This window comes from Elephas maximus, chromosome 5 (assembly GCF_024166365.1).
Source record: "Elephas maximus indicus isolate mEleMax1 chromosome 5, mEleMax1 primary haplotype, whole genome shotgun sequence".
Taxonomy (NCBI): domain Eukaryota; kingdom Metazoa; phylum Chordata; class Mammalia; order Proboscidea; family Elephantidae; genus Elephas; species Elephas maximus.
Genome location: NC_064823.1, coordinates 122,207,835 through 122,279,923, shown reverse-complemented (window position 1 = coordinate 122,279,923; position 72,089 = coordinate 122,207,835). Strand labels below are relative to the sequence as shown.

Sequence of the window (72,089 nt, the reverse complement as noted above, 5' to 3'; positions counted from 1 at the left end):
TAATTTCTCCCACATTCATGTCCAGCCACAACTGCCGACACTTCTGTTTCCCGTTTTATCAACAGATCCTGGCGAAAGACCACGGGAGAGGGAAAGTAGACCTTGTACTCCAGGAAGTAGATTTCTATCTCTTGAGAAATAGGAACTTCAGCTCTATGAAGACTGGTTTGTTTGTTTGTTTGTTTTCTTCCTTAACTTTTTCTCTTTTGAGAGGCTTTTAAAGTAAATGCACATTACTTTGAGGAAGCCATTAAAAAGCTAAAGAGTGTATAAAAGGAGACAGTCACCTTCTACTGCAGTGACCTCCTAGACCCTCCCCTTCCTACCCCACCCCTCCTTCAAAACACACAAAGCAGAGAACCACACCTCTGGTTCCAGGCTGCTTTCAAAGGGCCACCTTGCAAAATCATGCTTGAGGTTCCACAGTTTATTGTACATGACTAGCACATTTCTTTCTTAGTTGTTTTTTAAAACAGTTGTCTTTTCTTAATACAAAAGTAATATACGCTCATTAAAGAAAAAACAAACAGGAGAGTGAAAAAAATCATCCTCACTCCTATCATTTGGAACCACCAAACCCACTGCCGTCAAGTCGATTCCGACTCATAGCGACCATATAGAACTGAACCTATCATTTTGATATGACCATTATTATAATTTTTAATATTCTCGAGACTTGTTTACTGTCAGCAAACCTTTTTTAATGACAAGGGTGATAAATAACTCGCCACTGTTCATGTGACACGACCACATATTTATTTTTTTCCCCACAGGATCAGCAAACTTCTGAAGCAGTTGTGAGCATGGACTGGCTTGCCAGGTTGGGAGGCCAAGGAATGAATTGTTGAAGTCCTCTTCCCGGGAAAGCGCCAGGGAAGCCTGTGTAAATGTGCTTTGGCACAGATGGGAATGCTCTAACTTCAGAAGTTTGGAAGTACAGGCGTCAAGACACTTGGAATGCACAGAAAAAGGAAGGTGGCAAGGCCACTTCCCTAGAACACAATGTACACACTACCTCTTTGCTGGCTCAGTCACTGAGGAGGAAAAAGGTGTGTGTACGTGTGCGTTGTGTACAGAGTGAGAGATACAAAGAGAGAGAGATCGTATATGTATATACAGATGGAAAGCTGCTATTGAGTGGACGCCAACTCACAACCGCCTTATGTGTACAACAAAACGTTGCCCGTTCCTTAGTAATCCTCACAATGGAGTCCATTGTAGTGGTTATTGTGCTAATCCATTTCACCAAGGGCCTCCCTCACACCCCCTGGCCCTCTACTTCACCAAGCATGGTATTCTCCTGATGATGAGTCCAAAGCTAGTGAGTTGGACAATGTTCTGTTATGAGCCATAGGGTTTTGGCTGACTAATCTTCAAAAGTAGATCGCCAAGCCTTTCTTTCTAGTTTGTCTTAGTCTGGAAGCTCTGCTGAAACCCGTCCACCATGGGCAAGCCTCTGGTATTTGAAATATCGGTGGCATATTTTCCAGCATCACAGCAACACACAAGCCACTATAGTATAACAAACTGACAGATGGGGTGGAGGATATGTAACATACATGTATATATGTATTTCACCCTTTGGTGCACCGCACTGTTAGATTTTATATTAATGTTATAGTTAATATAATTTTTATATGATATCATGCAACTCACCTGTTCAAAAACCTTCCATGTTTTCCCAATGTCTGCTGAAAAAATGTTCCTACATCTCAGCATTCAAGTTCCTCCACAGCACAGCCTCAGCTTCCTTTGTAGCTTGTCTCACACCACTCCTGGGTTGCCATGCTCCTATCCGATCCTTTGCTCCTCGTGTCTTTTCCAGACCATGAAAGATGATTTGTAGCTCCTTTCCCTCTAGTTATGAAATTCTAGTCCAGATGTCACTTCCTCCATAAGGATTTTTTGGGATTTCCCTGATGTGATTTCTTTTGTAAGACTAAGCCTCTTGAAGACAAGGACCAAATCAGACATGAATGCTCAATTTTTGAATGAATAAATGTATTTTTTCCTCCTTTTAATTCTCATATTATTGTCCTTTTCTAAATTTTACTTATTGTATTCTACATTGTGTAATAATTAATTAAGGAGCTCTGGTGGTACAACGGTTAAGCTCTTGACTGCTAACTGAAAGGTTGGCAGTTCAAATTCACCTAGTGGCTCCATGGGAGAAAGAGCTGGCCAACTATTTCAGTAAAGATTATACAGCCAAGAAAACTCTATGGAGCAGTTCTACTTTGTAACACAGGGGGTTGCCATGAGTCGGGGACTGACTTGATGGCAGTTAACAACAACAACAATAATCAATTAAACAATTCTATATATATATATATTCTCTCAAATTCCTTCGAATGTAGGGATCATATTATGCATAGTTCTTATACTCCTACCAGGGTGGATTATCTAATAAGCAAGGTATACACAGTGCTTACCAGATCATCTGTAGTGGACAGTTTCATATGGGTTTCACCAGGTCTTAATCTGGTGAATTAGTTTCACTACAGATTAGTAAATAAGCGCAAGTAAACCTGTGTTTACCTTGCTTACCGAGTCATCTGTCCCTGTCAGGGAGCGTAAATTTAAAAAGAGGCTTTGATTCTGTAGGAAGGTGCTATGGGGTTGGGAGAGAGACAGCTGCCAGTCATACCTAGAAGCTGAATCTTTGATGTGGTGAAAAAATGTGAAATTGTTCACTACAGATAATCTTGTCTATTGGATAATCTGCCCCTGACTCCTATACACCACCTCCCCCACCAAACCCAATGTAAATGTTCAAGCAATAATTATTGAACAAAATTAAATCCAGGATTTAAATGCTAGTAGTTTTTTCCTTAACACCAAGTAGAGGGGCAGAAACATAAAGAGTCAGCCTCAGACCAAAACAAGCTGAAAAATAAGAAGCAATTCATCTACTTTATGAATCTACGATTCTCTACCCATTCCGTCTCCAGGCACAGGAGAAATATAGGTAGTCCCCACCTCTGACATAAGTTATATTCTACATCTTTATATTTGCAGGTCATCGACTTAGAAACTGCAATTCATTTTCCCCTGAAAATAATAATGTTTTAAGTTCCTTGATGTCCCCAAAAGCCAATTTAAACTCTCAATGAAGCAGAGATTGTATATCTGCTACCAAAAGTAAAAAACAAAACTATTGCTGTACTTTACTAGTAAAATAATCAGTAAACAATCAGATACAACGGGGAATTATTTTTAATTTGAATAATCATGATTCAAGAACAGCAGATTTAACTATAGAAAAAAGGCAAAAAATCCATTGCCATCGAGTTGCTTCCGACTCATGGAGATCCTATCGGACAGAGCAGACCTGCCCCACAGGGTTTCCAAGGCTTTAAGTCTTTATAGGAGCAGACCGCCCCATCTTTCCCCTGCGGAGTGGCTGGTGGGTTCGAACCGCAGACCTTCTGATTAGCAGCCAAGCACTTAACCACTGCGACACCAGGACTCCTGACAATAGAAAAAGGAGGATATATTCCAACCATTCTCTCCTGGCTGTCATCATCCACCAGTTTCTGGAGACTTTCTTTCTTGGAATGAAGATGTAGCTTAAGGGCCTAAGTCCTATCCTTGGTCCAGGTCTGACTGTAATTCTGGGTAGTTTCAGGATCTACGAGGATCCGTGTTCATTGCCCCACTCACTCTTTTCCTTCGTCTCCTCATCTTCAGGAATCTTCTCCACTCCCCTCTAGTCTCCCACTCCCGGAAGTACTCCCTGGACCATGCGAGTATGGGACTGCTTCACCTCTCAGCCATCAGATTCACATAGCCCCACGCTGACTACCCACCTCCTAACCTCGCAGTCACCACCGCCACCAAGTGCTGTCGAGTCGGTTCTGGCTCCTAGTGACCCCACGTGTGTGAGAACAGAACTGTGCTCCGTAGGGTTTTCAAGGGCTGGTTTCTGGAAGTAGATCACCAGAACTTTCTTCGGAGGCATCTCTGGGTGGTCTTGAATCTTCAGCCTCTTGGTTAGCAGCGGAGTATGTTCACTGTTGGCACCAACTTGCCACGTCACTTACCACCATATTTCCAACACATTTGCTCTTCAACCTATTTGGAAAATCCAGTTCACTGAGCCCTCAGCGATCCCTCTAGAGCTTTCTTCTCTCTCCAGCTTAGGTTGCAAGAGCCAACAGTTTAGCCATTTTCCCGGCAATATTCTAAACACTTTTGTGCCACTGCCCTTCAGTTACCACGTCCAAACACAGTCCTAACTGTCTATCTGCACCACCAGTGCTGAGATCTCCTGGGGGAAAATCATCCATTCAGTTTGGTCTTTATCAAAACCCTTGGTCACCTAACTCAACTTCAGTATTTCCTGGAAATCCTTAAATTGGATGGGTGGGTGACTGGATAATGTAGACGGAAAGTTGTAGAGATGCTGAGGAGAATTTCTGGACCCTTTCGAATGCTATACAGATGGCTGACCCTTAGTCTAGCATTGCTAAATTTCAAAACACATACTTTGGTTTCCTCTAAAGTAGATATATCTGTGCTGCTCATAATTTCACAAACACACGATACTTCATAACTCTGTCCATTAGTTCATAATCAGAACCAAACGAGGAGGAGAAATTTTCCTGGGGAAGAAATGAGCAAGCACTGAAAGAGAGCGGAGAAGGGATTTCAAGAATGTATGTTTGTGTATCAGAAAGAGATTGCCTGAAACAGAAATAACTGTGATATAAGCTATGAAAAGAGAAAATGGAGGTTTGTAGTGGCTTGTATCCACTAGGCCCTAAATCAATCTCAATGTGTGTTATTGTCTCGGAGTAGTTTAGTTGTCACCTATTCATCAAGTACTTATTAATCAAAAACACCAAACCAGTTGCCGTTGAGTTGATTCTGACCCATGGTGACCCCATGTGTACAGAGTAGAACAGCTCCACAGGGTTTTCAAGGCTGTGACCTTTTGGAAGCAGATCACCAGGCCTTTCTTCCAAGGTCTCTGGGTGGGCTCAAACTGAAAATCTTTCAGTCACTAGCTGAGCGCTTAACTTTTTGCTCCATTCAGGGACTAAGTACTTATTGAACACACTCTACGTGCCAGGCATTGTTCTAGGAGCTTGGGAAACAGGAATGAGTAAGACAATGTCCCTGCTCTCACACAGCTCACCTCCTAATGGGAAAAAAAGGTAATAAGTAAATGAACAAGATAATTTTAGCTAATGATACATTCCAAGAAAAAGGAAGAAAGGACAATGACTTAAGCAGTCAATGGAGAAGAGATATTTCAATTGTGGAGTCAGGGAAGTCCACCCTGAAGAGGTAATATCTGAGCTAAAAACTAAAAGGTGAAAAAGGAGCTATCAATACGAACATCTGGAACTTTGGATACAGGAAGGTAAAAGACACTTAAAATTGATTACAGGCACAGGCAGTGCCAGCTAACGAATGTCTGACTTACAGACGACTTGAGAGCGAACTGCCATAAAGCCTATTATGTTAAAAATTCAAGTTAAATACATACAATGGCTGGTTCCTAATTGAACGCACACACTATTCATGCCACTCATGAAAACATTGCACAGTTTGGAAGTGTTTCTTAAGTGTTCTATGTTGTTAGGTGCTGTCGAGTCAATTTTGACTCATAGCGACCCTATGTACAACAGAATGAAACACTGCCCAGGCCTGCACCATCTTCACAATCGTTGTTATGCTTGAGCCCATTGTTGCAGCCACTGTGTCAGTTCATCTCGTTGACAGTCTTCCTCTTTTTCACTGACCCTCTACTTTACCAAGCACAATGTCCTTCTCCAGGGACTGATTCCTTCTGATAACATGTCCAAAGTATGTGAGACGTAGTCTCACTGTCCTTGCTTCTAAGGAGCATTCTGGTTGTACTTCTTCCAAGACAGACTCGTTCGTTTTTCTGGCAGTCCATGGTAAAATCAATATTCTTCACCCACACCACAATTCAAAGGCGTCAATTCTTCTTCATTCTTCTTTATTCATTGTCCAGCTTTCACATACATATGAAGTGATTGAAAACATCATGGTTTGGGTCAGGAGCAGCTTAGTCTTCAAGGTGACACCTTTGCTTTTCAACACTTTAAAAAGGTCTTTTGCAGCAGGTTTGCTCAATGCAATGAGTCTTTTGATTTTTTGACTGCTGCTTCCATGGGTGTTGATTGTGGATCCAAATAAAATGAAATTCTTGACAGTGTTTTATGCATAACCAAAAAACCCATTGCTGTTGAATCAATTCAGACTCATAGCGACCCTATAGAACAGAGTAGAACCATAGGGTTTCCAAGAAGCGGCTGGTGGATTCAAACTGCGACCTTTTGGTTGGCAGCTAAGCTCTTAAAACTGCGCCTCCAGGGCTCCTTTTATACGCATAGAAGGATAAAACACATGTTATATACTAAGACAAACATTGGGCTAACACTAATAAGAACCTTATGCACCTGTTCCGACTTACCTACAAATTCAACTTAAAAACAGACCTAGGAACGGATCTCATCCGTAACCCAGGAACTGCCTGTACTTCTATGCGTGGACTTCCGCAGGGTAGATATTTACAGTTGGAGAAATGCAGTACAGAGGAAAGGGTTCTGAAGCTGGGTTTACAAGACCTGAGTTCACAGCCTGTTTGCACCACTTACAAGCTATTTGGACTTAGACAAGTTATTTAACTTTCCTGCACTTTTGCTTCATCTATAACATGGGAAATAACCAGCCATGGTGACACAGCGGTTAAGTGCTCGTCTCCTAACCCAAAGGTCAGCGATTCAAACCCACTAGCTACTCCACAGGGTTAAGATGTGACAGTCTGCTTCTGTAAAGATTACAGCCTTGGAAACCCTATGGAACAGTTCTACTCTGTCCTCTATGGTCGCCATGAGTAGCAATCAACTTGATGGCAATGCATTTGACCTGAAGAATGCAATAATCTATTTTATAGGTACACAGGTACTATCATTCTGGTGATATAATGGCGAGCAAAAATAGGCAGTATGGTGAAAGATATGTAAAATGACAACTTACCAAAGTGTTATGAGAGGGCGTGGACCATACTATGAGAATCTAAAATGGGAGATCTGACTTTATCAGGAAGGAAAGGCTGTGATTTGAAGCATGACAAGGCATTAACTAAGAAAAAGGAGTAGTCTAGGTAGAGATGTTAGCATGTGCAAAGGCCCTCTGGCCAGTGCAGCTTGTTGAATAAGACGGACTGAAAGGAACCCAGTGAGGGTGAAGCATAGAGAACATGGGAGCGTGCTGCCAGAGGACACTGTGAGGTGAGTGGAGGAGGGGATGGAGCAGAGCTTGCAGGACTCTGTAGGCTATTTTAATGAATTTTGTCTTTAAGAGCACTGGGAAGTCTCTTAAGCAGGGGGTGATATGATTCAATCTATATATTTTTTTTATTAACTTATTGAGCTTCAAGTGAACGTTTACAAATCAAGTCAAACTGTCACATATAAGTTTATATACACCTTACTCCGTACTCCCACTTGCTCTCCCCCTAATGAGGCAGCCCTTCCAGTCTCTCCTTTCGTGACAATTTTGCCAGCTTCCAACTCTCTCTATCCTCCCATCCCCCCTCCAGACAGGAGATGCCAACACAGTTTCAAGTGTCCACCTGATACAAATAGCTCACTCTTCACCAGCATCTCTCTCCTACCCATTGTCCAGTCCCTTTCATGTCTGATGAGTTGTCTTCGGGAATGGTTCCTGTCCTGGGCCAACAGAAGGTTTGGGGACCATGACCGCCAGGATTCCTCTAGTCTCAGTCAGACCATTAAGTATGGTCTTTCTGTGAGAATTTGGGGTCTGTATCCCACTGAACTCCTGCTCCCTCAGGGGTTCTCTGTTGTGCTCCCTATCAGGGCAGTCATCCGTTGTGGCTGGGCACCATCTAGTTCTTCTGGTCTCAGGATGATGTAGGTCTCTGGTTCATGTGGCCCTTTCTGTCTCTTGGGCTCTTAGTTATCGTGTGACCTTGGTTTTCTTCATTCTCCTTTGATCCAGGTGGGTTGAGACCAGTTGATGCATCTTAGATGGCCTCTTGTTAGCATTTAAGACCCCAGACGCCACATTTCAAAGTGGTCAATCTACATTTTGAAAGATCATCTGGTTGCAGTATGGATACTGGATTGGAGGGCGGTCAAAGCGGATGCTAGTCACCCAGTTAAGCAGCTACTGCAACATAATTCCAGGTGAGCAATGGTGGTAACTTAGACTACTACTGTGGTGGTGGAGATGAAGATGAGTGGACAGATTCAAGAGATATGTAAGAGTTAAAATCAACAGAATTTGAAGGTAGATAGCCTGTGAGGGAGTATGGAAGAAGGCGATGCCAAGGATGACTTCCTGGTTTTTGCTGGCGCATATATCAAGGATTCTAAATGGTGGCACTATTGGCATTCTGGCCCAGATAATTATTTGTTGGGGTGGGGGGACTGTCTTTGTAGGATGTTTAGCAGCATCACTGGACTCTACACACTCAATGCCAATAGCAACCATGAGTCATGACAATCAAAAGTGTCTCCAGACATTGTCAAATGTCACTTGAGGGGGGAGCAAAGTTGTCCCTTCCCCCACCCCCAGTTGAGACCCACTGGTCTACCTGGATGCTGATGCCATTTAACAAGACGGGGAACTCTGGAATAGCCCTGTGTCAGTAGGGTGATTAGGGTTCTGAGTTACAGAATGTTCAACTACACAGACATTTAATTCTCTCACATAACAATAACTCATAGTGATCCTATAGGGCAAGGTAGAACTGCCCCATAGGGTTTCTAAGGACCAGCTGGTAAATTCAAACTGCTGACCTTTAGGTTAGCAGCCAAGCTCTTAACCACTGTGCCACCAGGGCTCCAACAATAAGTCAAAAAGTCAGGGATAGTTAATTCAGCAGCTCCATGGGTATGGCTTTCCCCTTATGATCACAAGATGGCTCCCACTGCTTTAAGCATCACATTCTCACATAACAACTTCCAAAACAGGTCCAGAAGCTTATCCTTACAAGGACCTTCTTTCATCAGGAGAAAAATATTTCCCATATGCCCCCAGCACACTTCCTTTCAGGCCCCACTAGCTAGTACTAGGTCACATACCTACTCTCCAACTTGTTGTTAGATGCCATTGAGTTGACTTATTTTCAACCCATAGCAACGCATGTGACACAGCAGTACTGCCCCAGTTTTCTAGGGTGTAATCTTTAAGAGAACAGATCACCAGGTCTTTCTTCTGCGGAGTAGCTAGATGGGTTCAAACCACGTACTTTTTGGTTAGCAGCCAAGTGCTTAACCACTTCGCCACCAGGGCTCCTTACTCTCCAACTAGTCACTGGTGCAAAAGAGACTGGGACTGCAATGACTGGTTGGGAGCAACAATGGTTCTTCTGCTAGAGCATATCCTGCACTGAACCTAAACCTCGCTGTCAGCAAGCAACAAGGGTGAAACCTCTGCCACAAGGACCAAGCTTGAGATATTTCATTTATCCAGGATTTATTGAACACCTAACCATGTGCCGGAAGTTCCTGGGTAGCACAAATGGTTACGCGTTCAGCTACTAACTGAAAGGCTGGAGGTTTGAATCTACCCAGAGGCATCTTGGAAGAAAGGTCTGGTGATCTCCTTCTCAAAGATCACAGGCATTGAAAACCCTGAGGAGCATGCTTTTACTCTGAAATACATGGGGTTGAGAATGAGTTGGCATCGACTTGATGGCAACTGGCTTGTTTGGTTTTTTAACATGTACCAGGCACTGTGTTAAGGATAAAAAGAAAACCTAGGCACCACTTTGACAATCTCACTCTGCTGCTTGAAAATATTCATAGGGAGAACTGCTTCCACCCTCCTTCTCACTAGTCCAAAGCCATTGGATTTGCCAAGGTACAGTTCATGGCCACTTTCATGGGAAAATAAAATGCGTTAGTACAAAATTTGGTGTAAAATGTTTATTTTAGTGAAATACAAGGTGAGCAATTTCCATTTAAACTGATTTATTAAAACTAAGTCCTAATCTCAAGGAACCCTGGAAGCCATGGACCCCAGACCTTCTGTTACCCCAGGGCAGAAATCATTCCCAAAGCCAACTCCTCAGACAGGGATTGGACTGGAATAGGGGATGGAAAATGAGACTGGTAAAGAACAAGCTTCTTGCATCAAGTAGACACATGAGACTATCTTGGTATCATCTGTCTGGAGGGAAGATGAGAGGGCAGAGGTGTCCAGAAGCTACCCGAATGTACATGAGGAGAGGGGAGGGAAGTACTGTGCTATCTCATCAGAAGGAGAGCAATTAGGAGTGTATAGCAAAGTGTATGTAAATTTTTGTATGAGAGACTGACCTGCTTTGTAAACTTTCACTTAAAGCACAGACACACACAAAAAAGACCTATTAACATTGAAGCCCTGGCGGCACAGTGGTTAAGAGCTCAACTGCTAACCAAAAGGTCAGCAGTTCCAGTCCACCTCCTTGGAAACCTTATGGGGCAGTTCTACCCTGTCCTATAGGGTCGCTATGAGTTGGAATCAAGTCGATGGCAACAGGTTGGGTTTGGTTTCAGCCCTGAAGTCTCCTCTCACCTCTTCAGCTCAGAATAACTTCCCCTTCTTCTAAATTCACAGAGAACACCTGTTCATTTCACGAACATTCATTGAACATCGGGGTTCTGGGGATAGAATTTTACTAAAATGGCAAGGTCCCTGCCTCACATTTGAGTGCCATAAAGAGGGAATTAAGTAGCCAATTACAAGAAAGAATGAAGTGTTATCGGAGGTGAAACATGGGTGCTATCAGAGCACCTCAACTTATCTGGAGGTGGCCAGAGAAGATATATTTTGGAGGAAATGTCATATAAGTCAAAACTTGAACGAACAGAATTTAGGGAAATGAGAACAGAGGTCAGGAGTTGGAGGAGAAGGCAAGGAGGCTACTCCATCTAGAAGACTGAGCATGTGCAAAGGGCCAGAGGTGGGGAGAGTGGGTTGAAAGAAAGGAGATCAGCATTGCTGGAGAAGGGAGTGGGAAGAGAAAACAGGGAAAGACGAGCCTAGAATGTTAGGCGAAGGCCAGGTCATCAGGGGTGGTAAGTTCTTGGACTTTATCCTAAGCGAAGCCATTGAAGAGGCCGCCAATTTCTTTCTCACACGAGATGACCAACAAGACACTGTGGCAAATGTGTGAACCAGGGTAGTGGCTATGAAATAGGTAGTGACTGTGGAGGTCTAGGATTCAATAAATTTGGAGCTGTAGCTGGTTTAGGGAGGAGAGGAGTCAAGGATGACTTCCTTACAGCTCTGGTTTGGGCATCTGAAGGGATGGTGGTGCCCTTCACTGAGCTAACCAGCACTGGCTGGATTCATTTTTGTACAAGATGCATTGAGCTTCATCCCCCAGGGCACTGAAAACAGTGTGTTCATTAATTAACCTGTTTTTATGGCTTTCCTCCTCTCTCCCCCACCTCGCATATCAAAGCCACTCACTCCTTTCTTATATTGGATCACAGGTTTTACGGATAGACCTATTTCACTCTTCTCCTTGGGGTCCACATCCACATGAACAATGTAAAACCTGGCTCGTATACTTGAAGCTTTCATCACTGTGTCTTTTGAGTGGAACCCATACTTTTGAGCACCTACCATGAGCCAGGTACTGAAATACAAGCAATTTCATCAATCATCACTAACATGGTTAATTAGCTAATACAAATCTAAGATTTTTAATGACAGTGATCAAAGAATTGAAATTCACCTGACTCCAACTCCATTTTTTCTTGCGTTTGTCTTTTATTCATCAAAAAAAAAAAAAAAAAAAGCCCTCACCCCTTTATATTTTGATTTTTAAATGGTGGCACACGAACCAGAGTTAGTTCTGGCTGCCTTCCACGTGGTCTTTCATCTGTATACATTATTTACAATACGCAATTTCACTACTTGAGGTTAAAACCAACCTACCCAGTGCCGTCGGTACTTGAGGTTACCGGGTACTACTTTTACAATACTGTGTAGCTACATGATGAGGCTTGGAATATACTATAGCACTAGGTTTTAAGTTGTACCATGCCTGGATGAAGCATCGAAGTGAGAATGGTGAACTTGAAGGGCCTTTAAAACATCTTGAAGCAATAACAGGCCATAGGCTGAAGCATGGGCGTTTTTGAATATTACACAGGACTAAAACAATTGAACCAATTTGTCCTTTGTTCTTTTTATTGCATTCTTTATTACATTAATGCTGTTTAAAAAGAAAATCAAAACGAGCTAAACTCTGCAAAGGACTGCAAAGTCCTCCAAGAGGCCCTGCTAGAACAGAGAGCGCGTTTCCGCCTCCCTGCTCCAAGCGCGGTAAAGGCCACTAAACTTGGTCCCAGGGAAGCGACATGAAATGAAAGGTCGTTGGGCCGAGCCCTTCCGCGGGCCCCTGGTTTCTCGCTCTGGGAAGGAGGATCCGGACCGAAGTTTGCCAACTTTTCAGGCAGGCCCGGCTGTGCCAAATGCTGCTGCTGGCGGCCGCCTCTTCGCTCCCGTGGCATGCCCAGTCCGCGAGAGGCTTGCCGCGGGGGTCTCCGGGCGCTCACAGAAAAGCCCCAGGAGGCTGGGGGCGCCGCCCTAGCCGCCCGGCCGCCGGACCAGCGACGAAAGGGACTTGACGCCCCAAGGCACAAAGAAAGCGCCCCAACAGGATGGGAATGACCCTGGAAACTCGGGACCATGTTTGGCTTTAAGTCAACCCAACTGCCCTCCGGTCCTCCCGAACCCCCTGCCACTCCTCCCCTCGAGAATCCGTTCCCTCCATCCGCTCCCTCACTGCCGGTGCCTTTTTTCTTTCTTTCTTTTTTCTCCTTAAGAGAGTTGTAGCTACTCGGCCCAGGAGAGGCCGCGCTGGCCATGGGGCCCAGCCCTTCCCTTCGCGCCCGCCCGGGGCCGCCCTTCCCGCCGGAGCCGGCTGATTGATGGCCCGGCCGGCCGGGTCCCCCGCCTCGGTTGGCCCGCGAGCCGGCTGTGTGTTTTGGAAGCGGCGCAGCGGGCTGCAGCCCTCTGACGCCCGGAGCGGGCAGCGCCGCCCTTCCTTCCCCCCGGGCTCGGGCGGCGGCGCGGCGGCGGGTCCAGGCGGGCGGGGCGCGGGCTCGGGGCGGGGGCGCGGGCGGGGGTTCGGGGCGGGGACGCGGGCGTGCGCGCCGGGCGGGGCCGCCGAGCCAGGTCGGGGGGTGGGGAGGGCGCAGGCTCCGGGGCGGGGGCCACACCGCGCACGCCCAGCCCCACGGCCGCGCCGCGCCTCGCGGGACAGGTTCGGCCGGCGGGGCGGCGCCCGGCTCCCGGGAATAATGAGTGTCTGTCAGGCCGTCCCCGGGTGACTGGGCGGGGCGGGGCGGAGGCGGCGCGGGAGGTGGGGGCGGCGGGGGAAGGGCGCAGGGCGGGGTGCGTGTTTGCGCGAGTGACTCGGCCGACCCCTCCGGCGGCTGCCTCCACCCAAGTGGGTGGGGACCCGCCCAGCCCGGGCGGCCGCGGCGGCTCCCTCTCCCCTCCCTGACCCTCCCACCCCGGGTCCCAGCCTCTACTTACCCCGCCAGCCCCGGGAGGCTCGCAGAGCGAGCGGCGCCGGCGTCATGTGACTGCCCGGAGTTGGTGCCAGGAGCCAGAGGGGAGCCAGGAGCGGAGCCGCGCGGAGCCGGGGCCGAGCCGGAGCGCAGAGCGATTGCCCGCCGCACGCGCGCCTGTCCTCGTCCCTGTCCCCTGCGGCCGCCGCCGCCGCCGCCCGACCGGAGCGCTGACATTACTGCATTCGCGGGGTTCAAGGAAGCCCGGATCCGGGCCTTTATTTCTTATCTGCTGCGCTCAGCACCACGGCTCGCAAAGTAAGTCCCCTCTCGCTCACCTTTACTCGTGCCCGACTCCTGTCGCCCCCCTTTTCGGCGTGTCTCGTTTTTTAACCAGGAGCACGCAGTGGATGGGTTGAGGGGGGGGTGCAACGTGGGGGTGGGGACGTCTCTTGTCTTGGGAAAGTGCAACAGCTCTTGGCACCCGGGTGGAGGCGGCGAGGGAGGGGGTCCTGGGGTACAGCGGTAGCAAGTGTGGGATTCGGGAGAGCCACCGTGCGGATCTGGGGGTGCGGGAAGTCAGGGTGGTGGCGCCCGCCACGGCCCCGAGAGGGGCTTTGGCTTGGGGAGGGCGCTCACCTGTGTGGTCCCCTGGCCGCCGCCCGCCCGCGATTCCCTCCCAAGCCCCAGAAATCAGTGTTCGCCGCGTGTGGCAACGTTGTTTGGAGAAAGGTAGCGCCGAGGCCGCGCGCTCCTGCTCCTCCCCCTCCCGGTCCCCCTCGCGCCCGCGCCCTCCCCCTCTCCGCCCTCCACCCGCGCCCCCCGCCGCCCCCCCTCCCTGGACCTGCGCGCGGCCGCTCGCTCAGCGGAGCAAACTTGGAGCAGCCTTCCTGGCCCTCTGGGAAGAAACTTGGGCAATTGGGATTGGAAGCAGCATCCCGTTCTCTGTCCTGGAGTCCAGGCGCTGCCAGGGCATCTGGGTCTTCCGGGGCAAGAGAAATTGCGGGCCGGGTTAGAAGAGTCGTTCTCCTTGGGGGCACGGAGAGAACCTGCCGCAGTGTCTGGAGCAAGGATTGCAGCGTGGCTGGAGGCGGAGAGCGCCTTAGGGCCATTGCCTGCAGCGTTAGGAACCCCAGCCGGGTGTGGGCCCAGGGGCTGATTCCTGGACCAAGACCCATGAGACCTACATAACATTTCAGAGTAGCTCTCTTGGAGATAGCAGATAATACTTACAATTGTCTTTGCCATTTCTTTGGCAGATAATAGGGAGAACACTTCTGCCTTAAATTTTACAGCAATATACAGTAATTGTGCATAGAGAATGTTAAGACTTATTTTTAATAAATCCTTTTAAGCGGAAATTGTTCACCTTGTATTTCACTAAAATATAAACATTTTACACCGATTTTTGTACTAACTCAGTTTTTTTCCCCATTAATATCCCTCGAAACACTTTAAATATATTGGCTGTGTTTTCACAAGGGTCTTTGGTATCTGGGGAAAAGCATGAAGTGGTACTCTGACTTCATTTAGATTTAGTATCTCTAATTCTTAAGCAAAAATTAAATGAAAAATAGGGTCATTATAGGTTTTTCTACAAGCAATTTTGTGCTGTCCTTTTCTGAGTGTTTTATGTATGAGTTTGAGGAGCATATTTTAAAGAGAAGTCTATCTGGATGGTTATCTGCCTGACCCTAGGAAAGACTTGCTTTTGGGGAAAAAAATCTGAAAGCATTAATATCTCCAAAATTTTGTGAGTTGATAGTGTTTTTGAAGAGTCAACAAACGTCTCTTCTGGTTTGAAACAAGAAGTATGTTAGCTGACCTTAGGCTGTTACTAGTCTGAAATGAGATGCTTGATTAATTTAAACTCCCTGGAGAAACTATTTCTCAGTTTCTACAGTCAGTGGGATTTGTTGCAGAACTAGTAGAAAAAACCTAATGTAGTGTTGGTAAACTCAGTGAAGGTATACTGTTAGGAACATTTGGCTCGCATGAAGGAGAACGTAAGTATAAAAATCACAATGTGAGATTAACAAAGAAAAGTAGCTGCTTAGACCACAAGACCTTGTCAGATATAAAACAGCAACATAGCTTTGGAGAATACCGTTGTTTTTTCCCTGCAAAGTTTCTAAATTAAAACCCAGTCTTCTGGTTGCTATGGGCACAGCGATGCCTTTTTTTTCCTTAATTTTTTACCTTTAATTATGTCCACACAGGTTCCGAAATCTCTGATAATAGAAAGCTGAGTTAAACAGTCCTGGCTAACAAAATAAAAAGAAATAATGGGAAAGGGGCTATGAATGAATTACCTGAACACCCAAAAAAAAATAGACCTTTTAAAATATCTTTTCATAGTTGGTACTCTGTTCTAGAAATTGTATATCAATTTTGAATTAAATGAAATGTTAAGAACGGAATCACATTCTCATAAGGTGGATTTCTGTAGTTCTGTGTGCGTGTAGAACAGATGTGCAGCTGTGTGCATGCCTGCCTATTAACGTGCAATTGAAAAAGACAGTGAAAATTTGGAGTGCCTCTAGATGTCCTACCATCTATGTCTTGGAATTTAGAATTGGTCTAGTTTTCAGTTAAATTGGGGTAGCCCAATTGAAATCTGAATTCTTAACAGCCATACTCTGTCTTCGTTTTTCTTATGATGCTCTGAGCTGAACGAAAATCATCACCTTAACTCAGAACTTGATCAGAGCCACAGACCAGCCATCGGGACGTGGGAGAAAGGGACAAAAGAAATCTCCAGAAGGAGGCCCGTGCTAATTATGAAGGTCTCCCGCTGCCTGAATATGATAGAATCACATGTTCACTTATGATGTTTACTGTATGTGGCAGCTCCTATTTGTAAATAGGGCAGGTCCCCTGTATAAAGCTGGTGTTATTATTCACATCCATAGAACAAACACCTCCACCCCCCTGTTGTTGTCTTAAAAAACTCCAGCTGCTCATGAATATAGGGTCAGGGAGGGCCGGCTAAATGTTTCTCTGTGCTTTCTCTCCAGCACAGCCAGCAGAGCTGTTTCCTGTTCTTTGTTTCAAGGCTGGGGTTTGCGTCATACATTCCAAGTGGCATATGTGTGCTCTTTCCTGTTTCAGTCTGTTTTCTGGTAGATCAGTAGCCCAGACCAGGCTATGGTCCCTGCCCCTAAACTCCCTATCCCCACCCAGGGAGTTATCATGTCTCTACACACTCACCATTGCTTAAGATGCTCGTGTTATGTCATCATGAGAAGTCAGTTAACCTTTTTACATATACCCTTTACTCCAATGTATTTATATGGGAGAATAAAAACTTTCACCTTTTTTTTTTTTTTATATTTTCATGGCTAAATTGTGATTTGAAAAAAAAAAATGCATATCGTTGAAGAAATTTAAAAGAGTTTTTGATTTTTTTTTTTTTAATGCTTTTTCTTTTGGTTTTAAAGTGGGTGGTAGTGGTGTTAGGTAGCATCGGTTCGGTTTCAACTCATGGGGACCCTCTGTACAACAGAACGAAACACTGTCTGGTCCTGTGCCATCCTCACAATCGTTGGTATGTTTGAGCCCATTGTTGCAGCCACTGTGTCAATCCATCTCATTGAGGATCTTCCTCCTTTTTGCTGACCCTCTCCATTACCAAGCCTGAGGTCCTTCTCAAGGGACTGGCCCCTCCTGATAACATGTCCAAAGTACATGAAACTTACTTTGTGGGTAGAGTGTTTGTTTTGAGATAGGCATTTTGCCCTGAAGCTGTCAATTTTGGACTGGGATTAACACCTTACAGGTTAGGAGACCTAGCATTATCTGAATGGCGTGTGTGGCCCACCCATGTTCACATGTAAGGCAGGACGCTCCAGGCATCGAGGCTGCGTTGGATGGTGAATTTAAGCAGTCTTAGTTTCTAGTAGCCTGGGCTGACTTGAATATCTTGGAGAAGAATTCTTTAGAAAAATTATTGAAGCAGAATCTTAGATATATTGAGAAAATCCCAGGATCATTTCTTTTTAAGGACAAAGATTTTACTGTATTCTAGATCTGATTCCCATACTGTTTTGAAAATGAAAAAAGCTCAGAAGAAAAGGAGAACTGGAAATTAAAAATCCATTTAATGATAGCTTGGAAAATTTTAATCTTATACTTTGAAAATAGAAAGAGAATTCTCTCTTTTTTTTTCCCACAAGGACAACTTTTTCATAATACCTTTTTTTTGGCGGGGGGTGTATTCTAGTCAGTTGTGGTGTTACAAATTTATGGGTTAACTATTTAAAACCTACCTTAACAAATTATTTGCTTCTTGATTCTTCAGAAACTAAGTTTTAAAGAAATAGTTGGTTGAAAAAGAAAATTTGCAGCAAGTTTATTTTTTAAACTTCCCATTTTTGGATTTTCTTTAAAATATAAGGGAATTACCTACAATGCTTTCTAATGGAATTAATTCAAAAAGCTGCTGAAGCAGCGAAGCGGGCCGTATACTCCCCAAAAGTGGTGATAATAGTACTTTGGTGTTAACCTTCATGGCCTACTACATTCCTTCTTTATGGATAAAAAAGGGAAGTATAAAATATGGTATTAGGAAAGATACTAGAATCAAATAGTAGGCTACCTATTACTTTCCTTGGAAAATGATCTGAGTTTTGGAAAGTCTTAAGAGGAGACTCTTTTGGAGAAGGTCAACTTTAATATTAAGCTGGTCTGTAGGACAAGAGGCCCTTAAACTAAAATTCTTAAGTACAGACCCAAAGTGAAGCAGTTTTTTTGTTTTAGTTCCAAAGTTGGAATAGTCCAACTAGATTTGGTAGACAGAGTATTTGGCTTTCCCCTAATCATTCTTTCTTCCTCTTTTTTTTGGGGGGGGGGGCGCTGGTTAATAGAGATGATTAGAGTCTAATATTTTCTATCACAAAAAAGTTTTGGCAACTTTTAAAGGCTAAGTGAAACAACTGGGGGGAAATTATGCTAGTGTGATTGTTATAATACAAAAAAAAGGGGGGGGAGTATAAATTTCATCTCTTGACTTTGAATCATTATTCCTAACTCTGCTACACTTTACATCCATCCTCCCTTTAGATAATGCTTTTCTCCTTAATATTTCCAAGTCAACATTTTTGCTCTAAAATGCACAGTTTGCTCAGGTGGTATTTTTTGCGCTCCATTTTCAGACATTCTTGTGTTTAAAAGAAATAAAGACTAGCAAGCCCATCCTTTAAATACTGGGAATTACATTATTCTGGAATTCGGGTTTCTTCCTGAAATGCTTCATTTATCATTGGCTCTAGCTTAAAAAAAAATTTTTTTTTTTGATATCTGGCTTGCAACTATGTAATTTTTTAGTATTCTATGTAACATTCTAGTCAGAATTGATCTTGGAGTCAGAAGAAAAGGATTATCATGGGTTTCCGCATTCTTATTTTTGAGTCTGATCTGACCCCTTTTTAAGACCCCGCTTCTCATCTGAAGCAATAATGCCGGAGCTCGAGACAGGAAACCAGACAGCAGTCGGCCCTGATAAGGGAGAGCATTGTCTAAAGGAGGTAGCCCTGCCTTTTTTTCCCCCTTGCCTCGACTCTCCTTCCGTGAAATCTAGTAGTAATAAAAGAGACATGATGCTATAGAAACAGTTTCTGAAGCAGAACTAGGATTGTTTCCTTTCAAAGTGGAAGAAAAAGATACATGTGTGTGTGCTTGTGTGTGTATCTTTTTAGCTGACCCTATACTGATTCTGCAATGTCAGCTCAGTGCAATGGGACATTAAAAAATTATCTGTATGTTTTGTATCCTTCGGTGAGAGCGTGCAATAGTAAAACTTCTTTACTCTTAGCAAAACAGGTTCCTGGAGCTTTCTGAAACTCACTCCATTGTGTTGGCAGTCAGCATACATTATCATTTTCCCATCTAACTATAAAAGGGGGAAAGGACTGGAGTTGGAATGTAGCATATTAAATGCCCCTCAGCCTGTAACCCCTGGACCTACCTTGTACCCTGACTTTAGGCAGAGGGTGGCTCCCGAAACAGTCCCCTAAGGAGAAGGACTCTGAGAACCCAACTTGGTGTGGGACATGCTCAGGATAGTTGCCAGTCTCTGGAAGGTTTGGGGATCTTGCCAGGGATGGCCTGTTGCTAGTCTAGACCCAGGTCAGTGGAATTTGGCCAACTCTCGACCTAAGAGAGTCAAAGGGACATGGGGTCAGTGCATTCTACCCTGGAGAGCGCCCTGTGAATCAAGTGTGTTTTTTCTCCTTTGACCTCTTCTGTCATTCCCCTAACCATTGCTCTGTGAGCCTAATCACTGAAATCCGCTCCTTTATCCATTCTTGCACTTTACATCCTGATACCTCCCAAAGTTTTGCACCCTAAGACTACTTTCATTAGTAAGTTCAAGGTCCTATTCTGCTTAGTTTTCCAAACAAGGGCGTTTGTGTTTACAAATTGCATTTGAGAAGCTGAATTTTCAGGCTAGATTTTCCTTGTGTGATAGATACCTGGTAGACAGTCTTCCCAAGGCTTGGCATGTGAGAAGTGTAGTTTAACACCCGTTCATGTATTCATCACACAGGTATTTATTGAGCACGTACTCATTAGTGCTAATCTCAAATTATGGTCAATCATTATTCTTCGCGATGCCACAGGATAGAATAGATCTGCCGTGATCTAACCTGGAAAGGCATTTTGAAATCTTAATTGCCTGCTGGAACCTTCCGATAGGCCTGCTGAACATGGACCAGTGTGGGGCTGCATACCTCCCACACCCTCCCTTCTGGGGGAGTGACCCCAGCATAAAGTGATTTGTACCTGAAAGGCAGCCCCGCAGCACAGGACTCCAAAGCAGAACAGAAAGAACCGTAGGTCTGCAGGCGGACACACTTCTGTTCTTGGCTGCAGCTTCAAGCAGCTCTTTGAATTTGGGCGAGTCATTTCACCTCTGTTCCTCCATTTCCTCATTTCTAAAATAGGGATGAGGACCTGACCCTTCCACCTTTGTACGGTTATTATGAGGATTTCCGTATTTACTTGGGTAAAGCTGCCAATTTTTCTTAGCAGTTTTATGGACCAATTGCAGGTGCATTGGCTAGGAGGAAGAATAGCCTAATTTGGGGCCCTCCAGAATGGGTCTTTTGATGTGTGTCCAAGTGTACGCTCAGAGAGAGGTAGGCAGCTGGGGCCAGTTGGGAGGTGTTGAAATTGCTCCTACTGTAAATATACTGTTCACATATTCCCTATCCTCCCCCTACCCCCATGTACAAATCTTTGCAGAGAAATAACTATCCCACTATTACTGTTTGGGGTGTCAGACTACTTTGAATTCAAATCCTGGCTCTACAATTTAGCAGCTGTGCGATCATAGACAGATTACATTACCTCTGTGTGTTTCCAGTGTTCTCATCAGAAACATGGGAAAGTAGTACCCACCTCTTAGGAACGAAATGACAGGATCCATGTAAAGGATAGCCCCTGGGGATTTCCACCATTACGAAGGTGGTGGTGATCAGCCGGGCACCAGGGACATCACTTAGCCTCTTTCCTAGGTTGACAAAAGTATCCTTTTTTAAAAACCTACTGTCTTTCCCCTCCCCCCATGCTTCGTCTCCATGCAGTTGCTTCTTTTTTTTTTTTTTTTTTCCCTATTTTAGGTTTTGAACAGAGAGTAGAGACTATGACACTAGACTTGTTTAGAAGGCCCCTCTGGGTGGGTTAAAAAAATTCTCTGAGGATGATACTGATTAAGTTTCTGAAAGGCCTCAGGACAGGCAAGATTAAGGTTAGCAGCAAGAACTTTTTGTTAAGAAAGTTTGGTTTAATAATGTTTCACTAGGTTAACCCTGGAAACCCTGGTGGTGTAGTCGTTAAGTGCTACGGCTGCTAACCAAAAGGTCGGCAGTTTGAATCCACCAGGCGCTGCTTGGAAACTCTATGGGGCAGTTCTACTCTGTCCTATGGGGTCACTATGAGTCAGAATCGACTCGACAGCAGTGGGTTTGGTTTTGGTTAGGTTAACCCTGGAGGTGGCGGGGGGGCCTTGTTTATTAAATAAGATTTGAAGTGCGTTCAGAGAGAAAGGGAATTGACTGTAGCACACCTTCTGTATGCTAAAGTGCACTTACATTAGCTCCTGTGCGAAACCAGGAGCCTTGTAGCACAGTGGTTAAGTACTTGGCTGCCAACTGAAAGGTTGGCAGTTTCAAACCACCCAGCCATCTGTTTCCATAAGGATCATAGCCTAGAAAACCCCCGTGGGGCAGTTCTACTCTATTACGCAGGGTCACTATGAGTTGAAATCTACTTGATGGCACCTAACAACAACCATGCCCAACCAAAAACAAAAAAACCCTCTATTTATCGAAGCAGTGTGGTCTCCTTTGGGGAATGGGGAGAAAGTCCGCTAAAGGAGCATCAGGCATTTCTGTCCTTTAGGTGATCAGAATCCAGGTGGTGATATAAGACACAGCATTTAGAAAGTTAAAAGACTGAGCCCATCTAGGTAAGAAGAGGCAGCTTCAAATCTTCCAGGGAGCACTCAGCTGGCAGCCCAGAGTGGGGAGGGCCTTGAGTTGGTCTTTGAAGAATTAGGCAGATTTAGATAAGCCGGAAGGGGGGGGGCATTCCACACTGGTTGCCCGGCATCAGGGCCAAAAATGGACAAAGGGCATAGGGAGGGGGGCAGCCAGCAACCAAGGGCACTTGTTGGAGCAGGGGGCAGCTGGTTGGAAAGGGGGTGCCAACTTTGGACACTCAAACTCACTCTGTAAGTCCTGAGCATCCTGTCGGGGGAAGGTTTTGAGCTTGGGAAGGACTTTGGGAAAATTGAGGTGGCAGAGGGATAGAGGCTTAATTGGAAGGGTGAAGGGGCTGGGGTGGGCAGAAAAGTAGAGAGAAAACTCCAATAATGGAGTCTTGAGACACTGAGGGCCCGGACTCCAATGGCAGTAGTAGAATAGAAATAGAAAGAAAACGTGGTGAGGAGGACTCAAAAGATGACCCCTAGGATGGCGAGACTTCATCTCATGTACTTTGGATATGTCAGGAGGGACCAGCCCCTGGAGAAGGACATCCTGCTGGGTAAAGTAGGGGGTCAGTGGAAATAAGAAAGACTCTCAACCAGATGGATTGACACAGTGGCTGCAACAATGGGCTCAAACAACAATGATTGTAAGGATGGCACAGGACGGGACAGTATTTTGTTGTGTTGTGCCTAGGGTTGCCGTGAGTCAGAGCTGACTGGACAGCACCTAACAACAACAGCTGTCAAGGTTTCAATGGTGGATGGATTACGATGTCCCCTCCCCCCCCCCAAAAAAAAACCCTATTGCTGTTGAGTCGATTCCGACTCATAGTGACCCTATCATACAGGGTAGAACTGCCCCATAGAGTTTCCAAGGAGCACCTGGTGGATTCAAACTGCCGGCCTTTTGGTTAGCAGCCAGAGCTCCACCCAGGTTTCCGCCTAAGACACAGAATAAGGGAAATGGGAGAAGAGGGCAGGGGCCAACCTTTTAGAGGTAGGATCAAGGAGGAGGAAGATTTGACTTTGGGACATGTTGAATTGGTTCTCTTACATAGCAATGGGTCACAGTGCTTCTCTGTTTCCTTTTATTTGTTTAGAGGGGGCAGTATCCAAAGGTTCAGGGGTTCTATGTGCTAAACATTTAATAGAGAACCTTCAGGAGCAGAGTGAATTGCCACCACCCTGATGATTTTTCTGGTGGTTTGTAAGGTTCCAGCCATCCTTATCCTTGTTCGGGCTGGAATTTCAAGGAACCAGCTGCCAACTGGAGCCAGTTGGTTCCTCCCAGCCTCCCACTCTCTGCAGGGTGTGGCCCATGGGTGGAGGCCCCTTGGGGTGGAGTGGGGTGGGTCTCCAGCGATAGGGCACCACATCGGCCAGGCAGATGAGAGGCAATGTGGCCTCACGCAGGCCTTCTGGATTTGATTATATAACGCTTCACAGAGGACAATTGTGAGGGCATGGGGTAGGCCTTGTAAGATACTGCCATACTGAAGGGCTTGGAGAGCAGGTTATACAGTATGGGCAGTTTTCAATTTATCTTGGGTTGCTTGCCCTTAAAACTGAAATACAAAATTGTCACACAGCATAAAAAAAAAAAAAGGAAAACAAGTGTGTAATCTCTTGGTAGGAGAAATTGTGGTTGTTAGGTACCAGTGAAGTTGATTTTCAACTCATGGAGACCCTAGAGTCGGCTAAATTTCTTAAGGAGGGTGGGGATTTGCTACTAACCAGGTGGCTGGTTTTCCCCACCCCCACAGCAGCTTTGCTGGGCCTCCGCCTGGAAATGTGTAGGGATTTTGCTGGGTGGCTGCTACCTTTGCACCTGTCCTTATTTACATGCAAAATCAATTGCTTCACTTGGTCTTTCCGAAGTACAGGGTGTGGGCAGAATCTTATCTGAAGCCATGTCCTGTTTGGACAAGTTGGACTCGCCTTGGCAACTCTCCATAGGGTGGAGCAGATGGGTGGAGGCAGGAAAGTAAAATTGGGTGGCTTGTTAGCAGAGAGAGGAGAGAGGGCGGATTGTTTGCTCACTGGATCATTATATTTAATCTGAAACTAAATAATTAACTTCTTTCCCATTTACCAAACATTTTAATGCAAAGTAACTAATTTATGAGGGGCAAAGATTTAGAAATATTCTGGGGGAGTTTTCCTTTCAAACCAACCATGGAAGCCTGAGGTAGGTGAAACTCACCGAGTGATAAGAAAACAGGACATATTTGCAGGTAGGTGCAAACATTTGGCTTTTCTGAAAGGAACCTCCAACTTAAAAATGTTTCCTTACATCCATTGCCTGTCCTCTTGTGTTTCTGGCCTGGACTCCCCGGGCAACAGCCATTAAGTAGCATCTGATCCCTTCGGAGTTTTGGAAGGCTTTGGGTGTAGAAGTGAAGAAAGCAAAGCTTGTCTGAAAAGGAGGTTTAGCTACAGGGATGTTGCTTGCCCGCCTGGTTGCCCTCCTGGCCAAGCGCTACACACACGCACACCCACACACACACAGATTTTTTTCTTAATTTTTTTTCCCCCACTGAAGTTCCTTTAGGGGAATAAAGGGTGGGGGACGGTAACATGCTTCCTCCTTTAAGAATCCAAACACTTGGGAGAGTTAAAAAGGGACACTTAGAGATGGCCTGTTGTTTTAATCTTCCTCCTTATACCTGGCCGAGGTCAGCTAGGAAACAAAGACTTGATCTGAGGAAGGCAGGTAGCATTAGCGCAAGCTGGAACCTTGGTGGCATGCTAACCAAAGGGTCGGCAGTTTGAATCCACCAGGTGCTCCTTGGAAACTCTGTGGGGCAGTTCTACTCTGTCCTATAGGGTCGCTGTGAGTCAGAATCGACTCAACAGCACTGGGTTTGGTTTTTTTGGTTTGGGCTGGGGGTAGATGAAGCAGGAATGCTTTGAGAATCTGGGGAAGGAAATTAGGACATGGGAAGGGTTATAAAAAGGGAAGATGAGAAGGGAGGATGTCAGAGGCAGGTCCTGCTGTATCTCTAAGAAACAGGAAGAAACTTCTTTTTTCTCTTGTTCTAAAACTGAAGACTCTGGTTAAATTAAAACCGTGCACACACGCACTCATTCTCTCTTTCATGCTTCTGAGGAAGGGGCAGTCATTTATAAGTTTGCTTCTTTAGTAAAACATGCTCTCCTTTCACAACAAGCTTCAAAACAAGCGACTTTGAACGGAGGTTTGGTGACATCATAACCTCCCCTTACATTAAAAAAAAAAAATTAAGGACCCAGTATTTCTAAGCTCTGTAGCTCATTCTAACCCTCATAAAGCAATTGTCGAGTAGGCCTCATCGAGGACTGAATAGGCCTCTGAAACTGAACTATATTGCTTCTGGAACTGCACGTAAATGATTAACCAAGGCTTTTAATAAATAATCACACAGTTTTGCATTTTGGCAAAAAATCTGACCCTTGTGTTGTCATCTGAAAAGTCAGGCGTGTAAATGGAGAGTGTGAAGGGAAACCTGGGTCTCTTCCTTTTTGAGGAAAATCCAGTCTTAAATTGGCCCTTCCCAGAGAATTGACAATTTGGCAAGATGACATTTGCTCCAGTTACGGAAGATTATTTTGACAATGATGGCCTTCCTATATTTCTGCTTTTAAGCACCTTGATAACTTTTTTTTTTTAAATCAGTTTTGCCTTTTTTCCCCCATTCCTGTTTTAAATACAGTTTTGGTATCCTGGGATCACTTACCTTAGCTTTAGAATGTGCGTCTGCTAAGCCGGTTAAATACAGCTAAGATGTCAATGTGTTTGTGATCACAAAATAGTTGTAAGAAAAAACAGAACCACATCTGGGGCCTCCCCGTCTCTGTGATACATAAAATGGTTAACAGAATTCCTGCGCTTGGTTAAAACCACTAGATTTAAAGACCCTGAGGTTAGCAAGCTGGGTTTACTGCTGGAGCGTCCTAAGTCTCTAAAACTTGGTTTAGTGCACCACCTACTGGTTCTACCTAAGATTGCTGTCAGTCTTGTCCAGTAGATTTTCTACAGCATGTGTAGTTTATCTGGCTTTCTTTAAAATGCCAGTCATATTCCCAGAGCACTGAGCTGCCAGTACATAACAAAAGCTACCAAGTTCAGGGCCCCTAATTCTTCCAGTGCTTAAGTTACTTCTCAGTTATATGGAAGGCACTTTGGGGACACCACAGTTACTCCTTTCTGATTTCAGACCAGAAATCATAGACAAAGTCAATACTAACAGCAAAAGTTCCACTAAGAGAGATTTGGGCACAGTGAGTATAGAATGTAAAATATTTTAGCAAGTAAAGAAAAGCCTTTTCGTGTTAATGTGGTTGTCTTTCTAAACTTGCTTAGCTTAGCCTAGTTGTTTTATTTAAAAAAAAAAAATTAATTACAGGGTTAATAAATTTTAAAATTGGCACACAGATGTGTCTAAAGCTGCCCTACGCCCATCCCCATGCCACACCCCAGAAGCTTTTGTTAGTCTAGGGTTTATCATTCCAGGTCTTGTCTTTGCCTATCATTCATCTTCTCTGTTGTTCTATAACCTTTGACTGTCACTAATAGTATACCTAATCAGTCATTTTAGAAGCCACCCACTTGGGAACACAGTAAAATTAAATGTGCGGTGGACAGTGGGTTTGAGTCTGTTTATAGTGATGTTTGAATTTTGCACACAGATTTTTTTTTATTGTCCAGTGATAAATTATTTAGCTAGGAATTTGAAAACCATAATATTCTAATTGTTATTCCTTCTTCATTTATTAGCTGGAAGACTTCTCTAGTGAGAAATATCCCTTCATCAACAACTTAGTTACTGAGGTACAGCTCTAAGGAATAAATGAAATGCCATTACAGATCTTTTTTAGTAAAAACGAACCAGGTTTTGTTGGGACCGGTGCTTTATATTGGACCTTAGTTTTTTTCTTAAGGATTACAAGACTTACAAAGCACTATTTTCCTTAAGTTAAGATGTGAAAAATTAACAAACAGAAGTTTAAAGTAATGTCTTAAAATGATTTAAAAAAGAGTAGGTTAATGTAAAATTCATTGCTAAATGGATTCAGTAGTCTTTGCTCTAGGCATTAGAAAAAAGTTGTCGAAGGCCTTATGAGCTTCCTGGTAGAGTCAGAATTTGAGCCCGAATGAACTCCAGAGCCCTTCATCTTAATTATTCTACCATGCTGCTGTTACTGGTAGTAAAGGGTGCAAGGTAACACAAGCCTAGCTAGGAAGCTATTGTGGTGGGGCAGTTGTGAAGTGACAAGGCCCTATATGAGCTCGCATACAGGATGTAAGCAGCTGCTTACAATTAAACTGAATTTAGTCCGAGTTTCTTTTTAGGGGAGGAGGGGCTTGACCTCTAAGGCTAGGTATGTTAGCAAAGAGGCAAATACCAGACATTGCTCCAAAAGTTGGAGCCAACAAACAGTGCTGTGTGTACAGTATGAGTATCCAAAACATTGTGTGTGCATATTTGTTAAAATAGAAATTATTTTAAAAGCAAGGGGTTTAAAATGTTTTGCTTTTTTAATCTCATTGGATCTTCCTAAAGCTTGGTGAAACAGGTAAGGGAGTTATTGACTACATTTTACTTGTAAAAAGAGTTGCCCCCACAGCAGGGCAAAGATGCAGGTTGCCGGCTAGAGTGTCCAGGCCAGGGCTTTTTCCTTAGACAGCTGAGAAAGTGAGCGCTTTTATTGAGAAAGATTCTTACCAAGTTACTGCCTAGTGGAGTGGATGAATCTGTAAGGGTCAAGTCAAGAGGCTTGTGGGGATGGTTGGTGGGCGGCTGCAGCAAAGTAGGACTGCTAAATTATCTGACCTTATTGATGTAAACAGGCAATCGCCCATCTTTTGTTTAAGGTCTGCTGTGGAGCATTGGACAACAATTCTTAGAATGATGTCCATCTGACCAGCTGCTAGGCTGGGAACTGGTTAATAATAGATCCCAAGACACAAAAGGGGTTTTCATCCTTCATTATGAAATCATCCATTTTTTCACTGCCTGTTGGGGTTTTGTTCTTGCTGGAATACATAAGAGGGTAGTAGCACCATTGAGTTGAGCTCCCTGGTGTCAAATTGTCTTGGCGTATTAAAATACATCCTGTGATGTAGGAAAATATGATTTTGAAGTCAGGGCCTTATATCAAGCTAATGATAATATTCACATGTTGTCATGAGACCCAGAAGAGGGGTTCTTCAAAGAAGCAACAAAATACAGCACTACACAGTATTTTAAAATCATATGTGAAGGTTTCTTGGTAGAACATGGACACTATAAGTTACAGGATTGCCATCAGGGAGGTGGGGTGGGAAGTTGTAATACTGAAATACAGGAAGTAACCTAAAACCGGGGACTTCTGCAGGTTTTTCAGGTAGAACTCAATCTAGATTGTGTTTACTTTCCCACCTAAACCAGGGAGATCTATAAAGACCTTTTCACCTCTGCCAAAGCACTGAACACATAACCAAATTTGGACAATTAAGTGCCTGAAGCAGGCTTTTGAAGATCTGAGTAGTAGCTAGGCAGTGATTCTGTAACCTGAGAGATACAGGTGAGCATCGAACAGACTGAATGTTTTGTCCTGTGAGGAGACAGTTGCCTTGGCATAGAGTAGTACAGAACACAGAAGAGAACGGAGGGATAACAATAGAACGTAGGAGGAGAGACGTACAGGCAGGACAGGATCAGGGTGAACATTTCCTTTACATTTGGCTAAGGAGTACCTAAATTCTCTAATGAGAAATTGGAGTGAATACCAAAACAAGCTAATATTCTCCATATGTAAAAAGTACCTAGAAAACAATAAGGGGAAGGGGGAAGGCTCAAGACTTGAGGAGGCATTTGTCCAAAGAAGAAATAGAAATGGCCAGTAAAGACGGGGGTAGATTTTCAACTTTAATCATTAAATCAATTTAGAATAAAAATAATATGAGGCTTACAAATTGGCAAAGCTTTTTTTTTTTATATAAAGTGATAATATGGTAAAAATGTTGGAAGCAGTTTCTATTTTATCGATAGAAGTAATAGAACAACTTTGCTGGATGCACTTTGCATTTGATAATGCTTTGGAAAATAAATACATGCTACTCACCCAGTAATCCCCCCTACAGAAACTTTATCCTAAAAATTTAAGGATGTGCAGGAGAGTATAAGTAGAAGGATGCTCATTGTTATTGGTAATAATGAATACTTAGAAGCAACCTAAATGCCTAACAAAAAAGGGGTAAGTTAACGAAACTGATTTGTTCACACAACGGCACACTGAACTTGATGGCTTGGAGCCGTACTTATTGAAAAGAAACATTTTCATAATATTGTCAAATTAAAGAGGTGGCTACTGAATAATAATATGAACACTGTGATCCATTATAAAAATGATTGGAAGGATAAGAGAAAAAATATTAATGATGGTGGATCTAGCTTTTCTTTTTGCATGTTCCCTGCCCCCGCGGTTTTTCTGTAATGAACATAAGAGGAAAGGTGTTTAGCATTCATATGTAACATGAACTTCCATATTGAGTTGCACAGTGAGCTTAAGCAAGCTTTGCTGCTCCGAAGGGCCTGTACGTGTTGTTCCAGAAATGTATTTGAGTTAAAAATGCTGGTTGGCCCTCCTCTGGTTATGACCATGGAGTCTGGTTTTAATTATATAAAACGGCATCTTTCATAGGTAAAGGAAACAGATTCCGGCCATTCTGGGGAGCAGGAGAGGGGCCAAGAGGGGGAGCGAGGAGTATTGTATTTTATTTTTCCTAGTTTATATTTAACAAAACCTCAGAATTTAGACGGACACCTTGTTTTGTTTTCTAGGCTAAACACCAGAGCACCTTAGAAGGTTTAACCAAGAGAATGCTTATGTTTGACCCAGTCCCTGTTAAGCAAGAGGCCATGGACCCTGTCTCGGTGGTAAGTTTTGTGAAATTGAACGCTTCTCCAGCTTTATCCCAAGTGATAACTATATTACTGTATCAAGTTATTCTTTCAAGTTTCTTATTACTTGACAAGCATTTATTTGATAGGCAAACTTTTCGCAAAGTCCGTGGTAGCGAGCGAGGTATACACCCTCCTCATAACCATGCATCCTTTAATGTAATGGGATCCATATTTCTTTAAGACCTGTGTGTCACATCCGCCAAGATTATAATCAGCCCTGAAGTTAGGCCACAGGAGAACCTGGCCATGACAGGGTAGGTTTACGAAAACTTTAGTCCTCTTATAATTAAAAATATATTAAGGATAAAATTATTTGCTTAAAAGCCATTGACAACAGCCATATGGAGCTATGATTGTGTGAGAGAAGACCCAAGAGAAGTGAGCAAGAGAAAGAACTTGGCACTGAGGGTGGAATTTAGTTTTGCTTGGAAGAGTCTAGCTGGGCGGGAATTATGTTCATGGTCCTTTTCAACACCTTGCCTCTCTCTTAAGCCAGGCCACGCTAGATGCTGTTAGGCCACCAGGGGACTAATCATTAGTCCAGGTGTTTATTTAGGCACAACACGAGTGCTGTGGAGAGGAGACATCGGTGACAACAGAAAGGTGTCCGACTTCAAAGCAGGAAGTGGTTTATTAAATATTAAATAACACGGCAACACTCCCACTCTGTCTTGTTCTTTTCTTCCATGGGCTTGCAAAATATTCACAAGGGGGAAAACTTGGCCTTCGTTGTGCATCTGAAGGTTGGTAATGACACGCTTGCAAAATTAGATCATCTTTATGTATTGGCTGTGGAGGTTCCTGCCAAAAGTGTTTATACGAGACATGGGGGTCACTCCAAGGCCCTTGGAACTGAGTTGCCATGGATATTATTAACCCAGGGAAGTGTTTACCAGTGTCTGTAATGAAAAGTTAAGTGAGAGCGGGTGCAAGGAAATAACGTTTTATCATCCAGCATGACAACTGGATAACTGAGTGTCTGAATATAATAACTGAGCGATAAGAAGTATATCCATCGAAAGACTAAATTGACCTGTAATCGTTACTCAGCGCTGTCATCGTGTTCATCAGATTGCTGCCCCCCTCAAACTATTGTATGATCCTATTGGAAGAAAATTAAGGTATAAAATTTCTCCATTAATTATATCCTTAAAACTTGAATGGATTTTTAATACCAAAGAATGAGTTTTATTTTAGAAATGATGCAGGAGCAACAGTGGTGCATCTTACTATCCGGTGTGCTTTCAGTGCTTTTAATCAAGCATGAAAATATGGTCAAGAGCCTAATTTAAAGCTAAAAGGAACATCCATGTTGCTAAGTTGGCATGATAATTAAGTGCAAGGAAATGCACTTAACTGAAAAATTGGAAAATAAAATGAATTTAAAGTACCCGTTATACTTGTAATGTTGTTACTTAAATGGAGCTAAAACACTTAGAAGTATTTTTACACTTAATGATCTTTTTCTTCTTTATGCTCCAGTTTTCAGCTTCAGCTAACACTTATAGGATTTAATTAGATAGTTTTACCAAAAGTTAGTGTCAGTCCTTACTGTGAAGTTTTTTTAACCCCTTTAATTTAGCGAAACCTCAGTTAACTGAAACATTTGGGGAGTAGGGTGTTATGGTTATTTTATGTAACAGAATTAAATTTAAAACTTTTGTTTCCACTCTTAAATCTTTAAATTTCATCTCCCCTGCCTTCATAAGTAGAGTTTATTGAACCTAATTTATTATTCTTTTTTTTGTTCTAATTCAGTCCTTGACCTAAAGGTTGAAGTCTCTGGCTATTCAAATCAGTGTTGTAAGGAAGAAGGCAGTATATGCAAGATTTTTTTGTCTTAATTCCACATATGAATAAGGAATTTTCTGGTGACTTACTCGCCTGCCCCTTAAAGAGAGCACTGCCAAAGCAATCTGCCTGTTTGGTATTTTGCTGTAGTTTACAGAAAGTGAGGAAATGTCATCTGTCTTAACTGAAATACAAGTGCTTTCTGCTTTTGTTTGCATACCATTCTCTGCTAAACCTTGTGCTTTGAAGCAGATGGTTAAGCTTTGGGTTTTCATGTTAAAATTTGTAAGAATGGGGAACAGATAGATACCCAGATCTAGGAGTCCCTGGGTGGTGTAAATGGTTAATATACTTAGCTGCTAACCAAAAGGCTGGCAGTTCCAGTCCACCCAGAAGTGCCTTGGAAGAAAGGCCTGGCAATCTACATCTGAAAAATCAGCCATTATGGAGCACACTTCTACTCTGACACACATGGGGTCACTATGAGTCTGACTCGACGCCATAGCAACGGGTTACTGGTGATCCACAGGCCTGTGCCTGGATCTCTGCTACTTACTGGTCATGTGATGTTGAGAAAACCACCTCCAGCTCCCTGAGCCCCCATTGTTTTAAATCAGGAAAATTGGAGATTTTCATTTGTAAAATTGGAGACAGCATGTGTATATAAAACGCACATGTAAAGGAATTGTTTTTGCCAACGCATTTCCAAAGAAATGTGCTGAAAGTTAAAGGATTTTTTTGAGGAAGCAAGAAAGAAAATAAATTGTAAAAAAGTATTCTTTCTTATCTTCATTTAGGAAGATTACTTTTGAAGAAAGTGTGTTCCTTTTTTCCTCTTCTTTTTTTTTAGTGAAGATTGCCGCCTAACAGACTCTTTACAGATGGAGAAGTACTTAAAATCAGCAGTTGTTCTGCTCTGTTCTAGCAAAGCCTTTCCAGGACTTTCATGAGGCCGGTAGAAAGAGTGCTTTCTGCTTTTGTTTGCCTAGACGGGCATGACATTTGCTGTTTCCAGAGTGCTTGCTTATAAATGAACCCCGCCTTCCTGCACTTGGAGCCCCACCCTTGCTGGAAGATTCTTTTGACTTGCCATCACCCTGTCCCAGATGTTCATTTTTTTCACATTAATGAAGATGAAATAGAGACTTGATATATGTTTCACTCAGTCGCTGCACCAACGTAAGCTGTCTGGTAATGGAAAATTCACTAAAACTAATTCCTAATAAAAAAAACTATTCTCACTTTAGTATAAAGTAATAGGGCTTCAGGAAATTATCCAAACGTTGTGCCTTTTTTCCCTTTCACAATTCAAAATCATTTTTTCGAGGTTCAAAAAGGATTGGTATTACCCGTAGCCTCGTTGGTAATAAAACCTTGCTAAGAATGTGTGTTAATATATTACCTTCGTTCATCAAATATTTATCGAGCACCTGTGCTAGGTGCTCAGCTAACATTTGAGTGAGAGACACTGGGGAGTGTGAACAGTTGAATACATGTCACCACAGAAGGAAAGACCCCTTTTCTTAATAACAGTTCTTTTTGAAAGTTAAAAACTATTACCAACCTTAATGCTTCCTGGGTAGAAGTGCTTGGCTAAAGCACTTGGTTATTAACTGAAAGATTAGCAGTTCAGATCCACCCAAAGGCACCTTGGAAGAAAGACCTGGTGATCTACTTCTGAAAGATTAAAAAACAAACGAAAAAATAAATGTGTTGTCATTGAGTTAATTCCACTCCTGGCGACCACCACTGAAAACCCTGTGGGGCACAGTTCTTCTCTGGAACATATGGGGTTGCCATGAGCTGGAATCAACTCAACCCAGCGGAAACTGGGTTTTTTTTTTTTTTTTTTTTAGTGAGGTGAGAGTCCTGGTGGTACAGTGGTTAAGAGATCGGCTGCTAACTAAAAGGTCAGCAGTTTGAATCCACCATCCGCTCCTTAGAAACCCCATGGGGCAGTTCTGCTCTGTCCTACAGGGTTGCTATGAGTTGGAATCGACTTGATGGCAACAAGTTTGGTTTGGTTTTGGTAATGGGGCGAGGGAGGGGGAGGAGACTCTTGCTATGTCTGTTTTCAGAGGTGTCTGCTCCAGGACACAGGGTTTCCTCAGGTAAGCAGTACGGCAGAGGACATTGGATGTCCATTAGTGGCTTGCTGTTGTTGTTAGGTGCTGTCGATCAATTTTAGCTCCTAGCGGCCTCATATGAGAGTAGAACTGCCCCATAGGGTTTCCTAGGCTGCAGTCTTTGTGGAAGCGTATCTCCAGGTCTTTCTCCTATGGAGCTTCTGGGCAGGTTTGAACTGCCAGCCTTTAGGTTAGCAGGCAAGTGCCTAAGCATTGCACCACGAGGGCGCCTTCCGTCCGTGACACAGGTACCTTTTCTGCTCTGACAACACTTGGCCTCTGATTAGGATTTGGGCTGGTGCAGCCACTCTGATTTGCACTGCTTTGTTAGACGATAGGAATGGTCTGAAACAGGAGGAGTGACTATTACCAGGGCGTACCAGCCCAGAGCACACACCCCAGTGAACACTTCTCAGTCCTTACACTATGAAGAGCCAGGTTATTGCAGACTAATGGCAGTGGCTTGTGCCTCCACCCAAATAATTAAAATAAATGTGTCTTATATAAGGTTCTGGCAAACAGTGTTGTGAAATTTGCTAGTGAGACAGTTTGAGGGACCAATTTTGGTTCACCCTTTGGTGAAGCAGTCGGGCTGGAAATAGTTAATTACATATTCAGGGCTATGTCCCTGTCTAAATGCATCTCCCTACATTTAACCCTTTATCCTTACAGTAACCCCACCTTCAAAATAGGGGCCCGGGCATTCATGTGAGAGCAAACTTATCAACAAAACCGTACCTAATGTTTGTAAGGCTTCGATTTATGTAGGGCTTTCTCTTTCGTTATGGCTTGAGAAACTTGAGCATATTTTTAAATTTGCAAATCTCCCAGGCTCTTAGTTCCTAGTTTCCTTAAACTTACCCTGTGATCACGAACTGATGGTACCAAAGGAAGAAGCCCAAGCTGCACTGAAGGCATTGGCAAAAAACAAGGCTTCAGGAATTGATGGAATACCAATTGAGATGTTTCAACGAACAGATGCAGCACTGGAAGTGCTGTTTCGTCTATGCTAAGAAAATTGGGAAAATAGCTACCTGGCTAACCGACAGGAATAGATTCACGTTTGTGCCCATTCCAAAGAAAGGTGATCCAACAGAATGCAGAAGTTATCGAACAGTATCATTAATGTCACACGCAAGTAAAATTTTGCTGAAGAAAATTCAAAAGTAGTTACAGTAGTACATCGACAAGAAACTGCCAGAAATTGAAGCCAAATTCAGAAGAGGACGTGGAATGAGGGATATCATTGCTCATGTCAGATGGATCCTGGCTGAAAGCAGAGAACACCAGAAGGAGGTTTACCTGTGTTTTACTGACTCTACCAAGGCATTTGACTGTGTGGGTTGTAATAAATTATGGATAATATTGCAAAGAATGGGGATTTCAGAACACTTTATTGTGCTCATGAGGAACCTGTGCATGGACCAAGAGGCAGTTGTTCAAACAGAACAAGGGGATACTGCATGGTTTAAAATGAGGAAAGGTGTGCGTCAGGGTTGTATCCTTTTATCATAGTTGTTCAGTCGGTATGCTGAGCATATGATCCAAGAAGCTGGACTATATGAAGAAGAACAGGGCATCAGGTTTGGAGGAAGACTCTTTTTTTTTTTAATATGCAGGTGACACACTTTGCTTACTGAAAGCGAAGAGGACGTCAAGCACTTACTGACGAAGATCCATACCTTTGGTATGGATTACACTGCAACGTAAAACAAAAATTCTCACAACTGGAACGATAAGCAAGATGATAAATGGAGAAAAGATTAAAATTCTCAAGGATTTCATTTTGCTTGGATCCACAATTAACACCCCTGGAAGCCGCAGTCAAGAACTCAAATGATGTGTTGCTTGGGCAGATCTGCTGTAAAAGACCTCTTTAAAGTGTTAAAAAGCAAAGACGTCACTTTGAGGACTAACTCGCACCTGACCGAAACCCTGGTGTTTTCCATTCGCCTCATATGCATGTGAAAGCTGGACAGCGAATAAGGAAGATCGAAGAGAATTGATGCCTTTGAATTATGGTGTTGGCGAAGAATAATATTGAATATACCACGGACTGCCAGAAGAACAAACAAATCTGTCTTGGAAGATGTACAGCTAGAATGCTCCTTAGAAGCGAGGATGGCAAGGCTGTGTCTAATGTACTTTGGTCATGTTATCGGGAGGGACCATTTCCTGGAGAGGGACTTCATGCTTGTGAAGTAGACCTCAGCAAAAAAGAGGAAGACCCTCAACAAGATGGATTAACACAGTGGCTGCAACAATGGGCTCAAGCATAACAATGATTGTGAGGATGGCGAAGGACTAGGCAGTGTTTCCTTCTGTTGTACACAGGGCCGCTATGAGCAGGAGCTGACTTGACAGCACCTAACAACAGCAGTATGGATAAAAGCAGTCCAACAATGACAACGATAAATGTATGTCCTCATTTTGCTTCCCATTTCCCTGGCAAAAACTATTTGCTTTAAAAACTAGGTCATGGGGAAGACCATGAGGAAAAGGCTGAAAATAAAGAGAAAGGTATGTTTTGATGAGTGTCAACAGTTAATGGTGCTTCCTATTTCCTGAAGGTTTTTCCTAGTACCAGAATTTTACAAAGCAGGTCAAACTTTATAGCACTGGGAGAATCTCTCCTTACCCCATATTTAATTAGTTTTTTAAACCCTCATTGTACACACTTTATGTAAATAAATATATCAGTAGTCCCTGGATGGTGCAAACCGTTACTACACTTGGATGCTAACAGAAATGTTGAATAGCTGAGTCTACCCAGGGAGGCACTTCAGAAGTGAGGCCTGGCAATCTGCTTCCAAAAGATCACAGCCTTGAAGCCTCATAGAGTGCAATTCTCCTCTGCATACGTGGGGTGGGAACGGACTCAGTGGCAACTAACGACAACAACTCCACAATTATTTATAACTTACGGTAGTAACCACTGGGTGGGGAGGGCATCAGATAAGTTAATTGTGCCTTTAGGCTGTTTAATTAGAAGGCCCCACTGGTGTTTTTTCTTGAATTAGTATTGCCTCAAAATCATAAAACCACTAGAGCTGGAAGAGAGCGACAATATGTCATTTATTACTTTGGTTGTAAACATTCAAATATGAGTGATATTCTGAAGGTAGACTTGACATGTTAAAACCCAGAATTTCAGTTTTCCTAAAATGACTATAATATATAAAGAAAAAAAGCTGATATTGTTTATTTTTTTTTTTTTGAAAGCATTCAATTAAGAAAGATTTTGTTTAAAAAAAAAAAATTTTTTTTTAAATGAAGGAATCAAAGTAGTTGTAGTGAATACGGTGCCCAAAGGACGGTATCCACAGATCGGGTGCGTGTGTGGAATTACTGTGGTTGATTTGTATTTCAAGCTGGTAGATAAGAGCTAGATCATCCTAATAGTTTGAAAGAGAAAGGCATCTGAAGATCAGTTAGGTCAGTTGTGGAACAGATCTTAGATTTGGGAGGAAGGTAATCGTCCTGGTTTGTGCAGGAATGAGGAGCTTCCCAGAATGTGGGAAACCAGGAAAGTTACAGGCAAATAGGACTGTCACCGCCGGCGTGTGATTGTTTAGCACCTGAAGCCTACCCAAAGGTACTATCATGCCAGCCCCATTTCCCCGTATTACATAGAAGCGTATCATGGGAAATGTTAGATGTCCTGCTGAGGTTAAAGACACTACAGCTGCAGACTGTTGCCTGCCACTCAGACCCCATCAGAGAAGCAAAGAGGCTAGTTTGGCTCGGCCGGTTCCTGGTTTTCAATGTGGTACGGAAACCACATTGACTTTTACCAATGGCCGTCGAGTCACCTATGACTCATGGCGACCCCGTGTGTGTCAGAGTAAAACTTGTTCTCTGTGGGGTTTCCAGTAGCTGATTTTTCAGAAGCAGATCACCAGGACTTTCTTCCAAGGTACCTTTTGGTGGACTCAAACCACCAACCTTCGGGTTAGCAGCCAAGTGTGTTAATCACTTACACCACTCAGGGACTCCATACACTGACCTCAGTTCTAATATTTATTAGACCAACTCCTGTAGCATTGTACTTGCAGCCAACTGTATATGTAAATCGAGTTGTAAAGCCCATCTAATTGGAAGTGACTTGTTGCATATTTCTGCCTTAATTTTGTGTTTCAAGCACATGTACCTATTTCATCTGTTGACATCTTTCTTTTTCCTTTTCCAATAGTCCTACCCATCTAATTACATGGAGCCCATGAAGCCCAACAAGTATGGAGTCATTTACTCTACACCTTTACCTGACAAGTTCTTTCAGACCTCAGAAGGCCTATCACATGGAATACAGATGGAGCCAGTGGACCTCACCGTGAACAAGCGGAGTTCACCACCTTCGGCTGGGAATTCTCCTTCCTCCTTGAAATTCCAGTCCTCGCACCGGAGAGCCTCGCCGGGGTTGAGCATGCCTTCCTCAAGCCCACCAATGAAAAAATACTCACCCCCTCCAGCCGGAGTGCAGCCCTTCGGCGTGCCGCTGTCCATGCCTCCTGTGATGGCCGCCGCACTCTCCCGGCACGGAATCCGAAGCCCAGGAATACTGCCCGTCATCCAGCCCGTCGTGGTGCAGCCCGTCCCGTTTATGTACACGAGCCACCTCCAGCAGCCGCTCATGGTCTCCTTGTCAGAGGAGATGGAAAATTCAAATAGCAGCATGCAAGGTAAGTGCCACCGCTGACTCCCTCACTCCGCTTTGCTACTGGGTGCTCACTGGACAATTTGGGGAGGGAGCAGAGAGCCAAGAGCTGTTGGACTCCTAAAAGGACATACTCCTCTTAGACTTGGTCTAAGGCATTTCCTTTTTTTTTTTTTGAAGAGCTCCCAAGAATCAGGCTCTCAGTTTAAAACTGTGAGGTGATTACTTTCAGTCTGTGATTGTCAGGTTTGGGTTAGTAGTAAGAATCTTAACTTTATAAATTGCTTTATTGAATGCCAACGTAATTCTAGGGTGCAAAAAGGCATTTAATAAATAAATACCTTTTGATCATGGTGATAACTAGTGACGTTTACAGCCTTGTTTACTGGCTGGTCACCGGACGATGAGGTTGAAAGGACGTAACCAAAAATCATAGAGAAAGGCCATTTGGGGGTTGGTGTCAGCCCCTGTGTATGCGGCAAAATAAGTGTCATGAGAAACAAGAATCCCCCACAGATTTTGTCTCGCCTGTAACCTTTGCTTGGTAAAGGCAAATAAATACACATGATTGTTGTCAATAAGAACTGTGTACTAAGCTTTTAAAACTGAAATTGGTAAATTGTACATAGAGTGACTTTTTCATTTTTATTTTTTAGTACCTGTAATTGAATCCTATGAGAAGCCTATATTACAGAAAAAAATTAAAATAGAACCTGGGATCGAACCACAGAGGACAGATTATTATCCTGAAGAAATGTCACCCCCTTTAATGAACTCAGTGTCCCCCCCGCAAGCATTATTGCAAGAGTAAGTATATTTAGGTCTACCTGGCATTTGTGTAGCCATGTGCATCTCAGAATCTGGAGTGAAAGCATAAGCTTCAAACGCGTGATGGGGTGTGGTTTGCCAGAAACACGTTGTCGTCTGTGGCAGCCACTGGACAGTGTGGCCCGGTGCCCACTGGTCAAGATGTAAGAATCTCCAAAAACAGGGTGCTCTCTGCTATACAGTTACGTCAAGTCTTCAGTCAAATAATCACTCATGATTTTGCCACCTTACCACGTAAATCATTTTTATTTTGTTTTGTTTCCTCATCCTTTCTGGCTATCCACATAATTTTCTCATAATTGTAATTCTAACATGGGTGAATTTGGTGTTCTAGATCCTCCAGTTAAGGTTGAATCCTGAAAACTTTTCATGTGGTAGACACACATTGTCTTCCTAGTTGTCGCTTCTAATAGAGTATGCTGTCTCCATTACGAGGTGTGGCTTTTAATCAAAGTGTCCAGGCCGACCACAAGCCCAAGAGAGACACTCCAAAGCAAGCTGTATAAATAGTGGCAGCAACAGAAAGTTGGCTGGTTCAGGAGGGCTAAGTTTGAAAGAACTCTGTATTCTCTGGTCTTTTGAATCCTATCAGCTTGTAGACTGTTCAGTCACCTTTAGAACTGTCCCGTCAGGAAGGTTGTGCTGCAGGGGTCAGCATCTGAGCACCTGAGTGGTAGTTGTAGGTGATACACACAGATTAAATAGCATCATTAACGGATGCACCACTGTAGATATTCTGGACTTACCAGTGATTACATTGGAGGCTGTTTGTAGTAGCTAAGAAGATGGCTTTGGGATCTGACATCTTGGATCTCAGCTCTACTGTCTACCATATGTATGACCTTGAGCTAGTTACTTAATCTTACTAACTCATTTTTCTCTCTTTTTTTTTTTCATATTGGTTGTGATTATTTTTTCTTGTTGTTGATGTTGTAATTGTCTTGTGTTATGGTATTTTCAACATTGGATTCAGTGGCTAGCTTCCTGGTACAAAGGCAACACCTATTGTCTCTACAGGGTCCCTTCTGTCATCTTCCCACATCACCTTTTCTCCAAATCGAGTAAACAATCTGTCCACCTTTCTATGTGTCTTCTCCACCCCTCTCTTTTATACAGTTAATTCTGCAACAGAACATGAAGTCTCAAGTTTTAGAGCAGCTGTTTCCTGTTAACTTCAAATATATCCTAGATGTATCCATATTCAACCCACGTAGGTGTTGCAGAGTAGGTCATATATTAATCGTCCATTGCGCCAAACCGTAGTCAGTTTTTTTTTTTTTTGGTGGTTGGCTTAGCTATCTAGTGCTGCTGTAACAGAAATACACAAATGGGTGGCTTTAACAAACAAATTTATTCTGTCATAGTTTAGGAGGCTGGAGGTCCGAATTCAGGGAGCCGGCTCTAGGGGAAGGCTTTCTCTCTGTTGGCTCTGAAGAAAGGTCCTTGTCTTTGTGAGCTTCTGCTCCTGGGCTGTCTTCACATGGCTTGACATCTCTCTTCCACCATCTCTGCTTCCTCACTTGCCTGTTTAATCTCTTTTATATCTCAAAAGAGATTGACTCAGGACACATCCTACACTAATCCTGCCTCGTTAACATAACGAAGACAACCCATTTCCAAATGGGATTATAACTACAGGCATAGAAGTTAGGATTTACGACAGATATTTTGGGGGGACACGGTTCAGCCCGTAACCAAAAACCAAATCTGTTGGCATCGAGTCATTTCCGACTCATAGTGACCCTATAGGACAGAGTAGAACTGCCCTATACTGTTTCCAAGGAGTGCCTGGTGGAATCAAACTGCCGACCCTTTTGTTAGTAGCCGTAGCTCTTAACTACTGCACCACAAGGGTTTCCCAGCCCGTATCAGTTGTCTGTGTATACTCCCAGGAGATGAAGAAGAGCAAGTGAATCTTTTTACCCAGCCACATTAGCTGGTAGGGAGAAAGCCTCTGAAGCAGTTATACATTATTACCCTTTGCAGTGCAGTTATGTAGTATCCCCTCCCCTTGGGGCCCAGGGGGAAATAAAAGAAACTTCCAAGTGTATTCCCCTATAACAAGCATGTGGGAGTCAGAGTAAATGGAGAACCGAAGAGCCAAGTAATGAAACAACTCACCTGTAATCACACTGTTAGGAGTCCCTGAGTAGCACAAATGGCTAAGTGTTAGACTATGAACTAAAAGGTTGGTGGGTTGAATCCACTTGGAGGTACCTCGGAAGAAAGGCCTGGTGATCACAGCCATTGAAAACCCTATGGAATGCAGTTCCACTCTGAAACCCATGGGGCCACCATGAGTCAGAATGGACTCAATGGCAACTGGTGGGTTTTTTTGTTTGTTTGTTTGTTTGCTTATCTAATTATACTGTTAGCAACAGTAAGGGACCTGGGCTTGATCTCCTGCTCTCAGAAGAGCGCTCTTCCCGCCATCCTGTCCCCCTTTAACTGATTGCATCTGTGCTCATGTACTCACTTGGGTGAAAGGAAAAATAGAACTGGACAAAATGTACAAGCTCTATAGGCTGAATTCTTGTTTTTATGATGAGGGGTGTCTTTTCCCTGGGAAGGGAACGGGCAACCCATCATGCACTTGTAATTGTTCCTCCATAGGTGCTGGATAAGCTGGTATAAAACTAGACATAGCCAACTGCCCACACAGGGACCCAGGGGCTGAGAAAGGGGTATTCCAAAGTCTAGGTTCTTATGAATTACAATGTGAAACAAGACAGAAGAGGAATATTTGAAGACAATACAGTGTGCTCTGTATGCTGCTGGAAAGGAAATACTTTTTCCAGTTTTACTAAAATATGTCCTTTTGATGATCTCAAGCCCAGTGGTTTTTAATGATTAATGAGTAATACCCTTATTTTAATGCTGATATAAGAATGCATTTTGCTCCTCAAAAAATTCAGCAGATTAACCACAACTGGGACGTGTACTCTTTAGTAAGTCTCTCACAGATGTGATTAAGTAATGTCTTGGAGGGTACCCAGTGGCGGCCCACATAGGAAACCAGCTAGCCAGGAAAGAATCACTTGAAACCAAACGCCTAGTACCATTGCGATGAGGCAGCCCCAGTAATATTTGCCTTAAGAAACCCTTCCTTTCAAGAGGCAGACTCTAAAATACGACTTTGAAATCAATTTGCTCGGTCACAGAGTTGCAGCTTTTTTTTTTTTTTTTTTTAAGGGCACTCCAACATATCAGCTTCTTTTTGTGATGTACTTACATATGTGAAAATGTATTTAGAACAAAAAGCTTGAAAACAAGATTTCCCCCATTTAGTTGTGTATATGAATTTTGCAGCAAATTTAAGAGGGGTCAGCTTAGCCCAAAACAATTACCAGGTACTTAAATTTTTTGTAAGCTATTCTAATTTATTGGTTATAATGATCCCAAACAGCGTCTCTAAAAATGAGGAGTGAGGAGACCAAAAAGGGTGAGCACGCTGTGCCGTCAGGCTCTTTGGCGATGGGGCTGCTAACCATTCTGAGAGTGTCGCTGTGTTTTGAGATAGACATTAGCTTGAGTAGAGATTTCCTGATCTGGTTGTGGGACACTCTAAAAACTCACTGAAATTAAACGGCTGTAGTATGCTAAGTCTCCAGATGTGTAAGGAATTTCTGAACCTTGAAATATTAACAGCTATCATTTAGAAGTTTCACCTCTGGGACAGGTATCATTCCAAGTGTTTTATGTACGTTACAACAACCTTCTGAGTGAGATAATATCATCATCCCCATTTTACAGAGAGGAAACCAATGTACAAAAGGGCCAAGTACCTTGCTCAGGGCTGCAGGAGCTGTCAGTGACAAAGCAGAGGTTTAAAGTCAGAATACACAGCCTTTCGGCATATCTTTATATGACAGAAGACGCAACCGAAAAAAGCAGTTGTAATTACGCTCAGAAACTACTCGACAGATTCCACCTCATAAAACCTGACAATTGAGAGTGATTTCTGAAGTCATCGGGGGTACAACCCCCCCTCCACTGTGTGTCCCAAAGGAATAGCAGATATATTTAACCATCAATTTTTTTCCCCTAGCATTTCATTTCCTGATGTTCTCTTAATGAAGACAAACCATTTTCATTAAATAGCATTAAAGTTGAAAGGTGAAAATAAACTGGTTACGTTTTTCTTTTTATTAAAGGATTTTAACTTAATAATTAAGCTTTACAAAAACTATCTGTCCATAAACCTCTGACTTCTCTATTTTCTCAGATATTTGTCTAAATGTATCTATAATGGAAGTCCTTGTTCTTTTTTCTTACTATTTCACGTTCACTTTTCCATGTATCTAAACTTGGCTGTTTTATTCAGGGTAGGGAGCTGAAGTGGTACTCAAAACTGACAGTTTTCATTGCTAATAAATAGTGTAAGAAATAAGTCAGGTCCCTTAAAGGCAATTTCAGCTGTTTTCTTAGTCTCTTATTAGCGTGACTGAAAAAGTATAAGTACTGTTGATAACGGATTTGTATCCAAATATTTACCAGGACCAAAAACAAGTTGCACTTCAAGGCTTGCCTTTTGATTTTTATATTTTGCCTTTTATATTTTTTTCTTTTTTTGTATCTCATAAACATGGGTGTTTACTTACCCTCATCAAACTTTTTTCCTTTTTACCAACCTTTTTTCTCCCCATCCTCACTTGCACAAAACAGTCATATAGGATTGTAGCAACCATATGTTGCAAATTCAAATTTAAAAGGAAAAGAAGCCTTTCGTTACATTTGGAGGCCAACCATGTAAGCTTGTAACATATCAAGTAATTAATCATAAGGAAAGCAAGTGAACGAATTAGGCCCTTTTAATTGCTTACATTAATCAGCCGGGGAAGCTTGAGAAAACTTTAGTCTTCCCATCATCTTTTTCCCATCTTCCTTTCCTCTCCCCCACCTTCTTTTCTGAAAGAGAGAAACGTTCACATTAATGACATTTAACAGGATTTGATTGCATGCCCGCCCTAAAAGGTGTGCAGATGCAGGAATATAAGTCTGTGGAAGCAATCAGGAAGAGGGAGAATGCCAGGTGTCCCGAGGCAGCTGGTGCTGTGCTTTGGAGCCAGTGCCATGAGTAAGGGGCTCCCTCACCCAGTTCTCCCCATTCATAAGAATAATAGTAACAATAAAGATTTGAGTTTGTGAAGACAGCAGTGCCAAGTTTTCAAAAGAGCCAACATTTGAACATTTAATGTCAATTGGCAATCTTTTCTAAGAGACTCAAACTAAATGTCAGTTATATAAAGGATCAAATGTAGATAGATCCAATAATGTGGTTGCCTGAGCCTTAAGAATTTGACCTTTTACATTTTTTTCCCTAAAGAACACTAAATGAAAATCAGGCCAGCCTGTGGGAAAATGTCATATAGTGTTAGTGTTCAGCACTGCCTGAAAAAAATCCCGTTGCCGTTGAGTCGATTCCAACTCACAGCAACCCTGTAGGATAGAGTAGAACTGCCCCATAGGGCTTCCAAGGAGCGGCTGGTGGATTGAAACTGCTGACCTCTTTGGTTAGCAGTGGATGTCTTAACCATTACACCTCCAGGGCCTAGTACCACAAAATTCTATACATAGGCAAGTTTTTATCGAGGGAAAGACGCTGTCCTAGACCTTTGTGCCTCCCTCTAGCTTAGCACCTAACCCTTCTTACTGTCGTTACTTATCTACATGTCTGTCTCCCCTAGAGTGTGAGCTCCTCGAGGGCAGGAACCCTGTTTTTATTCATCTTTGTGTCCCGGTGCCAAGCACGGTGCCTGGCTCATGGTAGGTGCTCAATAAATGTTTGTTGAATGAATATAGCAGTGCTTCTTGGGTTGATCAGCTAATTTCTTTTTGTTTATTTTGTTGGGTGTTTTTTTTGGTTGGTTGGTTGGTTGTTTCGCCCAGTGTTGTTAATGCTTTTAGTAGACTGAAGAAAAGGAGAAGGAGCCTCTTACTCAACATGGTACATTTACCGTTGACTTTTGTAGGAATCACCCTTCGGTCATAGTCCAGCCGGGGAAGAGACCTTTACCTGTGGAGTCTCCAGACACCCAAAGGAAGCGGCGGATACACAGATGCGATTACGACGGATGCAACAAAGTGTACACTAAGAGCTCTCACTTGAAAGCACACAGGCGAACACATACAGGTATGTGTATATGTTCCCTTTTCTCCTGAAGACATGTGGGAGGGGAGTGTTAAAGACAACAGTTCTAGAGATTATAAGGAAAATTTTTCAGGCTTCTTAAAAGCTACTTTAGTCACTTACAGCTGTCTCTATAAGGGAACTCTGATGACGTAGTAGTAAAGTCCTACGGCTGCTAACCAAAAGGTCAGCAGTTTGAATCCGCCAGCAGCTCCTTGGAAACCCTGTGGGGCAGTTCTGCTGTGTCCTGTAGGGTCGCTATGAGTCGGAATCAACTTGAAGGCAACGGGTTTTGTTTTGTTTTTTATCTCAGGTGTGAAGAATGAAGGTTTTGATGATGACTTGCTTTTGTAACAGTCGAGAACAGATCCAAGGTTCTGTGTGTAACAGGGTCTCACAATCACTTGCAGTTACATCCTGTCTGTCGTAAGGGAGAAGGGGCTGGAATTTCAGCAGGGGCAAAGAGCAAAGTGCACGTAGCTGTGGGCCTGTGTCATCAAGAGTCCGGCCTTCGTGTGGGATATCATTTAACAGACATACATAGTCAGATTCAGGATAGCGAAGAAAAGTTCTTCAGGTGGAACACATAAATGCAGCCATTTAATAGAAACAGAACCCAGATTAAACCAGGTGCTGTCAAGTCAGTTCTGACTCGTGGCAGCCTCGTGCGTGTCAGAGCAGAGCTGTGCTCCGTAGGGTTTTCAAAGGCTGGTTTTTTGGAAGCAGATTGCCAGGGCTTTCTTCCCAGGCACCGCTGGGTAGATTCGAATCACCAACCTTTCAGTTAGTAGCTGAACCCTTAGCTGTTTGCACCACCCAGGAGCTTGGAATTCAAATAGAAGATTTATTAAAGGAAAGAAAAATGAAGACATTTGGCTAATTCTATCTTGTAACATTGGGGAATTTCTCTGCTATTGCCTGCCGTATTTATAATTCCCAGAGTGTTTTTTTTTATCTTGCCTAATATTGAATATAGAACGTGTGCAGCCAGATATAAAGGTCATTTTATAGGTGAAGAAAAGGTAAAATTGTTCCAAGTGCTCCTGAACATTTTGGTGGCAAAACATCTTAAGAAAACCATACAAAAATGTTCTAAACAACCTGATTAATGGCGAACAGTATTAGTGATTAACGTTTACAGTAAGTCTTATCTAACCTCAAACTCCTTGATGTGAAATGCTAGTATCATGGCAGTTTACCTCTGTGTACGTTTTCCTTAACTCAGAATGTGGATTATTTTTCTGAGTGTTGTGAGTCATTAGGAATGTTTACTAAAAGAGGAGTCTAGGGTTGGGGAGAGAAAAGGGAAGGAGAGTGGCTAACAGCATGGAAGCACAGTTTTTCAGTGAATCCCAGGGAGGAGACAGAGACTGAGGAGGAAAAGTCAGCCTACAGCTGTTCTTTTGCAAGTGTCAAAAGGTGCTAAGACCCAGGGTCCCTTTTAGAATACTGCCTTGGCTTGTACTGTTACAGAGACACCTGAGGGTTATAACCCTATGTTCAGAGAAACACTCAGTCATCGATGCCACATTTGTTGTTAGTTGCCATGAAGAATTCCAAGTCATGGAGACCCCACACATGCAGAATAGAACTGCTCCATAGGGTTTTCCAGGTTGTCACCTTTTGGAAGCATGTCGCCAGGCCTTTCTTTCGAGGTGCCCCTGGAAGGGTTTGAACTGCCAACCTTTCGGCCAGTAGTTGAGTGTTTAACCATTTGCACAACCCAGGGCCTCCCACTCATCTATGCTGCATAGATTTATAAAAAGACACTAATGGGATGATACGATAGGTATGTGTTAACAGCTCCCCAAACCAAAACCAAACCCTTTGCCGTCGAGTCGACTCCGACTCATAGTGACTCTACAAGACAGAGTAGAACTTCCCCATAGAGTTTCCAAGGAGCACCTGGTGAATTTGAACTGCTGACCTTTTGGTTAGCAGCCATAGCACTTAACCACTATGCCACCAGGGTTTGCTAACAACTCCCAGCCTAATATTAAAAAGACATTGAATTTATAGGAAAAATGTCTCTTAGCGTTTATATTCTGTGCAGTAAAGGAGATAATACAAATTCTGAGTATCCCATTGAAATGTCAAGAAATGGCAATCCTGCAAGATTTCTAGAGAACCAGGAAGGTTAATGGGAATTTATTTGTGATATCCATTACCTGTTACTACTAACTTAAATATGTAAAATTCCCATTAATATCCTTTTTCTTTAGTATGCTTTTTTTATTTGTTAGAATCTGCATACATACTAACTCTCCCTATCATCTTCCCAAGAGGCTCTTTTGTTCCTCATCAGCAAATTATCCCACCAAAACTAAAACCAAACCCACTGCCATTGAGTCAATTCCGACTCATAGCGACCCTTTAGGACAGAGCAGAACTGCTCCATAGAGTTTCCAAGGAGCGCCTGGCAGATTCGAACTGCCGACCTCTTGGTTAGCAGCCGTAGCACTTAACCACTACGCCACCAGGGTGTCCGATTATCCCACAGGAGCAGGTTTTAGAAAGGGGAGGAATTACTATATTTTTAGTACTTCTGAATTAAAGCATTATGTTTAGGAGTAATTGTTGTATCTGCTCCCAAAAGGTCACAGCCATTGAGAACCCTATGGAGGCAGTTCTACTCTGAAACACATGGGGTTGCCATGAGTCAGAATCAACTCAATGGTAGCTGGTTTGGTTTCAAATCCCTGACAATTGATAGAGATTTCATATTTTTAGAAAACTATTGAAAAGAACAATAAAATACCACAAACTTTTGATTTGGACTTCTCATTAAATGGATTGCACTGCATATGATTAAGCTTCCAAGTAGATTTAAGACTTGAGAATATACAAATACAGCTCATCAAGTGTTTATTAAGTTATTCGTCCTACTAGTAGAAGTCAAAACCAGAATTACTTGTAGCCCCTCAGCATGGATTTCAGACTTACATGCTGTTATGGATTGAATTGTGTCCCCCAAAAATATGTGTGAACTTGGCTAGGCCATGATTCCTGGTAGTGTTTGGTTGTTCTTCATTTTGTGGTCTGAGGTAATTATCCTCCATTTTGTAACGTGTTGTAAAACCTGGCCTCTATGCCTGTGGTTATGATCCCATTTGAGAGTGAGTTGCTCATTATGTTAATGAGGCAGGATTAGGGTGGGCTGTATCTTGAGGTCACCACTCATACCCTAGTCACCACCCTTACCACCCTTATTTAAGCCATGCCCTTACTTGAGTCACACCTTTTATCTTACAAGAGATAAAAGGAGAGAGAAGTAAGCAGAGATAGGAACCTCAGTACCACAAAGAAAGAAGATACAGGAGCGGAGCACGTCCTTTGGACCTGGGGTCCCTGCGCTGAGAACCTCCTAGACCCAGAGGAAGATTGATGCCTAGACACATGGAGATCTCCAAGGGACATTGAGCCCACAGATGTTGAAAGGAGACAAGGACCTTCCCCCAGAGCCGACAGAGAGAGAAAGCCTTCCCCTAGAGCTGGCGCCCTGAATTCGGACTTCTAGCCTCCTAAACTGTGAGAAAATAAATTTCTGTTTGTTAAAGCCATCCACTTGTGATATTTCTGTTATTGCAACAATAGATAACTAAGACAGAATTTGATACCAGGAGCGGGGTGCCGCCCTAACAGACACCAAAAATGTGTAAGCTGTTTTGGAGTTGGGTAATGGGTAGAAGCTGGAAGAGTTTTAAGGTGCCTAATAATAAAAGCGTAGATTACCTTGAAGAGACTGTTGGTAGAATTATGAATGTCAAAGGTAATCCTGATGAGGCTCAGAAGGAAGTGAGGAGAGCTATAGAGAAAGTCTCTATCATCTTAGAGAATACATGTGGCACCAGAAACAGAATGTAGCAAGAAATGTGGGTGTTAAATGTGGTTTAGCGAGGCTTATAAGGAACATGTGATTGGACAATGAAGGAAGGGTGATGCTTTTTTATGCAGTGGCAAAGACCTTGTCTGAATTATGTTGAAATGTTCGGTGGAAGGTAAAATTTGTGGTGAACTTGAATATCTGGCTGATGAGATTTCTAAGCAGGATCTTAAAGGGGCTGCGTGGTTTCTCCTTGCTGCTTATGGTAAAATGCAGGAGGAAGGAGATGGACTTAAAAATGAACTATGCAAAATGAAAACAGATCTTGAAGATTTGGAAAATTCTGTTGTACAAAATAAGGACACATCCTGGAATTTTCACCAAGGACGTGGGTACACAGTCTTTTGTTAAAGAGATTAAGCCTGTGAGACTGCAGGCGACAGAGTAAGAAAAAAGGAGAGAACACTTTTTGCGTCCTGGAATTCTATGGGCAGGAAACACAGCAAAGGAGCTACATCTGTTGTCCTCCAAGAAAGAAAAGGACCATCCCAGGAAAAGTCTGGAGATCAGCAGAACTGTTTGGAGGAGCACTGCCCAGGTTTCAAAGGGCAGAGCCATGGCCTCCTAAATTGCAAAGAGTCAGATCTTCACCAGTTCAGTTCCAGAGTGTGGGGCTGCTATTCACAAATGCCGGTGGCATGAGGCTGGAGCCTCTTCCCAGAGCTGAGAGAGAGAGTTGCCATGCCCAAAGGACAGAAGAACAGGGCCCGCCAGGGCTCATGGGGATGGGGTCACCACTCAGATGAACTGGGAGAATGGGGCTGCCCAAAGCCAAGGGAACAAAGTTGCCATCCCAGTGGGCATGAAAGGCAGAGCTGAAGCCCAGGGCTGAGGGGTCTCCACCCAGAATTCAGAGAGTGTAGATAGCACCCAGAGTCGAGGGTAGGGCCGTTGTTCAGATGGTCTAGCTAATGGAATTTTTTCTGCTGGGTTTTGGAGTTGCTTGATGCCTGTTATCCCTTCTTTCCATTTGTAATGGAAATGTTTACCTTGTGTCTGTTCTACCATTGAACTTTGGAAGCAGATAACTTGTGTTCTAGATCTCACAGGTTCATAGGAGAAGAGGAATTTCGCAGAAGATGAGATTTTGGGCTTGGAGTTGATTTAAGACTTTTGGGATGGTGTGATGGGGTGAATATGTTTTACATGTGGCAAAGAGATAATTTGGGGGGACCAAAGGCTGGAATGTTACCCATGGATTGAATTGTTCCCCAAAAATGTGTCAACTTGGCTAGGCTACGATTCCCAGTAGTGTGTGGTTGTTGTCTATTTTGTGTTCTGATGTATTTATGTTCCATTTTGTGATGTGTTGTAAATCCTAGCCTCAATGCCTGTGAGTATGGTCACATTTGGAAGTGACTTGTCTATTAGGTTAATGAGGCGGGATTAGGGTAGGCTGTATCTTGAGTCACCACCTTATTAGAGGGTATGACTCAAGTTACCACTTTTACCCTAATCACCACCCTTACCACCCTTATTCAAGTCACTCCCTTACTTGAGTCACACCTTTTATGTTACAAGTGATAAAAGGAGAGAGAAGGAAGCAGAAATAGGGACCCCAATACCACGAAGAAAGAAGAGCCAAGAGAGAGCACATCCCTTGGACCTGGGGTCCCTGTGCTGGGAATCTCCTAGACCCAGGGAAAGACTGATGCCAAGACACGTGGAGATCTCCAAGGGATGCTGAGCCCACAGATGTTGAAAGGAGACAAAGACCTCCCCATACAGCCAAAAGAGAAAGCCTTCCCCTAGAGCTGACGCTCTGAATTTAGACTTCCAGCCTCTTAAACTGTGAGAGAATAAATTTCTGTTAAAGCTATCTGCTTGTGGTATTTCTGTTACAGCAGCACTAGATAAGACATATGGCTTAAGAAAGGAAGTGGTGGTTCAGTGGCAGAATTCTCGCCTTCCATGTGAGAGATCTGAGTTCGATTCCCCACCAGTGCAACTTACGTGCAGCCACCACCCATCTGTCAGTGGAGACTTGTGTGTCACTATGGTGTTGAACAGGTTTCAGTGGAGCTTCCAGACAAAGACAGGCTAGGAAGAAAGGCCTGCTGACCTACTTCCAAAAAATCAGCAAAAAAAACTATGGCTCACGATGGTCCAATTCAGTTGTTTATGGGGTCACCATGAGCTGGAGGCAAACTCACAGCTGCTAACAACAGTGCACATTAAGAACTCTTAAAATTATTGCCCCCCTCATCTGCGCGTCTTAAACGCTAGCAAGTGGCCATCTGAGATGCATCAATTGGTCTCAACCCACCTGGATCAAAGGAGAATGAAGAACACCAAGGACACAAGGTACTTATGAGCCCAAGAGACAGAAAGGGCCACATAAACCAGAGACTACATCATCCTGAGACCAGGAGAGCTAAATGGTGCCTGGCTACAACTGATGACTGCCCTGACAGGGAACACAACAGAGAACCCCTGAGGGAGCAGGAGAGCAGTGGGATGCAGTCCCCAAATTCTCGTAAACAAATCAGACATAATGGTCTGTCTGAGACTAGAAGGACCCCGGTGGTCATGGCTCCCAGACCTTCTGTTGGCCCAGGAAAGGGACCATTCCCAAAGCCAACTCTTCAGACAGGAATTGGACTGGACAATGGGTTGGAGAGGGATGCTGGTGAGGAGTGAGCTTCATGGATCAGGTGGACACTTGAGACTATGTTGGCATCTCCTCCCTGGAGCGGAGATGAGAGGGTGGAGGGGGTTAGAAGCTGGCGAAACGGACACGAAAAGAGAAAGTGGAGGGAGGGAGCAGGTTGTCTCATTGGGAGAACAATTGGGAGCATGTAGCAAGGTGTATATAAGATTTTGTGTGAGAGACTGACTTGATTTGTAAACTTTCACTTAAAGCACAATAAAAATTAAAAAAAAAAAAAATTGTTGCCCCACTCCCCGTTTTTGTTGGCAGAGAGCTAGTTAAACATTAAGAGAATTAATTCTTTTTTTTTTTTTTTCTTGTCCTGTAGTGGTTTATAAAAGAACCGTGTTACTGAGGGCTGAATATATGACCATATCTTGGAAATAATATTTGTCAAGAGCTTTAAGAGCCAATACTTTACCTTTTCTGACTTTACTAGTATCATTTTGTTTTCCGAAACATTAAGCTCTGTTCTTTTTCCTTTTGCAGGAGAAAAACCCTACAAATGTACGTGGGAAGGTTGCACATGGAAGTTTGCTCGGTCTGATGAACTCACAAGACATTTCCGGAAACATACTGGAATCAAACCTTTCCAGTGTCCAGACTGTGACCGCAGCTTCTCCCGTTCTGACCATCTTGCCCTACATAGGAAACGCCACATGCTAGTTTGAACTCCTCCGTCTCCCGCCTCAATGCAACTCCCCACTCTCCTGGCTCTCTCTCTGTCCTCCCTCCCATTATCTAACTCATTTTTTACATGTATGTTTTAATTTTGATTCAGCTGGTCTGAATCTCTGAATTTATATCATTCAGAACTTCCATATGGTCAATAGTAGATGTTCTCTAATCCTCCCTCTCCTTACCACGGGTCAGACCTAAAGAATGTGAACACTTTTTTTTTTTTTCCGGGGATGCTAAGCAAACCCTTCTTACAGATACGTTTAATGTACCGAGAACAAGGGAACTTGTAAACTAACATGACCAGTTGTTGGTTTCTCCATGTATTCCTCAAAAGAATGTCAAAGTAAATGTATTAGAAATACAGTATCCAGCCTGCTAGTCCTTGCCAGAGACACTCGTATCTATGTGCCCTGTGATCGCATTGTGTGCTCGACAGTGAAAAGAATGGTGGACCCTTTCCAACACCGGTTAGCTAGACGTGCAGCAAGATGTCAAGCTAGTACAGTCAACGCTTCCATTGTGCTCCACAAATCTTGCCTGTCAACCTGGATTTATCGCTGCATCTAAATTAAGGCTTTTACCCCCCATTGTGCCTACAGTTCATATGGAGGTCTTTGCCACCCTTGGATGATGAGCCAAAGCTGCTGATGTTTGGTGGTGATGTGTATCATCAGCTCACCCACTTTGACTGGGTGGATGCTGTGCTTACTCAGCATGGAGTAATAGCAAGGGGACACTGAGCAGGGAGAAGCAGCAGAGGGGGACAGAGGAGGAAGTCGGCGATTCTTCCTGGGCTACAGGTTTTCAGTGAGGTTTCATCATTGGGTTAGCTGTGCAGTGCATTCCCAGAGCTTTGCTCTGTATGCATACTCAGCTGTGCAAAACGATACTGCAGCGCCAAATACCAGTGGGGTTATACATGCAACCATCTCCATTCCAGACAGTGTCCATAATACGAATAACCAAGCATTGATAGTAGGGATGACACAAAAATACTTACCCAGCAGTGATAAAAATCTTGTGGGTAAATATATGGATGGTCTTTCTTTTACCCAACCTGCTTATAGCTTTTTTGCAAACAGGGAAACATTGAGTGGTAATTTGTTCCCATATAAAATTAATCACATAGCTTCTCTACAGAAATTCTTCTGTAACTATAAGGGGTGAGCTATATATAAGGTGCCAAATTGGCTGTCATTTGTCTTTGTGATACATAATCATACCTAAGCATCTACTAATACTTTAGTAGATTAATTTGATGTAGGTCTTAGTGACACTATTTGTAAGTGTAAGTAGTTATGAAGCACACATGTCTTTATTTTTGGAACAAATTTCTGAAAAATACAGAAATCCACAGTTCAGGGATTTATATATATTACTCAAAAATTCCCAAAACGTTTACTGTCAGAGCTGCCAGGAAAACAAAGTGAAAATAATGACTCATGTTTATGTTGAAGATAAATAGCACCATCATTCTGGGGAAGGTTTTCAAAAGCGGGCTTTTGAGCATATACGATAGTCCAAATGCCAAGAAAAAGAATTCATGCATAGAAATACCATTGATACTAAATTCGAAGAAAGTGGGCAACGGTAGTCAAATGTGGGTGCATATACCCAAATGTGCCTTCATCCCTTGATAAAGGATGGAGGAGGAGGAGAGAGAAGAATGGAATCCTGCAGATTCATCCCAGCCACAACTCAGGATCCAGCACAACTTGACTGGGAGGAATACATGGTGTAATCATTTTTAAAACACCCGGGAATGAGGGATTCTGGAGGCCTGTGAATTGCGTGGGGAGCTTACTTTGATGGCGCTATGCTAATAAAGGGTAGTTACAGGGACTGCACATCTGAGAGCTCACTCGTCCAGCCCCGTCAACCAACTGCAAGGAAGTGATGTTGAGAAATGAAAAGCAATTTGTTATCTTGGCACTTGGGTTTGATTTTCTTTCTTGTTAAGCACTGCAAAATATGTTTGGAATATTAGAGTGGATCCTAACTTGGCTATTTCCTTTTTTGTAACTATGACCTGAATTGAGGGATAAAAATGGCTCTTGGAAAAGTAGGTATTGTGTGAATTATAAATGCTTAGTCACATCCATGCCGAAGTGTTCATTTCTTGGAATGGTTCTTACACAACACACCGAAGAATCCAGCAGGAATGCAGGGAACATCTTTGTTTTGATGCAGATAACCAGTTCATGTGTGTTCCAACCTGTATAGAAGCAAGGGGGGAAAAAGGCAAGAAAGAATTGATCTTGGAATTAGTTTTGAGTCTGAGTCCAATTAATAGAAAACTTAATGGACTCTCATGAAATTTAATGTGTTTGCGATGGCATGTTTAAGCTTTGTGCAAAAGAGCAAGCAAGACCTTGCAGGAACTATTGCATTACTGTTTAGCTTACATGGATTATGTTAACAGTTCATTAGCAAAGATCCATTTGAACTCTTGAAAGAAAAGCAACCCAGGGAAGCCATTTTCTTTTCCCATGCTGTTCTATATACTTCAGTTATCGATTGGCCCTTACCAAATTTTCCTTATATATATATATTTGTATTTTACTATGATAGTTGAGAAATTTAGTCACTTAGTCATTTTTAGCTGTTATTGTGGAAGACCTCAGATACCAGATAATCTTAAGATGCCCTTGAACACGTGGTTTTACTGATGTGCCATTGTTACTATCATCGGTGGTTTTAATTGCAATATTTTAAATTGATGAGAATGATTTGTAAACATGAAGTTAGTGTCGTGTAAATTCTGTTAGAGAATTTCTTGGATTATTACCCAGGTGTCGTTTTAGGGGAAGAAGTCAGAACAATTACATCAGAATCCATCATGCTTTAGAGTTTTAAAATGTGAATCTGCATCCTAAATGGGCATTAACATAAATCGCTTGGTTTGGAGAATGTCTTAGCAGCACAGCTATGTTCATTTAAGGAGATGCTAAATACGCAGAAGTTTCAAGAGCCTTGAAAAAGATTTACAGGGGAACTATATATGTATATGTGTATTTTATTAAACACCCGTCTGCGCTATCAGTATTGCACTAATGTGGAATTTGAAAGACTATTGCTGATACTGTCTGTCTGCACATGGTTCCTGGTTAGGTGGCTGTAAAGACAATCTCACAGAGCTATGGTTTGAAAGTAACTTGATTGGTTTGGAAATACACAGCAGTCTTGAAGGAATTCCTGCCGTACATGAAGTTGCTCAGAGTTGTCTTTATTCTCTTCTTGGTCAAGGTTAACAATTCCTAAATGATTGCAAATTCACTTAAGAAATAATACATTTACAAAACAGTCTTACCTGCATTAAATGAGGGCTACAACAATATTGTTTTACAAATACTAGCACTTTTTTTTTTTTTTGCTGTTATGTACTTAGTGTTAGAGGGTCAAAATAATCTTTCTGCTTAGCATCTCTTAAACCATACCTGCAAGTGTAGCAGGATTATTACATTTACAGTACTTTAATACTTGTATAAACTATGCAGAAATTTTTAATAAAGTGTAATATATTTTATAAGCTAATAAGACTGAATGGGTAAAGGTTTTTAGCATGCATTAGTATATCTGCAAATACTGAAACATTTTGGTAATCTTTCTTACTAAAGATGTGAATGTTTAATGTACCTTCTCTGTTTCTACTCTGTAGTCCAATGGGAATTCAGTAATGACATTTTGTCATGTCAAACTGTGAACATAAATTTGTACTGTACAGTCCTCATATACTATATACAGTATGCAATATATGTATTATATACTTGTTAATAAAACCATCAGAATATTAAATGTGATCATGTGATTACTATATGTGAAATGATCACTAGGAACAAAATGCAGAGAGAGGGCAGTGTAACATCTAAGAGACCCTGCTTAGAAATTTCAAAGCCAATCACTCTTTACTGGGCGATCACTGTTGATGGAGGGATAGAAAAATAGGTCTAACCAGAAGATGCATTAAGCAGGTTAACTAAGCCCTAAAGCTATCTTCCTGGGTTTCTGGTAATAGCCTACAGGAAGTCTTCTAAGTGCAAACTTTATAAACCTGCAGACAACCCAGCATAAAGGTACAAACTCCCTCATACATTTATGGAATATTTATTGTATATGATCCCACCTGCTTCCAAAAAGAATTTGCAGTGCCTTATATTAAAACACACCCGTGCATAATAGGCGAAATTTTTAAATAAGATAAAGCATCGGGATTCCTAATGTAGGGAATGGAGAATCAGAAAGAACAGTAACTGCCTCAAAATCTGGATAAACATAACTATTGTTCAAGACCAGTAAACCACGCCCACAGACATGGCAGTCTGCAGCATCACGAGAACAGCATTCTAGCACCACTTATTAAAAAGACTACTTCTCCACTAAATTTCTTTGCATCGTTGTAAAAAAATCTATTAGCCACATATGTGTGGGGCAATAGCTGGACTCTATTCTGTTCCGTTAATCTATGTGTATCCTTTCACCAAGATCACACAGTTTTGATCACAGCAGCTTTAGAGTAAATCTTGAAGTTAGATTGTGTTCCTCCAAACTTGTTTATAATCATTTTAGCTATTCTAGTTCCTCTGCTTTTCCATCTAAATTTTAGAATCGGTTTGTCAATCTGTTAAAAATAAAAAGAATAGAAAAAAAGAAAAGACTTCTGGGTTTTTGTTTGAGATTGCTTTGAATTTATAGATCAATTTGGGAGAATTGCCATCTTAACAACTGAGTCTTCCAATCTAAGAACACTGGATAATGATATTACTCCATTTTTTAAATTCTTCTTTGATTTATTTGAACATTCCTATAGGCTTCATGCACAGGTCTTACACATATTTAATCATATTTATACTTAATTTTTTATTCATCTGTTGCCTTTGAGCCCTGGTGGTACAGTGGTTAAGAGCTTGGCTGCTAACCAAAAGGTTGGCAGTTCGAATCCACCAGCCCACTCCTTGGAAACCCTGTGGGGCAGTTCTACCCTGTCCTATAGGGTTGCTATGAGTTGGAATCGACTCCATGGCAACAGGTTGGTAGGTTTGTTTTTTTTGGTGTAAAGTATTTAATGTTTGTATGTGCATGCGTGTGCACACAGGAATTGGCTTAAACAGACACACAGAGACAGATAACAAGTCCAGGCCTTGAGTGAGATGGAGAGTTGAAACAGATCTGCTTAAATCACTGGGCATGAACACTGACAAGACACATCTAGAAGAATATACTCTGAATGCATGATATAGAGACTTATCACAGATAAAACTCTACTGTTTATAAGTTCACTTGCAAGTTAAACTAACAAAGCACTGATGAAACATGTTCTGTGAACAAGAGGAGACACTGCAAATGACACAGTACAAGAAATTCATACTATAACATATAAAGCAACTTTCAGTAGATTCTGAAAGGTGAAGAAAAGATGGCGGACTGCTAAGGAACTTAGGACTCAAGGGACATCCACCAATGAGTACCCTGGGGAGGGTTTTTGTCTTCCTTCAGTATTTTTTTTTTTTTTTTCTGTACATTCTGATCTGGGTGCTACAGCAGTCCACAACACAGAACCACCATGAGGTACAGACCAGAAAGAAATGGGGGGAGGGAAAAAAGGCCCTAAAAAAACCCACTCTCTTTAGACAAAAGAAGGAGCCCTGGTAGCACAGTGGCTAAGCGCTCGGCTGCTAAGTAAAAGGTTGGTGATTCAAATTCAACAGCCCCTCCACAGGAAAAAGATGTGGCAGTCTGCTTCTGTAAAGATTTACAGCATTGGAAACCCTATGGGGCAGTTCTACTCTGTCCTATAGGACACTATGAGTTGGAATCGACTTGTTCGCAACGGGTTTGGTTTTGTTGGTTTTCTAGACAAAAGACCATGAAGAGGATGTCTCTGCATTTTTTTACTCTGACTGCCCTGCTCCAGGAAAACACCATAGAAGACACAACAGCCCCCTCCCCACCATGCTGCAGAGTCTGGGGGATGGAGCCCAATCAACCACCCTACTCTGCACTAAGTAAATATCAGCAAAGAACTTGTGCCCCTTTTCCTTTCTTCTGGTGCAACAGCAGCAGAGACTGTGGGACAGAGTCCTGTTGACTTCGCATTAAGTGAACACAAGCAGATATAGTGACTCTCCTTTTTTTTAATTTATTTTTTTAAGTTGTACTTTAGACGCAGGTTTACAGAACAAACTAGCTTCTCATTCAACAGTTAGTGCACATATTGTTTGATGACATTGGTTAACAACACCATGACATGTCAACACTCTCCCTTCTCGACCTTGGGTTCCCGATCACCAGCTTTCCTATTTCTTCCTGCCTTCTAGTCCTTGCTCCTGGGCTTGTGTGCCCTTTTAGTCTCTTTTTGTTTCTTGGGCCTGTCTAATCTTTGGCTAAAGGGTGAACCTCAAAAGTGACATCATTAGTGAGCTAAAACAGTGTCAGGGGGTGACAGTCTTGGGGTTTCTCTGTGACTTTCCTTTTTACCCCCAAGTACTGTAGCTGCAGAGACCATGGGGTGGAACCTTGTTGACCATGTCCACCCTGTACTAAACAGCAAAGAGGCAGCATCCCCTCCCCCATACAAACTAGAGAGTTGGGAGAGGATTATGGAAAGGAGGGAGCAGAAGAAAGAGATCTTTTATATCTGAATATTAAGTCCTGGGATCATCCCTCAATAGTCCACGCACAAAACTAACTAGAGTCAACACAGCAAAACTTTAGAATTGAGCTCTGATGGAATACCACCTAGGTTTCAAAATGGCCTGTGAGCAGTACACCATAGGGCAGACCAGAATAGCACCGCAGAGGTGTTCAAAAATTAAACTAACATTGAAACCACAGCCCACAAAAGTGGGCCAGGGAGTGTGTTCTCTATACATAAAGGGTTGTCTGCCTGCTAAAATAGAAGATTTTCAAGTGATGAAAGAAAAAACTGTTCACCCAGAAAGATATCTTTTAAAAATATCATTTAGAAAAATAAAGAGCAGAAAAACAGAATTTATCACCAAGAGATTTCCTCTAAAAGAATTGCCAAAGGAAGTTCTTCAGACAGAAAGAAAATGATAACAGAAAGAAACCTGGAAAATTAGGAATGAAGAAAGGGCGACATGAAGGGTAAATATTTGAATAAATATACTGGATTATTTCTCCTCTTGGTATTTAACATTATTTTTGAAAGTTAAAAGCAAAAACTATAATATTGTCTAGTGTGGTCTTCAAAGTCTGTAGAGATACTTAAGACAGCTATATCAGAAATAAGGAACCCTAGTGATGCAGTGTTTAAGTGCTTGGCTGCTAACTGAAAGGTCAGCAGTTCAAACCCACCAGTTGCTCCATGGGAGAAAGATGTGGCAATCTGCTTCCGTAAAGATTACAGCCTTGGAAACACTAGGAGGAAGTTCTATTCTGTCCTATAGGGTCGCTATGAGTCAGAATCAACCTGATGGCACACAACAACATATCACAAATTGGGGAGAGTAAAAGGACCTAAACTGTAGTAAAGTTTCTATATTCCACTTGAAGTGGTAAAATATTGATCTAGCAGACTGTGAGGACTAAGGTGCACCTGACTCAAGCCATTGCCTCATACGCATGTGAAAGCTGGACAAAGAATAAGGAAGACCAAAGAAGAATTGGTGCCTTTGAATTATGGTATTGGTGAAGAGTGTTAAATACACCATGGGCTGCCAGAAAAATGAACAAGTCTGTCTTGGAAGAAATACAGCCAGAGTGTTCCTTAGAAGCAAGGATGGCGAGACTGTCTCATGTACTTTAGATATGCTATCAGGAGGGATCCCTGGAGAAGGACTTCATTCTTGGTAAGGTAGAGGGTCAGCGAAAAAGAGGAAGGTCCTCATTGGGATGGATCGACACAATGGCTGCAACAATGGGCTCAAACACAGCAATGATTTTCAGCGTGGCACAGGACCTGGTAGTGTTGTGCACAGGGTTGTTAAGAGTTGGAATTGTCTAAGAAGACTGTGATAAGTTTATATGCATACAAACAGTAATCCCTAGAGCAACCACTAAAGAAATTATACAAAGAGATCTACTCAGAAACACTGTAGATAAATTAAGATGGGAGACGGAACACTGAAAAAACTAAGTAGCCCACAGGAAGGCAGGAATCAGGAAAAAGGGATAAAAAACAGAAAGAAAAAACAAAAACGGAAAAAGAAATGGCAGATCTAAATTCTAACATATCAATAGCTATATTAAATGCAAACGGTCTAAGTATACCAGTTAAAAGACGTGGATTCTTAGAATAGATTTCTCTTTTAAATGACCCAATACAGGCAGTTCCCAGATTATGAACAAGAGCCATTCCTAGCTGTGTCTTTAAGTTGAATTTGTAGGTTAAGTCAGAACAAGTGCATATGGCTCTTATGTAGCATTACTGTAGTGCAAGAAAAGGCTTGAAGTCTTTTCAATGATTTAAAAGCTGCACATGCAGCAAGTGAAGGTGACTGTGATGAAGAATTTTTTGTGAGTAGGGCTTGGTTTAATCGTTTCAAAATTAGGGCAAATTTACATAACCTTAAAGGGCAAGTAGAAATTGTCCTTAAGTCGGACATTCATAAGCCGGGGGCTGCCTGTAGTATGTTGTCTACAAGTAACTGATTTCTGAAGAAAATGTAGGAGACCATCATTGTGACTTGTGAGTGGAAAGAGATTTCTTTAACAAGACTGAAAATGTGTATAAACCATATGGCAAAATTTTGATAGATTTGGCTGCATCAAAATTAATTTTTTTCAGTAGACAAGTGGAGCCCTCGTGGAGTAGTTGTTAAGAGCTCAGCAGCTAACCAAAAGGTCAGCAGTTCAAATTCACCAGCCACTCCTTGGAAACCCTGCGGGGCCGTTCTACTCTGTCCTATAGAGTCACTATGAGTCAGAACAGACTCAACAGCACCTAACAACAACCTATAAGAACAGTACAAACAATGCATGTAAATCAACATGGATAGATCTCAAAAACAGCGTAGAGTGATAAAAGTAGGAAACAACAATATTTATATGACAAATATTCATATAAATTAGATTAAAAAAAAAAAGCCCTTGAGACGATTCCGACTCATAGCAACCCTATAGGAGAGAGTAGAACTGCCTCATACTGTTTCCAAGGAGCGCCTGGAGGATTTGAACTGCTGACCTTTTGGTTAGCAGCTGTACGCTTAACCACAATGCACCAGGATTTCTGAATTAGATATACATGTGCATAAACAGCAGCACCACATATTTTATAAGAATGCATGCATATTTAAGTCACAAATCAAACACATTAGAGTAAGTGTCAATGGGAAGAGGAGAATGGGAATAGGAACTGAGGAAGTAGAGAAAAAAGAAAACAAGAGAGGTTTACATCTCATCTCAGAGCAGACAGCCTTCATTAGTCTATATACATTATTAATCCTATGCAGAAACGTTAGACTAGGAAACGTTTGAAAAAACTGTCTAGTTCAGTAACTGTCACAACATCACACACGGTTGTTGTTGTTAGCTGTCAACAAATTGCCCTGACTCACGGCAGCACTACACACAGCAAAATACTGCCAGGTTCTGTGCCATCTCCATGATCGGTTGCAGATCAGACCTCTGTGAGCCATAGGGTTTTCACTGGCTGATTTTCAGAAGTAGGCCACCATGTCTTTCCTCCTAGTTTCTCTTCGTTTAGATTTAGAAGCTCCGCTGAAATCTGTTCAGCATCATAGCAACATGCAAGCTTCCACTGACAGATGGGTGATGGTTGTGCGTGAGGTACATGCAGGGCAAGAATTCTACCGCTGAACCACCAATGCCGGCAGCACGCATTAACTATATACTCATGTTAGCTACCTTCCTTCACCACTACCTTGAAAACCCATGTAAGGCTACGTAACCCAGGCTAGCTTTGTTGGACTTCTTTCTTTCAATAACTAAAAGCTTCCAACCTTACTAATAAGTAAAACTTCCTTCTTATTAAAAGTAAAATGTTTGAGCAAAAGGCTGAGCTGAATATTGAAAATAACAAAGGAGTCATCTGGCTAATTTCTTTCAAAGGCCCCTTTTCCCTAACAAAGAATGGAGTGAAGCAATTGGATGTATTTGAGCTTTTAATTAGACCAAATGTAATACGCCAGTAAGTATTTTGCCTGCCAGGCGTCACAAAAGTCTCCACTACTGATTTTACAAGAATTTAATAATACATGGGAGGACAGCTTGGCTGGGATTAAACAGGAGATTACCATGGTAAATGAGAATGACAAAAAATCAAGGAGAAATACAACCTTATTGGAAGGTGTGGCAAGAATGGGAAACAAGTCTCCGAAATACAGGGTAATTTAGTCAGGGGCAGATCCAAGTTTTGTGGGCCCCGAAGTTTACCAATTTGATGGAGAGAGCTCTTAAGAAAAAGAATATAAAAATATGAATTCAAAATCAGTAATGATCATGAATATTTAGAATGAGAAAAGACATTACAATAAACTACAATTTTTAAAAGCTGATAGATAAAATAAGCATTACAAAATCTAGAAAAATAGCATATCTTTTAATGAGTGGTCTGACCATCTCTACAACACATTTTCTACAGTTTTTGACTTCATAGTCCTTGATGATCTCTTTATATGACAGGAATTTCATATTTTTTTTTAGAGAGAGTAGACAGACAAATCTATCTTTTCTCTAGCAGAACTGATTAAAATTTGTTTTTTATTATTAATAATTGGGTGCATAAAACATGAGTCCTCATACACAGATGTACTCGCGTTTGTGGCACTGCTACAGATCTATGCTCTATAAATGCAGAAATTCTGACACAATCTATTTCATGTGATTCCCATTAAAAAATTAAAAAATAACAGAGGAAGGAGAGCCAGGAATAGGAGGAGGAAATGGAGTGTGTGGCTAATTGCCTCCATGAACAACTGCCTCATTTGCCATGAGACCAGAAGAACTGGATGATGCCTGGCTACCATCCATTACTGAACATTTTGATCAAAGATTCTATAGAAGAGTCCTGATGACAAGGTGGGAAATGAAGAACAGAACTTTAAATTCTTATGGACTCCAGACTTTCTGGAACTGTGGAGGCTAGAAGAACCTCTGAAACTATTGCCCTGAGATAATCTTTAAACCTTAAACCAAAAACATCCCCTCAAGTCTTCTTAAAACCGAATGATAGTTTAGCTTAACTAGTGAAAAATGTTTGCCTTGCATGTTGTGCTCTCATAAGAGCTATCTATATGGGATCAAATTGACAACAGCAACTGGATATATTAAATAGGAAATTTAGGGGTCAGTGAGTTTATGTTAATGAGGGAGGAACAACTCAGAAAAGGAGGGTGAGGACGGGTGCACAACTTGACAAATGCAGTCAATGTCTCCAAATTGTACCTGTAGAAAATGTTGAATTGGTATGTGTTTTGCCGTGTTTATTCCCAACAATAACAAAATAAATAAAATTAAAAAAGAATAAGAATTCACTTATAATTACATTTGTTGCAAAACTGAGTAGCTTCTTGACAGAAAAGAACTTTAGCTTGGACCAGGAACTGATGAGAATTGAGTTCTCTGCTTTTGATTTTACATGCCTGATGACTGGAAGAATTTTCTGTGGGTTAACTTCTGGCTCTGCACATTTCAAACCTGGTTTCCCTTCCACGGCCACATCCTCCTGGGCCCAAATGCAACAGGACATACTCCTACTGCGATATAACCTCTGGCCCTGTAACTTTGTGTCTTGATGCTGGTTAAGTCAGCACGGCAGGAGATAAATGTTTTTCTAGACACTATTCCCACCACATTCCCACACTGCAATGAGCTAGCAACAACTCAGCATGGAAGTGACGGTGAAACACATGAATATATCCTACTAAACTCAAAGTAAATATTGTGGATTGACTTGTGTACCCCTTGCCCCAAATACGTTTTGAACTCCTGGCTCCTGTGGCTGTGATCCTGTTTGGAAATAGGGGTTTTCTTTTGTTATGTTAACAAGGACTTGCCAGAGTAGGGTGGGTCCTAAACGTAATCACTTCTGAGTTATAAAAAGAGCAGAATAGCCAGAGACTTACACAGGGGCAAGATTGATATCAAGGAAAGCCAAGGAATGCCAAGGTGCTTCTGGCAAGGAAGGACCCTGCCCTAGAGCTGAAACCCTGATTTGGACTTCTACCTCCAAAACTGTGAGACAATAAATTCCCATTGTTTAAAATCTCCCACTTGTGGTATTTTTTGTTATAGTAGCTCTAGGTAACTAAGACACTGACCGAAATTCCTAATGAGTATCCCCTTAACTGAATCCCCAAAGTGCCCATAGCTACTCTATGTCTATTTAACACTAGAACTCAGAAAAGAAGTAGACAGCAGTTGTGACCAATTGCAGTTGAAATATCCCACTTCTGCAAATTTTATGAAAACAAATGGCCAAGGCAGCACAGCACTGGGGCCCTTACCAGGACTTGGAAGGGCCTTTGCAAGCTTCATTTTCAAGCTTCAGCTTCATTTCCAAGCCAAACCCATTGCCGTCAAGCCAACTGGGACTCATAGCAACCCTATAGGACAGAGTAGAAATGCCCCATAGGGTTTCCAAGACTGTAATATTCTTTTTGTGTGTGTGCTTTAGATGAAGATTTACAGAGCAAATTATTTTCTCATTAAGCAATTAATACACATATTGTTTTGTGACTTTGGTTGCCAACCCGATGACTTGTCACCACTCTCCTCTTCTCAACCCTGGGTTCCCCATTATCAGCTTTCCTGTCCCCTCCTGTCTTCTAATCTTTGCCCCTGCGTTGATGTGCCCATTTAGCCTCGTTTTGTTGTATGGGCCTGTCATGGATTGAATTATGTCCCCCCAAAAATGTGTGTATGAACCTGGTTAGGCTATGATTCCCAGTGTTGTATGGTTGTCCTCCATTTTGTGATTGTAATTTTATGTGAGAGGATTAGGGTGGGATTGTAACACCACCCTCACTCAAGAGATAAAAGGAAAGGGAAGCAAGCAGAGAGTGGGGGGACCTCATACCACAAAGAAACACCAGGAGCAGAGCACGTCCTTTAGACTTGAGGTCCATGAGTGAAGAAGCTCCTCATCCAGGGGAACACTGGTAAGAAGGCCAACAGAGAGAGAAAGCCTTCCCCTGGAGCCGATGCCCTGAATTTGGACTTATAACCTACTAGACTGTGAGAAAATAAATTTCTCTTTGTTAAAGCCATTCACTTGTGGTATTTCTGTTATGGCAGCACTAGATGACTAAGACAGGGCTTGTCTAATGTTTGGCTGGTGGGTGAACCTCAGGAGTGATTTCATTACTGAGTTTAAAGGGTGTCCAGGGGCCATACTCTCAGGGTTTCTCCAGTCTCTGTCAGGCCAGTAAATCTGGTCTTTTTTTGTGAGTTAGAATTTTGTTCTACATTTTTCTCCAGCTCTGTCCAGGCCCCTCTATTGTGATCGATCCCTGTCAGAGCAGTCGGTGGTGGTAGCTGGGCACCATCTAGATGTGTTGGACTCAGTCTGATGGAGGCCGTGGTAGGTTATGGTCCATTAGTCCTTTAGACTAATCTTTCCCTTGTGTCTTTGATTTTCTTCATTCTCCCTTGCTTCAGAGGGGGTGGAAACAGTGGAGTATCTTAGACCAAGGCTGTCATCTTTACAGATGAAGATCACCAAGTCTTTTCTCCAGCAAAGCAGCTCATGGGTTTCACCTTCATTAGCTTCAGGGAAAATCTACCTCTGAGTCTATTGGGCTGCAAACCTGTCTGACAATCAAACTCACCTGCAGACCCTCTTAAAGAAATATAGACCAAGGCCCTTGGGCAATTCTGATTCAATAGTGGAAAGGGAAGTGGTACTTTTGGAACCAAGTTGAGTGGGATAAAGTTGGTATGGAAGTGGGAGGGACGACAGGACAGAGGGAACTTACTGAACCTTCTGAAATCATTATCTTCCAGGCTGGTTCAGCAATCTGTGAATGGCCCCCCTCCTTTTAAAGTCTCCTGGTGTTTCAAGAAAAGGTGACCTGGGCCAACTTCTCCAACTCGGTATCACTGCTCTTACAGCCACAAACACACACATCTTGCTTCTTCTTCCTCCACATTCCCATGCCCACTATTTTTAAAGAAGTCACTGACCATTTTTAAATAAGGTTATCTCGCACCTGAACCCCTGGTGGTGCGAGCAGTTAAGGCACTTGGCTGCTAACCAAAAGTTTGGAAGTCAAGTGGAACCAGAAGTGCCTTGGGAGAAAGGTCTGGTGATTTCTTCCAAAAAATCAGCCACTGAAAACTCTATGGAGCACAGTTCTGCTCTGACATACATGGGGTCACCATAAGTCAGAGACAACTGGATGGCAGCTGGCTCTCTCCCTCTCACACACACATCCCTTATGTTTTCCTCTCAGTTCCTACCACAAGGGTAAACTTTAAATGAGGAGTTAAATTCATCAACATTTGGAATCTTGGTCTGGCAACTTGGAAACTGGAAGTCTTTTGTCTTTTCCCTAAATGGAAGCAATGATACTTTTACGCACAGGTAAAAGATTAGATGCATATAATCCACCTGGGGTTCATAGGCAGGTCCTTAAATCCTGAGGATGATTTTCCTTCTAATATAATAAGCTTTTAACTGGTTGCACAACAGTTAAGTGTTTGGTTGCTAACCGAAAAGTTGGCTATTCAAACTCACCATTGGCTCTTCTGGAGAAAGACCTGGCAATCTGCTCGCATAAAGCTTACAGCCTAGAAAACCTTATGGGGCAGTTCCACTCTGTCTCAGGAGACCGTTACTGGTTGAAATCAACTCCATGGCACCTAACAACAACGTCTACACTGCCAGGATGGGCGGGGGGGCGGTGGTGAGAGACTTGATATTCATAACTATGACCATGAGATCCCATTTGAATAATCAAATATCAACTAAATAATATTTTTAAAATAATAACAACTTTGGTCATTAAATGTGTCTCTTTTCTTGACACCTCCGTTCCGACCACACAGGCTTCAGATCAGACTGCCTCTGTTTACATTCCTGCTTTGTGTCTTACTATTCTTGTGACCTCTGGCAAGTTATTTAATCTCTCTAAGGCTCAGCCCTAGTGGCACAGTAGGTAGGAGCTTGTTCGCTAACCAAAAGGTCAGCAACAGTTCGAACCCACCAGCTGCTCCTCGAAAACCCTGTGGAGCAGATCTACTCTGTCCTATAAGGTCTTTACGAGTTGGAATTGCCTGGACAGTAACAGGTTTGGTTTGAAAACCTCAGTTAGGAGCCCTGGTGACGCAGTGGTTAAGCACTTGGCTGCTAACCAAAAGGTCGGCAGTTCAAACCCGCAAGCTGCTCCATGGAAGAAAGATGTGGCAGTCCACCTCTGTAAAGATATACAGCCTTGGAGGAAACCCTGCAGGGCAGCATTACGCGACCTATAGCATCACTATGAGTAGGAATCGACTCAACAGCAATTGGTTTGGTTTTAAGCCTCAGTTGCCTGGTCTGTGAAACAGGAGCAGTTCCTATCTATCTGATAAGGTTGTTGTCAAGATTAGATGAAGTAATGTTTGTGAAAGATTTAGTGCAATGAATGGTTGTAGAACTTTGCTCAGTAAGTTGTAGCTATTATTTTCACTACATTCTTATTTGTGTTTTCAGAAGATCTAAGGAGGAAATGCAAATGAAAAGAAGAAAGGGACCCCAGAGTTGACGAGGCCACGGGGGAAAGAACATTCTCAAACACCGTTGATAGAAGGACAGATAAAGAGTTTGCAGAATTTTTTATAGTGTTTATCAAAGTTTTAAATATACATATCCAATTTCTAAGAATCTATTGCAGGCTGACCTAAACTAATTTGACTGGTCATCAGCTGTTAGGTTCTCTGGGTAAAATTTAATTGACTCCAGTTCATAGAGGTAGATGATAAAACCTTAATACCCACCAAGAATCACATACCTCAAGTGTGGATTCCTGATTAGCCAAAAACCAATTCTGACTCATACTGACCTTATAGAACAGAGTAGGACTGCCCCATAGGGCTTTCAAGGCTATAATCTTCATGAAAGCACACTGCCATATCTTCCTTCCTTGGAGCTGCTGGTGGGTTCAACCACTAACCTTTTGGTTAGCAGCTAAGGGCTTAACCACTGGGCAACCAGTGATCCTCGATTTCTGATTTGTTCATCATAATTGGGTGCCAATGAGTTGATTCCAGTTCATAATGACCCTATAGGACAGAGTAGAAATGCTGACTAACTTCCCCAGGGTGTAGAAGGAAGATAAGCTTTCATGCTACAAATGCTCATGGTAGGAAAATTGACCTCCCCCCCGCCGCCGGGTTTCTCAACACCTCTTTCTAATATGCCTTCCTATACTGCAGAGCCCAGAAAGCTAAAAATTACATTTTCCAGACTCTCTCGCAGAGAAGAGATCCATATTTATGCCTATTCCAAAGAAAGGTGATCCAACCGAATGCAAAAATTATAGAACAATATCACACACAAGTAAAATTTTGCTGAAGATCACTCAAAAGCAGCTGCCAGAGTATATCAACAGGGAACTGCCAGAAATTCAAGCTGGATTCAGGAGAGGACATGGAATGAGGAACATCATTGCTGATGTCAGATGGATCCTGGCTGATGGATCCTACCAGAAAGATGTTTACCTGTGTTTTATTGGCTATGCAAAGTCATTCGACTGTGTGGATCATAACAAATTATGGATAACATTGTAAAGAATGGAAATTCCAGAGCACTTAATTTTGCTTGTGAGGAACATGTACATAGGTCAAGAGGCAGTCATTTAAACAGAACAAGGGGATACTGCATGGTTTAAAGTCAGGAAAGGCGTGCAGCAGGGTTGTATCATTTCACCATACTTATTCAATCTGTGGAAACCCTGGTGGTATAGTGGTTAAGGGCTACTGCTGCTAACCAAAAGGTCGGCAGTTCAAATCCACCAGGCACTCCTTGAAAACTCTATGGGGCAGTTCTACTCTGTCCTATAGGCTCGCTAAGAGTCGGAATTGAATAGATGGCAATGGGTTTGGGTTTTTTTGGTATTCAATCTGTATGCTGGGCAAATAATCCAAGAAGCTGGACTATATAAAGAACAGGGCATCAGGACCGGAGCAAGACTCATTGACAACCTGCTCGATATGCAGATGATACAACCTTTCTTGCTGAAAGTGAAGAGGGCTTGAAGCACTTATTGATGATCAAAGACTACAGCCTTCAGTATGGGCTACACCTCAACATAAAGAAAACAAAAATCCTCAGAACTGGACCAATGAGCAACATAACGATAAATGGAGAAAAGATTGACATTGTCAAGGATTTGGTTTACTTGGCTAGACAATCAACAGCCACGGAAGCAGCAGCTGAGAAATCAAAAGAAGCATTGCATCGGGCAAATCTGCTGGAAAAGACCTCTCTAAAGTTTTAAACAGCAAAGATGTCACTTTAAGGACTAAGGTACACCAGACCAAGCCATGGTGTTTTCAATGTCTCATATGCATGCGAAAGCTCGGCAATGAATGTTGAAGACGGAAGAATTGATGCCTTTGAATTATGGTGTTGACAAAGAATATTGAATATACCACGAACTTCCAGAAGAACAAACAAATCTGTCTTGGAAGAAGTATAGCCAGAATGCTCCTTAGAAGCAAGGATGGCGAGACTACATCTCACGTACTTTGGACATGTTATATCAGGAGGCATCAGTCCCTAGAGAAAGACATCATGCTCGGTAAAGTAGAAGATCAGCAAAAAAGAGGAAGACCCTCAACGAAATAGATTGGCACAGTGGCTGCAACTGGGCAGCGTTTCCTTCTGCTGTACATAGGATTGCTATGAGTCAGAACTGACTCAATGGTACCTAACAAAAACAACAACTTGCAGATAAGATTCAGGATAAGATTTGGGTTCTACCAAAGGAATGTCTGGAGCCCTGGTGGTGTAGTGGTTAATAGCTTTGCTGATAACCAGAAGGTCGGCAGCTTGAATCCACCAGCCGCCTTTTGGAAACCCCATGGGGCAGTTCTACTCTGTCCTGTACGGTCACTATGGCAATGGGTTTGGTTTTGGTTTTAAAGGAACATCTGCTTTGTAAAGTAGAGGGTCAGCAAAAAAGAGAAAGACCCTCGAAAAGATGGATTGACACAGTGGTTGCAACAATGAGCTTAAACATACCTTCTATTTGTGAGGATGGTGCAGGACCAGGCAATGTTTCCTTCTGTTATACATAGAGTAACTATGAGTCAAAGCCGACTCAATGGTACCTAGCAGCAGCAGCAACAACAAAGGAATGTTAGATGAGGGCCAAAATATCCCCTTTATTACTGAGAAAGGCTAAGGTGGAAGACATGCTTAGTGTGAGGGCCAGATGGGTTGCTAATTGAACCCCAGCATCAGGCCGACTTACCCGTCCAATCAGGGCAACACTGGATGGAGAGTGTCCTTCCACATGGGGTTGGGGAAAAGTAAAGGGATGACTGGTGACACAGTGTATAGAAACAGAGAGAGCTTTTGTTCCAGACAGCTCACTCCAGGAGAAGAAAAGGGAAAACCTGGGTGGAGCATGTCCAGTATTGTTCCCAAATTCGCCAACTAGGTTAAGCCACCTCCTTCATCTCATAGAGGCACCTGGGCAGCACGAATGGTTTGCTCTCGACTACCAACCTAAAATGTTGGCAGTTCGAATTCACCCATGACACCACAGGAGAAAGGGCTGGCAATCTGCTTTCATGAAGATTACAGCCAAGAAAATCCTATGGAGCTCAGTTCTACTTTGTAACTCGTAGGGTCGCCATGAATTGAAATCAGCTGCACAGCAATGGATTTGGTTTTCATTTCCTGGCTGCTGCAGGAAGTGAGAGAGAGAGAGAGGTCAAAACGTCACATTCCACATGAAGGAGACATCAAGGGGGATACCTGTTGGGGGGACATTTGCTGAAAAGGGGCAGAGAGCATGGTCACTGTTTACTCCATATACCCCTAGTGTTTTAAATTAATTTTTATAAAGATGTCATGAAATTTGTGTACGATTTGCATAATTAAAAAAGAAAGAAAAAATGCAGGAAAGGAAGTCAGGCAACCTCCACTTCTATGCAGGATGGAGTAGCCTACAGAAGATCAAAGTTTCTGCCAAGAAAAACTGGAAAATCTAGATACAATTAAAAAGATCTTTTAATGTGTATTTACAACAATGAGCAAAAAAAAAAAAAGAACTGTAGCTGCTGAGTCTGTTTATATAAAACCAAAAATCTCATGGGATTTGGTTCCTTGGTTTGGGGGTTTAGGGTCATGGTTTCATGGAATATTCCTGTTAATTGGCCTAATAACGTGTTCAGTGCTTCTGTTTTGCCTAGTAGTTTGTTGTGTAATGCCTGGGGTCTTAAAAGCTTACAAGCAGTCCTCCACGCAAGGACAATTGGTCTCTATTAGCCTGGAGC

General features: G+C 42.6%; 1 protein-coding gene across 3 annotated transcripts; it reads left to right on the top strand.

Annotated features, from left to right (window-relative positions):
• The first annotated feature begins 13,253 nt into the window (after positions 1-13,253).
• KLF3 (KLF transcription factor 3) lies at positions 13,254-56,054 on the top strand. 3 transcript variants are annotated; one of them, XM_049886359.1, is made up of 7 exons: positions 13,254-13,313; positions 13,554-13,838; positions 29,817-29,912; positions 38,049-38,535; positions 39,167-39,317; positions 45,311-45,471; positions 52,491-56,054. In XM_049886359.1, the coding sequence occupies exons 3-7, from the start codon at positions 29,856-29,858 to the stop codon at positions 52,670-52,672; spliced, it is 1,038 nt and encodes a 345-aa protein (XP_049742316.1). In that variant the 5' UTR covers positions 13,254-13,313; positions 13,554-13,838; positions 29,817-29,855; the 3' UTR covers positions 52,673-56,054. The 3 variants fall into 3 exon arrangements, with proteins under 3 accessions (XP_049742316.1, XP_049742317.1, XP_049742314.1); XM_049886360.1 differs by lacking the exons at positions 13,254-13,313; positions 52,491-56,054 and adding an exon at positions 48,722-52,484 and having other exon boundaries at positions 13,407-13,838; XM_049886357.1 differs by lacking the exon at positions 13,254-13,313 and having other exon boundaries at positions 13,408-13,838.
• Positions 56,055-72,089: the final 16,035 nt, after the last annotated feature.

Coding starts and splice junctions, on each gene's coding strand:
- KLF3 (XM_049886359.1), top strand. CDS start 29,856: ATGCTTATGTTTGACCCAGTCCCTGTTAAGCAAGAGGCCATGGACCCT. Junction 38,536..39,166: donor TTCAAATAGCAGCATGCAAG/GTAAGTGCCACC, acceptor TTTATTTTTTAG/TACCTGTAATTGAATCCTAT. Junction 45,472..52,490: donor ACACAGGCGAACACATACAG/GTATGTGTATAT, acceptor TTCCTTTTGCAG/GAGAAAAACCCTACAAATGT.